The 72,089-nt window shown below is 46.3% G+C and overlaps 1 protein-coding gene across 1 annotated transcript; it reads right to left on the bottom strand.

The window, feature by feature from the left end:
• Window positions 1-43,877: 43,877 nt before the first annotated feature.
• Window positions 43,878-48,515, bottom strand: LOC119323792 (probable monogalactosyldiacylglycerol synthase 3, chloroplastic). Its single transcript, XM_037597503.1, has 8 exons — window positions 48,039-48,515; window positions 47,670-47,842; window positions 46,459-46,620; window positions 46,202-46,343; window positions 45,526-45,750; window positions 45,353-45,415; window positions 45,176-45,250; window positions 43,878-44,666 (listed from the first exon to the last, which is right to left on the bottom strand). Exons 1-8 carry the CDS (start codon window positions 48,411-48,413, stop codon window positions 44,367-44,369), a joined length of 1,515 nt encoding a protein of 504 aa, XP_037453400.1. The 5' UTR covers window positions 48,414-48,515; the 3' UTR covers window positions 43,878-44,366.
• Between the last annotated feature and the right edge of the window lie 23,574 nt (window positions 48,516-72,089).

Raw genomic sequence — 72,089 nt, 5'->3', positions numbered from 1 at the left:
TGAAAATGGAGAAGCAATGGCCATGGCGTCCGTTGCCATTGCTACCACTCCCCAGGTGTCTCTCTTTGATTCACCCAACGAGAATATCACCGCCAAGTGCCTCATGGCTAAAGCTTCCAACAAGGTAACCCCCAACATCAAAATCACCATCATTACTAATCCCTCCTTGGAGGATTGCATTGAAGAACATGATGGGTCTAATGAGGAAGTGAATGAATTTGAGTCTTTTATTAGTAAGCTCAAGGGCAAGTCCAAGAAGCACTTTGTTGCTCTCTTGGAACAACTTGGTGAGGCCAATAACATGATCGAGGCTCACGAAGAAACCATCTCTAAGATGGAAGGTCATAGTCGCGACTATGTCGATGAGATATCGGATCTCTCTAATGCTCTTGAGGAAGAGCGTGGGCATCATTTGACTCTTGAGGAGTCATACAACGATGACCATGCTAAGTTAAAGAAAGATCTTGATCATGCTCTTGTCGTGTCTCATGTGCTAACTTCCGAGAAGGCTAAACTTGGGGTTGATCATGCTAGACTCAAGGAGGAGTTTGAGATACTTGACAAGGCCCACAAGGTCTTGAAGGGTGCTCATGCTAACCTCAAGGAGTCTCATGCTCAACTCCAAGTTAAGCTAACCAAGGAAAAGGCCACCTTCCCTCATATGGTATTAATTGATAATGCATGTGCTACTAACCCGTGTTGTGAGCATGTGCATCTTGCGGAGGAGAATGCCAAGTTGAAGGATCAACTTGAGAAAGGGCTTGTGACTTGCATTCAAGGTGAGAAGAACCTCAACAACCTTTTGAGCAATCGAAAGGAAGTTGTGGCCAAGAAGGGAATTGGGTTTGCACCCAAGTCCAAGAGTAAGAAGAAGAACGACAAGACCAAGCGCCCTCCTCCTCTCAAGCAAACTTTTGTGAAAGAGGGAGAGGGTGCTCCTAAGGAGAAGAAGGAAAAAGTGAAGGGAGTTGATGTCCAAAAGGGCAAAACCATTTCCTCCAACAAAGCCGGTGACTTTAACCCATCATACGTGTTGTGTCGTGCTAGTGATGGACATGTTTATGCTAAATTTGTTGGTTCTCCTTATGAGTACATTGAATGGTCTATTTGGGTTCCTAAGACCCTTGTTACTAACATCAAAGGACCCATTACTAAATGGGTACCTAAAACCAAGCATTGATCTCTTGTAGGTGTTTGCTTCCGGTGGGGGATCATGGTTGCTCAATAGTGGAGCAACAAATCATATGACCGGGAGCAAGGACTTGGTGGTGGATGTGCAAAAGATTCCATCTGTGCCCACCAATGTTGAGTGGCGTGATGCCTCACATTCTAAGGTATTGGGTCTTGGCAAGGTTGTCATTTCTCATGATCTAACGATCGAGAAAGTCATGCTTGTTGAGTCCCTTGCATACAATTTGCTTTCCGTTCATCAACTTGCACTCATGGGTTTTGCTACTTTCTTTGACATTGATACCATGGCCCTCTTGTGGAGCAAGACTCTTAAAGTAGCCTTTATTGGGCATGTTGAGAACGGTCTCTATGTGATTAACTTTTCGAAGCGACCCACTAAGAGCGTGACATGCCTAATGGCTAAAGTTGACGTGGGATGGCTTTGGCATCGCCGTTTAGCCCACGTCAATATGAGATCTTTGCAAAGTCTTCTCAAGGGGGACCATGTTCGTGGACTAACAAATGTTAGTTTTGCCAAAGATTGTGCTTGCAGTGCTTGTATTGAAGGAAAGCTTCATGAGAAGGCTCACCCTCCCACGACCATCATCTACTCGAAGAGACCCTTGGAGCTCCTTCACATGGATCTCTTTGGGCCTCCATCTTTTGATAGTGTTGGAGGTAGAAAGTATTGCTTGGTGATTGTGGATGATTATTCAAGATACACTTGGGTATACTTCTTCAAGAGGAAGAGTGAGACTCAACAAACCGTCATCGACTTTGCAATGAAGCTCAACGTCAACATAATGCAAAGATCTTGACAATAAGAAGTGACAACAGCAACGAGTTCAAGAACTACACCTTGGATGATTCTTAGTGATGAGGGGATCAAGCATCAATACGCTGCACCATATACCCCTCAACAAAATGGTGTTTCGGAGAGGAAGAACCGGACGTTGATGGATGCGGTGAGGACCATGATGGCAGAGTTCAAGTCTCCATACAACTTTTGTGCCGAAGCCATCAACACAGCGTGTCATGCATCCAATCGGCTCTATCTCCGCAAAGGCTTGAACAAGACTCCTTATGAGATACTCACCGGCAACAAGCCCAATCTCAAGTACTTCCGGGTGTTTGGGTGTAAGTGTTTCATTCTCAAGAAAGGTGTTTGTTTGTCTAAATTTGAGCCTAGAGCATATGAGGGCATATTTGTTGGTTATGCGACAAACTCTCATGCTTACTGTGTTCTCAACAAGTCCACCGGACTCATTGAGGAGACGTGTAACACGGAGTTTGACGAAAATATCGGCTCCCAAGTGGAGCAAAGTGGTACTTGTCATGTAGGTGATGAAACTCCTCCCCAAGCCATAATAAGAATGGGTATTGGTCATATTCTACCCATTGAGGAACCCCTTGTGGCCGAAGGAGAAGGACAATGCTCCACTCAAGTGGAGCCATCACCTTCCCAAGACTCACACGCTTCCGAAGAACAAAGTGAAGGCCCCCAACCTCATGAACAAGACCAAGGGCAAGATCAATCTCAAGATGGAGGTGAACCTCCAAATGATGCCCAAGGTCAAGTTCTCCCCCTCGAGCAAGTTCAAGATCATGACCAAGCTCAAGATCAAGAACAAGCTCAAGACGGCGCTCAAGATAATCAAGTGAACCCTCCTCCCTCCACATCTGAGGAGGAATTAGAGCGTCGTGCCGCGAAGATTACTTCCAAGCTCACCACCAAAGGCCATCTCATGGAAAATGTGGTTGGAAGCCTAAGAAAGGGGGTAAGCACTCGTAGACAAATAGCAAACTATTGTGAACATCACACGTTTGTCTCTTGTGTTGAACCCCAAAAGGTCTATGAGGCGCTTGAAGACTCGGATTGGCTCAATGCTATGCATGAAGAACTCAACAACTTCGAGTACAACAAGGTGTGGAGATTGGTGCCAAGGCCATCGGGGAACCACAACATCATTGGAACCAAGTGGATTTTCAAGAACAAGCAAGATGCTCATGGGAACATCATTCGCAACAAGGCAAGATTGGTAGCACAAGGCTACTCCCAAGTCAAGGGTATCGACTACGGTGAAACCTTTGCTCCCGTTGCTCGCCTTGAATCCATTCGTTTGTTGATTGCTTATGCTTCCCATCACAACTTTAAGTTGCAACAAATGGATGTGAAAAGTGCTTTTCTTAATGGTCCTATTAATGAGTTGGTCTATGTCAAGCAACCCCCCGGGTTCGAGGATCCCTACTTCCCGGATCATGTGTATCAACTCGATAAGGCACCCTATGGCCTTAAACAAGCCCCACGTGCGTGGTATGACCACCTTACCGAGTTGTTACAAGATCGTGGATTTGAAGTAGGGCAAATCGATCCCACTCTTTTTACTAAGAAGGTCAAAGGGGAGTTGTTTGTATGCCAACTATATGTTGATGATATTATCTTTGGTTCCCCTAACAAAGCTTTCAATGAGGAATTTGCCGCTCTCATGACCTCCAAGTTCAAGATGTCTTTGATGGGAGAGTTGAAGTTCTTCCTTGGTTTTGATATAAAACAAACAAGAGAAGGAACCTTCATCAACCAAGCCAAATATACTCAAGACATGCTAAAAATATTCAAGCTAAATGATGTCAAGCCGGCTTCTACTCCAATGCCTACCAAGTGCCAACTTGACATTGATCCCAATGGTAAAGCGGTGGATCAAAAGTTATATCACTCCATGATTGGCTCCTTGCTTTACCTTTGTGCATCTAGACCGGATATCATGTTGAGTGTGGGAATGTGTGCATGGTTTCAAGCCGCACCGAAGGAAAGTCACTATGTGGCGGTCAAGCGAATATTTCGATATTTGGCTCATACCCCAAACTTTGGCTTATGGTACCCAAGAGGGGCAAACTTCAAGCTTGAAGGATTCACGGATTCCGATTGGGCAGGATACAAAGTGGATAGGAAGTCCACTTCCGGAGGGTGCCAATTTCTTGGTTGCTCTTTGGTGAGTTGGTCTTCCAAGAAGCAAAGTTGTGTGTCTCGCTCGTCCATCGAAGCGGAGTATGTAGCGGCCGGTAGTTGTTGTGCACAATTCTTATGGATGAGGCAAACTTTAAAGGAGTACGGTGTAATTTGCGACAAAGTGCCTCTTTGGTGTGATAATGAAAGTGCCATCAAGATTTCTCTCAATCCGGTGCAACATTTCAAGACGAAGCATATTGAGATTCGGTATCACTTCATTCGGGATCATATTAGGCGAGGGGAGATCAAGCTCAAGTATGTCAACACTCATGATAACCTTGCAGATATTTTCACGAAGCCCTTGGATGAAGCAAGATTTCGCGAGTTAAGGCATGAGCTAAATATCATTGATTCGAGCAATGTGACTTGAACCCTTGCACCCCCCACCACACTCAACTTGTTTTCTAGTTTAGGTGTAGGCATGGACATAGGGGGGTGTTGTTCTCTCAATGAACTCTCCCTCCCCCCATTATGCATAAAACGATCAACTCTTTCATATTAGCCATTTTTTATGGTACTTGTGCTGCAAAGACAAGTTTTGATCATGGGCCCAAGGATAATTCTTCGCGGTGCCATACCAATTGACTCAAACATAGGTGGCTCCGGCCACCGCCCTCTCTTGAGAGAGGCCTGAGCTCGCTCTGCTTTCGTGCAGTTGTTTTTCTTTTCGTTCTTTTCTCTGTTCTAAGTGTTGGTTTCTCTAAGTTGTTGTCTCGTTTGTTTTGTTCCTTTCTCCTTGGTTTGGGCATTGGTGGCCGGGCGGTACAACCGGGGTCACGGGCGGTTCTACCGCTGATACCTGGTTGTGCTGCCCCAGTAGTTTTGCAATCGGTACTTGGGCGGTTTTACCGCTCATATTCACTGGGTTTCCTTCGTACGGTACTACCGGTTGTTTCCGGGCGGTACTACTGGTGCCCTTCAGGAAACAGAAGTACCGCCCACAACCACCTGTTAGTACCTGACTTGCGGTACAACCGGTCCTTGGAGCAGTTCTACAGCTGTGCGGCTATGGGCCTATTTATATTCGACAGGGTGAAGGGTTTTCTTCTTTTCCCCTTCGTCCCTGTTCGTCTTTTCCTTGCCCTAGCCGTCGGTCACCTCTGCCCCGCCCCGGAGTGCGTCTTGCGCTTCGGATCGTGGGATCTCCGTGGATTCTCTCCATGGAGGCCTCCCGATCTCCTCCCATGGATGGTGGTAATGCCCTTGTTCTTCGTTTCTCGTTCTAGGGTTCTTTTGTCTAGGGCATTACTTAACCCTCCGAGCTTAGTGTTTGAACTTTGGTTGGGAGAGATCGTTGCTCTTCTCCTATCTAGTTTGCAGTACCTAGAATTCAGAATATTAGTTGTATGATTCGTAGATCGTGGTTATCTCTATCCCCCCCCCCCCGGTACTGCCACTGTCAGCGGTTCTACCGCCTATACGGGCGGTACAACCGGTGGGACGGTTCTGCTGGTGGGAGATCTGGTACAACCGGAATATACGAACCACACAGCACTGTTCTGTCTTCTCTGCTGTTGCATTTGTTGTGTGCTTTCCTCTCATTCTTGCTGGTTTTCATGTGTTCTCTTCGTGTGTGTGTTCAGGTGGCTCTAGTTCTCGCTCTGCTCCTCGCAAGACCAAGAAGAGGGCTCGAAGGACCGCGCGCCCGGTTGTGTCTGCTGATGAAGAGGAGGTTGTGGTTCCCACCAAGCCCACTTGCCGTGAGAAGTCTGCGGCTGCAAAGCAACGTGTGGTAATGTCATTGCACCGTTGGAAAGCCAAGGATTGGGAAGCCTTCCGCTCAAAGAATCCTTATGTGAATCCCGTAGCTCCTCGTTGGACCACCATTCAGTTTCGAAATGAGATGCAAGTGCGGATTGTTCATGAACTCTTTGAGCACAACAAGAACAGATATGCCAAGCAGTGGACCATCGATCTTGACCATTGGAGGAACAACCTGGAGTATTTTGGTGGGGCTTTGGCTCTCTGTGAGGAGTTTGATCTTATCAAGCTCATGTCGGTCAACCGTGACTTTGATGTTCAACTCATCCATCAGTTCTATGCCACCATTCACTTTGGAGAAGATGACGCACGCACCCTCACTTTCATGTGCCGTGATGAGCTCTTTCAAGTTCCCTGGAGGACCTTTTGCAATGCTATTGGGTACGATGATACCGGTCTGGAAGGAAGGGGTGGCATTTGCCCCCATGACCATCCTGACTCCATGTCTAAGGAGAAGCTTGCCCCTCTGTACATTCGGGGTCGTGGTATTATTGGTGAATCTAAGGATTTGATGAAGGTCTATGACATCATGCATCGCGTGTTCTGCAATGTGCTTCTGCCCAAGGTGGGGAATCAAGATGAAATCCATGGCTATCTTGTTGACTTGATGGTTGCAATGAAGACCAAGGTGGGATCTGGGGAGACGTTTGATGTGTCCAACTGGCTGTGGCACGAGATGTACAACATGGTCATCTACAGGAAGGTCCCCATTTATACTCCTTTTGTCATGTGCTTTCTGAACTCCGTGTGGGAGGTTCACCATCCTGGAGAGCCCCTCTCCTCTCCTGATAATCTCACCATTCATGAAGTCAAGCTCCTTAAGAAGAAGAAGCACGTCGAGCCTCGTTTCCCTGCTGATGCTCCTGAGGATGTCTATGCAACTTCTGATGATGAGGATTTTGAGCTGGAGCCAGGGGCCAAGCCTTCGTGGGTGGACAAGCTCGCTGCCAAGGTGAAGAAGACTTTCTGCCTTCAGTCTGACATCTAGAAGAGGATGTATGAGGCACATGTCAATGAGAAGCTTGGCCGGTGTCGCCAAATTGCAATGATGAGGCATCTCAACATGTCGGTTCAGAGTGGCTCTGAGAAGAGCATCACACCGGAGGAGCTTCGGATATCTTCCCACGGCACCTGGACTGATGATGAAGCCCCCCCCCTCAGCCCTCCACCTCCTTTACTGTTGTTGATGATATCATGGTGGACTCAGATCGGGACAATGATGAAGATTCTGATGATGATGAAGATCCAGATGCTACCGAGGAGTCAGAGGAGGACGACTGAGCCTGGGGCGCTAGCTTCGCTCCGACTGAGTCTTGATGCCAAAGGGGGAGAGAGTGTTATAGGACTCGGGAGTTGCATGGGTGTTTTGCGTGAGTGTTTTTCGTGTGCGTGTTGAACTTTGTTAGTGGTCTCCAGTTGAACTTTGCTCGTTTCTCGGCTTGCTTTGTGGGAATCTTGTGCCACTTCTGCTATCTTATTTTCATGTTTGTTGGTTATTATTGGTAGTATTGCTCTCATTCCATTATGTTGTCTACCTTCATATTATGTGCTTATAGTGGCGAGTCTATAAAATCTAGGGGGAGTCTCGACCTTAAAGTGTGCCCATGCTCTCTAACAGCTAGTTCAAATTGGGGCACACATCTAGGGGGGAGCTCCGACTAGATTCTATAGATCTCTATCTTACAAATCGTGTTGTTGTCATCATCCACCAAAAAGGGGGAGATTGAAAGGGCATTTCCTACCTTATGTTTTGGATGATGATGATAGCCTTTCTTGGTCTAATCATGTGCTAAATGTTTCAGGTTCTCGATGATTAGGCTTACATCGGATAGTTGTTCTCTCTCTCGAAGGAAACGATTGAAGACAGAGTCCTCTATGCTTTTATCTCTTTGGTCGTAGGGAACCCGTACTATCAAGAGGGAATCCACTTTGGAAAGAGTAGGGGAATCCGTTCACGTACACCTCCATCACCCCTCTGTTGTCTTCCTCTGGTGTGAGAGAGAGTGCCTCCCTCTTGATTTGACTTCTGCTGTGTCTTCCCAGCAGTTGTACCGCTAGCTCTTGGCGCTTGCCTATCTTTGTCGAGCGGTGGTACCGCTGCCTCCGGGCTGTAGTACCGCCACAAGACTCAGCGAAGACCTGCGGCGGTTGTTCCGGCCATGCACCGCCAATGTACCAGTCAGGCTTCTGTTTTGATGCGGTTCCCGGGCGGTGGTGGGACGGTTGGTCCGGTTGTTCCTCATCAACCGGTACTACCAGAAGTTCGAGCGGTTCTTCCGCTCTTACCTTAGCCACTCAAGCGCTCAAGGCCAAGCGGTTGCACCGGCCCCGCACCGCCCAACTACCGCCCTCAAGGGTGACTCCGTTTTGTTTCAGTGCGGTAGTTGTGTGGTGGCTGGGCGGTTGGTCTGGTTATTTTCTAATAACCAGTATTAGCGCCTGGTGGCCCGGTTGTACCACCTGGTAGGGTTCTGCCGTTACATCATGAGCCCCGGTTGTACCGGGACAAGGACCGGTTGTACCGCTGCAGTACTGAAAACGCAGTAACGGTTGGATTTATTAGGGTTGCTATATAAGGTGGTTCTTCCACCTACCACTCTGACCTCTTACCTCCCTCACTCCACCATTAATGCTCTCAAGCTCGCTTGCCGGTTCTCTCTCTAGCCACTCAAACTTGTTGATTTGCTAGGGATTGAAGGAGGAGACCTAGATCTACACTTCCACCAAAGGATATTTGCTTCCCCCATACCTTCTAGTGTGGATTTTGTTACTCTTGGGTGTTTGAGCACCCTAGATGGTTGAGGTCACCTTGAAGCCATATTCCATTGTGGTGAAGCTTCGTGGTTTCGTTGGGAGCCTCCGATTAAGTTGTGGAGAGAGCCCCAACCTTGTTTGTAAGGGTCCGGTTGCCGCCTTCAAGGGCACCAATAGTGGAATCACGGCATCTCGCATTGTGTGAGGGCGTGAGGAGAATACGGTGGCCCTAGTGGCTTCTTGGGGAGCATTGTGCCTCCACACCGCTCTAACAGAGACGTACTTCCCCTCAAAAGGAAGGAACTTCGGGAACACATCCTCGTCTCCACCGGTTTCACTCTTGGTTATCTCGCACCTTTACTTTTGCAAGCTTACTTGTGTTGTTTCCTTTGCTTGCTCGTGTGCTTGTTGTTGTTGCATCATATAGGTTGCTCACCTAGTTGCATATCTAGACAACCTACTTTGATGCAGAGTTTAATTTGGTAAAGAAAAGCTAAAAATTGTTAGTTGCCTATTCACCCCCCCCCCCTCTAGTCAACCATATCGATCCTTTCAACCATTACCATACGTGCATGCTACGGGACTTGAAAACCTCAACACAACTGTCTCTACAATCCACAACCACCCACTAGCATGACTCTAATATCACCATCTTTATATCGCAAAACTATTGCAAGGAATCAAATATATCATATTCAGCGATCTACAAGTTTATGTAGGATTTTATGGCTAACCATGTGAATGACCAATTCCTGTCATCTCTCTAAATAGATATAAGTGAAGCAAGAGAGTATTCTATAAATGGCGGTTTTCTATGTGAAGAGAAACAGGCAATCCAAACTTCAAATGATATAAGTGAAGCACATGAAGCATTCTATGAAGCCATACTCAAAAGATTTAAGTGAAGTGCAATGAGCATTCTATAAATCAACCAACGAATATCTCATACCAGTATGGTGCACAAAAGAAAAGTGAAAACTAAATGCAAAAGACGCTCCAAGACTTGCACATAATGCACGAACGAAATGAATCCGAAAACATATCGATACTTGTTGAAGAAAGAGGGGATGACTTCCGGGGCATCCCCAATCTTAGACGCTTGAGTCTCCTTGAATATTTACTTGGGGTGCCTCGGGCATCCCCAAGCTTGAGCTCTTGCCTCTCTTCCTTTTCCTCATATCGAGACATCCTCGATTAGACACTTCATCCACACAAAACTTCAACAGAAAACTCGGTAAGACCCGTTAGTATAATAAAGCAAATCACTACTCTAAGTACTGTAGCAAACCAATTCATATTTTGTTTTTGCATTGTGTCTACTGTAATATAACTTTTTCATGGCTTAATCCACTAATATAAATTGATAGATTCATCAAAACAAGCAAACTATGCATCAAAAACAGAATCTGTCAAAAAAACAGTCTGTAGCAATCTGAACATTCACCATACTTATGGTACCCCAAAACTTCTACCAAAATTAGGAAAATAAAACAAGTTGTATAGAAATACATTGCAAAAATAATCATAACCGTTTGACGTTCCAGTTAAAAATGTAAAATCACACACTACAGCCAAAAGTTTCTGTCCTGCACCATACAAACCAACAAGCATTGTAAACATCCTAAAGGCAAACCTTGGCACATTATTTTTATAATACAATGGAATTGTACAAGGGGATAATTATTTTTGATGAAAAGTTTTTGTAATCAAGATTCACAAAGTTTCCGTGAGCATGAACAAAGTTCAAGGAGCTCTCCCACTTCAACAATGCTTGTCTTTCTCACTTTCACTTTCCTTTTTGAAAAGTTTTTAGGTTCCCCTCTTTATTTTTTTTGTTTTTAAACTATATAAAATCACTCAACAGAAATAAATGACTCTATAAAACTTCCGGGTTGTCTCCCTGGCAGCGCTTTCTTTAAAGCCATTAAGCTAGGCATATAGTGCTCAAGTAATGAATCCACCCGGATCCCAAGGTATATCAAAGCCAATTTTAATTAACAATGATTTGTAATTTAGTAGTGAGCACAAAGTAACATATATGATGCAACAACGAAACCTAACTATCTTCCTATGCATCGGCATGTCATAAAATAACAATTCATGCACACATAGTAAAGGCCAATGCATAGTATAAACAGTTTCTTGCAATTTTATCATATTAGAAACATAAAGAGGCGGAGATGTAGTTCCTCTCTCATAATAATTGCAAGTAGGAGCAGCAAGCACATGCATATTACATCTATCAAAATTATCATGTGGAACGGTAAAAGGCAACCCATCAATATAATCCTTAATAAGCACAAACTTCTCCGATATAGTGTAGTTTGGAGAATTCAAAAAGATAATAGGACTATCATGCGTGGGTGCAATAGCAACAATTTCATGTTTAACATAAGGAACTATAGCAAGTTCATCTCCATAAGCATAATTCATATTAGCATCTTGGCCACAAGCATAGCAAGCATCATGAAAAGGGGATATTTCAAGAGAATCAACGGGATCATAGCAATCATCATAACAATCATACTTCGGTAAGCACGAAGGGGGATTAAACAATGTATGAGTTGAAGAGTTACTTTCATTAGAAGGTGGGCACGGGTGATCAATCCGCTCTTCCTCCTTTTATTCTTCGCTCTCCTCATCATCTTTTTCATCCAATGAGTTCACAGTTTCATCATTTCTTCTTCCATAGCTTCCTGCAAAATATTAGTCTCTTCTTGCACAGCGGAGACTTTCTCGATAAATGCATTAATATAGTAATTGTATTCATAATTTGCATAGCAATATCAAAGTATAGCAAGATTTTCAGGCCTATAAACATCATCATCTAAAGCTTCATACTTTTCAAACAAAGATTCAATTTCATAAGCAGCCTTAAAAGCAACAAATTCTTCTATTTGTTCCACATCATAGTAATCATATATACCATTAGCATAAGAAGCTAAGGTTTAATTATCATTAAATTTGCATGAAAAGGGAAGGTGTGGAGCCTTCATCCTAGAGCAACAAGTAATATCATATCTCAAGCATAGATCCCGGGCATACCAACGTAACATAATAAATTGATCCCATAATAGTTCCCTTTTTTGTGTCGAGCGATAATCCCTAAAGTATTCACGTTGATCCAACGTGTCTCCCATTATAAAGTTGAATGAGGTTTTCTCAGGATTATCAAAGTAGTACATAATATCTTCCACATAATGAGAATCGAGGGTTTTAGGACTCACCCCATCTTTATGAGTAGCAAGTACACCTAATTTTTTTGGTATTTTGTGTTCCATATCCATAACTAAAGATAGAGAACAACTAAGAACAGCAAATAAAAATTACTTAGTGATAAAGCAAACAAGCACACACGAGAATATTCACCCCACGCTATTGCTCCCTGGCAACGGCGCCAGAAAAAGGTCTTGATAACCCGCAAGTATACGGGATAGTTGTAGCCTATTTCGATAAGTAAGAGTGTCGAACCCAACGAGGAGCTAAAGATAGAACAAATACTCTCTCAAGTCCTACCGGCCACTGATACGACTCTACGCACGCTTGACGTTCGCTTTACCTAGAACAAGTATGAAACTAGAAGTACTTTGTAGGTGTGATAGGATAGGTTTGCAAGATAATAAAGAACACGTAAATAAAAAGTAGGGGCTGTTTAGATAAAAGATGAAATAAAGTAAATATAGCGAGTATGGAAAAGTGGTGGTAGGAGTTGTGAAATTGTCCCTAGGCAAATGACTATGTTACTAGACCGGTAATCACTATTGCAATTCTATTTGAGGGAGAGGCATAAGCTAACATACTTTCTCTACTTGGATCATATGCACTTATGATTGGAACTCTAGCAAGCATCCGCAACTACTAAAGATCATTAAGGTAAAACCCAACCATAGCATTAAAGAATCAAGTCCTCTTTATCCCATACGCAACAACCTACTTACTTGGGTTTGTGTTTCAGTCACTCACGCAACCCATTATAAGCGAATCATGAACGCATTGCAACACCCTACAGCGGGAATCTCTCATGTTTGGGTGACATGGAGGGCACCATAGGACAGCACCAATAATAAAACATGCAACTCAAACCAATCATAGCAATTCATCAATCACCGATATGACAACGAAAATCTACCCAGACATCATAGGATGGCAACACATCATAGGATAATAATATGAAGCATAAAGCACCATGTTCAAGTAGAGGGTACAGCGGGATGCGGGAGAGTGGACCGCTGGATATAGATAGGGGAAGGTGATGGAGATGTTGGTGAAGATGGTGGAGGTGTTGGTGAAGATCACGGTGATGATGATGGCCCCCGGCGGCGTTCCGGCGCCACGGGAAGCAAGGGGGAGAGAGCCCCCCTTCTTCTTCTTCTTCTTCTTCTTCCTTGACCTTCTCCCTAGATGGTAGAAGGGTTTCCCCTCTGGTCCTTGGCTCCCATGGCATGGGAGGGGCGAGAGCCCCTCCGAGATTGGATCTATCTCTCTATTTCTGCTTTCCGGAATTTTACCCTGGCATCGTTTCCTTTATATCTGGAGATCCGTAACTTCGATTGGATTGAAAACTTCACCCAGATCGTTTTCCAAAAATTAGCTTTCTTGCGGCCAAAGAAGGGCATCAACCGCCTTATGGGTGGCCCACGAGGGTGGGCGCGCGCCCACTTTAAGTGGGCGTGGGCCCCTATCTCGTGGCCACCTCGGGCATCGTCTCGCGTTGATTCTTCCTCCCAAAAATCACAAATATTCCAAAATAATTCTCCGTCCGTTTTTATCCCGTTTGGACTCCGTTTGATATGGGGTTTCTGCGATACATAAAACATGCAACAGACAGGAACTGGCACTGGGCACTGGATCAATATGTTAGTCCCAAAAAATAGTATAAAAATTTGCCAAAAGTATATGAAAGTTGAATAATATTGGCATGGAACAATCAAAAATTATAGATACGACGGAGACGTATCACCCACTAAGACCGCGACATGCCTAATGGCTAAAGTTGATGTGGGATGGCTTTGGCATCGCTGTTTAGCCCATGTCAATATGAGATCTTTGCAAAGTCTTCTCAAGGGGGACCATGTCCGTGGACTAACAAATGTTAGTTTTGCCAAAGATTGTGCTTGCAGTGCTTGTATCGAAGGAAAGTTACATGAGAAGGCTCACCCTCCCACGACTATCATCTACTCGAAGAGACCCTTGGAGCTCCTTCGCATGAATCTCTTTGGGCCTCCATCCTTTGATAGTTTTGGGGGTAGGAAGTATTACTTGGTGATTGTGGATGATTATTCAAGATACACTTGCGTATATTTCTTCATTTCTTCAAGAGGAAGAGTGAAACTCAACAAACTGTCATCAACTTTGCAAATGAAGCTCAATGTCAACACAATACAAAGATCTTGACAATAAGAAGTGACAACGGCACCGAGTTCAATAAATACACCTTGGATGAGTTCCTTAGTGATGAGGGGATCAAGCATCAATATTTAGCACCTTACACCCCTCAACAAAATGGTGTCGCGGAGAGGAAGAACCGGACGTTGATGGACGCCGCAAGGACCATGATGGCAGAGTTCAACTCTCCCTACAACTTTTGGGCCGAAGCCATCAACACCGCTTGCCATGCATCCAATCGGCTCTATCTCCGCAAGGGCTTGAACAAGACTCCATATGAGATACTTACCGGTAACAAGCCCAACCTCAAGTACTTTCGAGTGTTCGGTTGTAAGTGTTTCATTCTCAAGAAAGGTGTTTGTTTGTCTAAATTTGAGGCTAGAGCTCATGAGGGCATATTTGTTGGTTATGCTTACCGTGTCCTCAACAAGTCCACGAGACTCATTGAGGATATGTGTAATGTGGAGTTTGACGAGAATAACGGCTCCCAAGTGGAGCAAAGTGGTACTTGTGATGTAGGTTATGAAATTCCTCCCCAAGCCATAAGAAGAATGGGTGTTGGTCATATCCTACCCATCGAGGAACCCCTTGTGGCCGAAGGAGAAGGACAATGCTCCACTCAAGTGGGGCCATCACCAACCCAAGACCCACACGCTTCCGAAGAATAAAGTGAAGGCCCTCAACCAAGTGAACAAGATCAAGGGCAAGATCAACCTCAAGATGTTGGTGAGCCACCAAGTGATGCCCAAGGTCAAGTTCTCCCTTCCGAGCAAGTTCAAGATCAAGAGCAAGCTCAAGATCAAGAACAAGCTCATGACGACGCTCAAGATGATCAAGTTTCCACTCATCAACTCACTCCTGGGGAGGAATTGGAGCGTCGTGCTGCTAAGATTTCATCCAAGCTCACAACCAAAGATCATCTCATGAGGAATGTGTTTGGAAGCCTAAGAAAGGGGTAAGCACTCATAGAGAATTAGCAAACTAGTGTGAACATCACGCGTTTGTTTCTTGTGTTGAACCCCAAAAGGTCTATGAGGCGCTCGAGGATCCGGATTGGCTCAATGCCATGCATGAAGAACTCAACATCTTCGAGCACAACAAGGTGTGGAGATTGGTGCCAAGGCCAACGGGGAAACATAATGTCATTGGAACCAAGTTGATATTCAAGAACAAGCAAGATGCTCACGGGATTATTGTTTGGAACAAGGCTCGTTTGGTAGCACAAGGCTACTCCCAAGTCGAGGGTATCGACTATGGTGAAACCTTTGCTCCCGTTGCTCGCCTTGAATATATTCATTAGTTGATTGCTTATGCTTCTAATCATAACTTCAAGTTGCAACAAATGGATGTGAAGAGTGTTTTTCTTAATGGTCCTATTAATGAGTTGGTGTATTTCAAACAACCCCCAGGGTTCAAGGATCCCTATTTCCCCGATCATGTGTACCAACTCGACAAGGCACTCTATGGCCTTAAACAAGCCCCACGTGCGTGGTATGAGCACCTTACCGAGTTGTTGCAAGATCGTGGGTTTGAAATTGGGAAAATCGACCCCACTCTTTTTACTAAGAAGGTCAAAGGGGAGTTGTTTGTATGCCAACTATATGTTGATGGTATTATCTTTGGTTCCCCTAACAAAGCTTTCAATGAGGAATTTGCCGCTCTCATGACCTCAAAGTTCAAGATGTCCATGATGGGAGAGTTGAAGTTCTTTCTCGGGTTTGAAATCAAGCAAAGAAGAGAAGGCACCTTCATCAACCAAGCCAAATACACTCAAGACATGCTCAAGAGATTCAAGCTAAGTGATGTCAAGCCGGCTTCCACTCTAATGCCCGTCAAATGCCAACTTGACATAGATCCTAATGGTAAAGCGGTGTATCAAAAGGTATATCGCTCCATGATTGGCTCCTTGCTTTACCTTTGTGCATCTAGACCGAATATCATGTTGAGTGTGGGAATTTGTGCACGGTTTCAAGCTGCACCTAAGGAAAGACACTATGTGGCGGTCAAGCGAACCTTTCGATATTTGGCTCACACCCCAAACTTTGGCTTATGGTACCAAGAGGATCAAACTTCAACCTTTTGGGCTATTCAGACTCTGATTGGGCGGGAGACAGAGTGGATAGGAAGTCCACCTCCAGAGGGTGCCAATTTCTTGGTTGCTCTTTGGTGAGTTGGTCTTCTAAGAAGCAAAGTTGTGTGTCTCTCTCGTCCACCGAAGCGGAGTATGTGGCTGCGGGTAGTTGTTGTGCTCAACTTCTATGGATGAGGCAAACTTTGAAGGATTACTATGTCATTTGTGATGAAGTGCCTTTTTAGTGTGACAATGAAAGTGCCATCAAGATCTCTCTCAACCCGGTGCAACACTTCAAGCCGAAGCATATTGAGATTCGGTATCACTTCATCCGGGATCACATTAGGCGAGGGGAGATCAAGCTCAAGTATGTCAACACTCATGATAACCTTGCAGATATTTTCATGAAGCCCTTGGATGAAGCATGATTTCGCAAGTTAAGGCATGAGCTAAATATCATTGATTCGAGCAATGTAGCTTGAACCCGTGCACACCCCACCATACTCATCTTGATATCTTGTTTCGGTGTAGGCATGGACATAGGGAGAGTGGTGTCATGGAGGGACATGGCGTCGAGGACGACCATGGAGGAAGGCGGGTCATAGGACCGTAACGTACATGTGTTGTTGATGCGATCATATTATATTTCTTGTCAGTCATACAGATAGCCAGCCAGGATATATTCTCAAATCAAGTGTACCACTCAAATGTCAAGAAATTCGAGGTAGTGATATTTTCCAATTAGCCAGATAATTAATTGATTTAATTGGCAGTTAATTAGGCATGCATAGAGTTAGGTAGATAGTTAATCATGATTAATCATTTTGAAATCACTAATGGACAAGGACGGTCAACAGGCTCTCATTGTCGCGAGCACCATAGACAACGACCACCATATGCGCTCGTGACATGAGCAACCAAGCGTTCACCAAGATGCATGACGACCATGCTCTGCAGTATGTGCACATGCTGACGAGTGCTAAAACTTTCACGGGTGAGGACAACAAGACACTACAGTGGCCAGGTGGTTCATTCTATAGTAGAAAGAAAGAGTGTTCCAAGAACAAGAAGGGAAAAGAATTAAAGCGGCCAAATGATCCATTGTGTTGGGGATATTACCACTAGGCGTAAACCGGCCTACTTGGGCCGGGTTAACTTCATTAGTGGTATAAGCAGATGAAGGCCCAAGGCCTATAGTCGGTTTAGAATCTATAGCCGTAAACCGACCTGATGTGTAACTTGTATTGTAAGTTAGGAATAAAGAGATACCGACCGGGATACGAGTATGAACCGGTTGGGACTCTATGGACCGACGGGCGTCACCTGTGTATATAAGGGGACGACCCGGCGGTGGTTCAGGGACAACCACAACTCGAGCCTAGGCGAAGCTTGTTTGCTCCCTAGCCATCGAGATCATATCAATTCCATCACAACTAGACGTAGGCTTTTACCTTCATCGAAGGGGCCGAACTAGTATAAAACCCTCGTGTCTTTGTGTCCGCTTTAACCCCTTCAAGTAAACCCGTGGCGATGGCTCCACGACTAAGTCCTTTCACTAGGACATCTGCCGTGACAAATCCACGACAGTTGGCGCCCACCGTTGGGCTATCGCACGATGGTTTGACGATCTTGGAGGGCAAGCTCAAGGGACTCGAAGGCTATGTTGTGGGCCGGATGACCAAGAGTCGTCGGGGCAGGATCTACATCGATGACGCAGGATGGGGTCCCGAGGCCGATTCGATCGAGTACGGGTACCGGGTCCCCTTTGGTGGCATACACGTTTTCATTGGCAAAATCGGTGAGCCTGGGCCTGAGCTGGACATCTGCACCGACCTCATCGAGATGGCTCAGCGTGCGAGATCTACCTGGGCTAAACCGGCCATGAAGCGTGTCTTCGTTGGAGTCGTCCACGAAGGAGAGCGTGAGGACGAATCAGAACACGGTAGCGAGACCGTCGTCTATTCCGATGACGAGTCCTCGACCGAAGAGACCGAATCGCTGTACCAGTTGCAAGACGACCAGATTAGGGGCTGTTCCGATGGCGACAGTATTCCGGACCCCCCAGGCCAGGTCAACCGGGTTGGAATATTCATGGCCGGCACACAGGCGGCAAATCACTCTTCGACCGCCGCAGCAATGCTCTCCGGATCAGCAGCGGCAGCAGCAGCAGGGGCAGGAGGCCTTGTGCGCCCGCCGGTTCAAGTTTTATCTGATCTGTTTGATGCACTAGCCGCGCTTATGGCAGAGGACAATCCGGCGGATCAGGAGGCCCATAACGCAGAAATTGCGAAGGTGAGAGAGCAGATCGTGCAAGCCAAAGCGGATCTGGCAGCAGAAAAAGATAGGATGGCTGCAAAGTGGGCCGCTTTGGACGCCCAGGCCTATAAACTCATGCTTGACCAGAATGCATCACAGGAGGTTTTGAAGCGGAAGCACAGATCACGCCTGCCGTTAGGGTTTGACCCCCGAAATCTCTTTCACACTCCAGGAGCTGGACCCAGTAATCCGCCGCAGTACCCGGAGACAAGCCGGATTGAGGCACCAGGACCAGGGGCGACGGTCCAACCTCGCCTGATGGAACCTCCTCACCAAAACATTGTGGTTCCTCCACCGGTCCAGACACCCCCGGGTCATTATTCGAATCCTATGGACAACCTTGTTGCGGCCGCTGCACGGTTAGAGGCCATCCCAGTCGAAGGGGATTCTCCGCAAGCGATAGAGACGCGCCGGGTTAAGGAGCTTCTCCGGACTGCGCTGATTTAGCAGGAAGCATATTCGTACAGCCGTGATCGGATCCACTCTACACCCCGTCCAAGCCGGAGTTATAGCAGGCGCTTGAATGAACCCGCCGTATCGAGCAATGCGCGAGGCCGTGAAGCAGCCCGTGGTGATAGCCCGGCAGGCGGTGTCCGCGATGCGCAGGATGTGGTGGACCGGGCCCGAGCACAAAGGGAGGCCGAGCTAGCAGCCCAGGATAATGCGGGTCAACTTACGCCGGTTCGTTCTACCACCTTCGCCGGACTAGGAGTCACATCCGCTTTGGGAGTGCCTTGCTTGATCCCTGCTTTACGTAATGTGCGCCTGCCCAAAGATTTCAAGGGTCCACGCAAGGTGCCGAATTACACCGCTGATTTATCCCCTGAAGCATGGGTAGAGAGTTATGAGATGGCCATGGAAATGTTGGACGTGGATGAGGCCGCATGTGCAAAATACTTCACCGTGATGCTTGAGGGCACGGCTCGTACTTGGTTAAAGAGCCTACCACCCAATTCTATCAGCTCATGGGCCCAGTTGCGGGCCCGGTTTATACAGAATTTTAAGGATACATGTAAGCAGCCCAAGTCCATAGTAGACCTGACGGCTTGTGTCCAGGAGGAAGGAGAATCAACGACCCGTTGGGTGCGCCGCGTTTCGGAAATTTTGCACTCGTCTGACAGGATTAATGCTGACTCTGCGATCCTAACTCTGGAAGGCAACTGCCGGTTTGAGCCTCTAAAATTGAAGTTGGGACGCATGAAGCGGTTCTGTAATGACATGGGAACTCTCATGGCCGCTTTAGTGAAGTATGCCGATTTAGACAGTACCAAGGATCCCGAGCCTGATGATGATGAAGCAGGGAAGGGAAAGAAGAATAGCAACTCAAAACAGCAGCAGTACAAACTAGTGGGTCATGGAAACGGAGGCAAGCGCAAGGCGGATGGCAGCATGGACTTTGTGACCAACACTAATGCACAGGACAGGGGGCAGCGGCGCAGAGGTAAAGCGGCAAATCGTAATGGGGATCCCAATCCTAACGCAAGCCGTTTGAACTATTTGCTGAATCAGCCTTGCCCGAAGCACGGGACGAAGGAGGCGCCGGCTAACCATCTTTGGAAAGATTGTTATATCATGCAGGAGTTCAAAAACTCTAATGCTTTCCGGTATGATCACGGATCAGGTGGCGGTTCAGGATCCGGTTTCCACGGGCCGGATCACGATGGAGCTTCCGGTTCAGGTCGCAATCAGGGCGGTCATAATCACCAGAATAATCAGAACAGCCAGCAGCAGCAGCAGCAGTCGGGTTATCATAGCCAGCCAAAACAGTTGAACAATGGGCAATATCATGTTTTCACAACTAGTTTGGATAAACGCGACCGAAAACTCCACAGGCGAGCGGTGAACTCTGTTGAACCGGCCTTACCACGTTACTTGCGCTGGTCGGAGCAGCCTATCGTGTGGAGCAGAGAGGATCACCCGCCCCGGGTTGATAATCCGGGCCAGCTAGCATTAGTGGTAGACCCTCAGGTGGGGGGTTATAAATTCACCAAGGTACTCATGGATGGAGGAAGCAGTATTAACATATTGTACTATGAGACATTCCGCCGCATGGGTTTAACAGACAAAGATCTCAGACCGTCGAATACGGTGTTCCATGGTGTGGTGCCTGGCAAATCTGCATATCCTGTTGGTAAGATAGCCCTGGATGTGGCTTTTGGGGACGAGCACGACTCCCGGTCGGAAAAACTAACATTTGAGGTGGTGAAGATCTGGAGCCCGTATCACGCCTTGTTTGGCTGGCCGGCTTACGCCAAGTTCATGGCGCGGCCTTGTTATATCTACTTGCAGCTCAAGATGCCGGGTTACAAGGGGACCATAACGGTTCATGGGAGCCGTAGGGTCGCTTTGGAATGTGAGGAAGGTGATGCGGCTTATGCAGAGTCAGTCTGTGCCACGGAGGAGTTGAAGTATTATAAGGACAATGTTGATCCGGCGGATATGACCCCTTTAAAGAAGCCAACTACAGAGCATGATTCAGATCTGAAGTTCGAATCGGCAGCTGAGACCAAGCTTGTTGACTTCGTGCCCGGCGATTCGTCCAAACAGTTCACTATCAGTGCCAACCTGGATCCCAAATAGGAAAGCGCGCTCATCGAGTTCATCCGTGAGAATCGGGACATTTTTGCATGGAAGTCGTCTGACATGCCAGGTGTACCGAGGGAACTCGCTGAGCACACTCTTAATGTGGATCCTAAGTATAAACCGATGAAACAGTTCCTCCGCCGGTTTAACGAAGAAAGACGCAAGGCCATCGGAGAGGAAGTGGCCAGGCTTTTAGCAGCTGGTTTTATTATTGAGGTGTTCCATCCAGAGTGGCTTGCTAATCCGGTGCTGGTTCTTAAGAAAAACGGCACTTGGCGTATGTGTGTGGATTATACAGATCTTAACAAAGCCTGTCTGGCAGATCCTTTTGCCCTCCCCCGTATTGACCAGATCATTGATGCCACGGCGGGTTGTGAGCGTTTGAGTTTTTTGGATGCATACTCTGGATATCATCAGATCAAGATGGCGGTTAAGGACCAGGAGAAAACGGCATTTATTACTCCCTTTGGAGCCTTCTGCTATGTATCTATGCCCTTCGGGCTCAAGAGTGCCCAAGCCACCTATCAACGGTGTATACAGAATTGCCTGCATAAACAGATCGGCCGCAATGTGCACGCCTATGTGGATGATATTGTAGTGGAGTCAAGACAGAAGGAGACGCTGGTGGATGATTTGAAGGAGACCTTTGACAATTTGCGAGTTTACAAGATGATGCTTAATCCGGCCAAGTGTGTCTTTGGTGTTCCAGCAGGCAAGTTACTGGGTTTCCTGGTGTCTAACAGAGGAATCGAGGCTAACCCGGAGAAGATTACGGCTATTACATCCCTAGCTAAACCAAAATGTATCAACGATGTTCAGCGTTTGGCGGGCCGGATCACTGCACTAAGCCGGTTTATCAGCCGCCTCGGAGAGAAGGCCATTCCTTTGTACCAAATGCTGAGGAAGACAGACCATTTCATTTGGAGTCCGGCTGCTGATGAAGCGTTTGAGGACCTGAAGCGGCAGTTAGCCAATCCGCCTGTTCTTGCAGCTCCGGTCGACAAGGAGCCACTATTATTATACGTAGCGGCCAATGCTCGGGCAGTTAGCGTGGCTATTGTGGTGGAACGCAAAGAGGCAGGCAAGGAATATCCGGTTCAGCGGCCGGTTTATTATATCAGCGAGGTGCTTATTGAATCCAAGCAAAGGTATCCGCATTGGCAGAAACTGGTCTATGGTGTTTTTATGGCCAGTCGGAAGTTGAAGCAGTATTTTCAAGGGCACCCCATCACAGTGGTCAGTTCAGCTCCCTTGGGTGATATTATACAGAACCGGGAGGCGACTGGCCGGATTGCCAAGTGGGCTATAGAGCTTGGGCCACACGGACTGAAGTACGTGCCTCGAACGGCAGTGAAGTCTCAAGCACTTGTTGATTTCATCAATGACTGGACGGAGTTACAAGCACCAGAGGAGAAGCCGGATCACACATATTGGACTATTCATTTTGACGGATCCAGGCAATTGGAAGGCTCGGGGGCTGGAGTCGTATTAACTTCCCCACGAGGTGATAAGTTTTGTTATGTTCTCCGCTTAATGTTCCCTTGTACTAATAATGCAGCTGAGTACGAAGCCTTGCTCCATGGTCTCCGGATGGCTAAAGAGATGAATTTAAGCCGGGTTAAGTGCTTTGGTGACTCGGACCTAGTGGCTCAACAGGTGTCTGGCACTTGGGATTCTAAGGACCCGCTCATGGCTGCATATCATCGGGAAGTGGATAATATTGCAGGTTGTTTCAAGGGTTATCAAGTGGATCATGTGGACCGTCGAAAGAATGAAGCGGCGGATGCTTTAAGCCGGTTGGGCTCTCAGCGTAAACCGGTCCCGCCTAACGTCTTTTTGGACGTGTTGCACAACCCGTCAGTCAAGCTCCCAGGTGAGGCGGATTTGGCTATTCCTGGTCCGGAGGCTCAATTGGTGGCAGCTCTACATGTTATTCCGGATTGGACAGTTCCTTATCTTGCGTACATGAACCGGGGGGAGTTACCAGAGGATGAGATTCTAGCCAGGCAGATAGTCCGGCGATCCAAGTCTATGACGATTGTCAATGGTGAATTACATCATTGCAGTGTATCAGGGGCGTTTCAACGCTGTGTTTCTCCTGAGGAAGGCTGTGAAATCTTAAGAGAAATCCATGAAGGGGATTGTGGGCACCACGCCGGTTCAAAGTCTCTGGTGGCAAAGGCGTTTCGTCACGGGTTCTACTGGTTGACAGCGCATGCTGACGCGGAGGACTTGGTTAAACGGTGTGATGGATGTCAGAAATTTTCAAGGCGTGCTCATGTGCCGGCTCAAGAATTGAGGATGATCCCAATAACATGGCCGTTTGCAACTTGGGGGCTGGATATGGTTGGACCTTTTAAAAGATCCAAGGATAAGAAAACCCACCTTTTGGTGGCAGTTGACAAATTTACCAAGTGGGTTGAAGCGGAGCCTGTCAGCAAGTGTGATGCAGCAACAGTGGTGCAGTTCATCAAGAAGGTGATTTTCCGGTTTGGTTTTCCACACAGTATCATTACTGACAATGGTACCAATTTATCCAAGGGCGCTATGAAGGAGTTCTGTGAACGTGAGCACATCCGACTTGACGTGTCGTCAGTGGCACACCCCCAGTCCAATGGACACGCAGAACGAGCTAATCAGGAAATCTTGCGAGGTATCAAACCCCGGCTTTTGGTCCCATTGCAAAGAACACCAGGATGTTGGGTTGAAGAGCTACCATCTGTGTTATGGAGTATCAATACTACGCCAAACCGGTCCACAGGATACACGCCATTTTTCATGGTCTATGGAGCAGAGGCAGTTCTCCCTAGTGATATCCGGCACGATTCGCCTCGTGCGGCAGCTTATGTTGAAGCAGACAATGAGACAGCACGGTAAGATGCTTTGGACCTATTGGACGAGGAGCGTGATATAGCGGCTGCCCGTTCGGCGATTTACCAGCAAGATCTTCGTCGCTATCACAGTCGCCGGGTTAGAACCAGAACTTTTCAAGAAGGAGATTTGGTGCTTCGACTCATCCAAGATCAAACGGATATGCACAAGTTATCCCCACCTTGGGAGGGGCCTTTCGTGGTCAGCAAGAATTTGCACAACGGGTCGTACTATCTCATTGATATTCGAGGGCATAAAGACTCACGTACATCAGAGGAGGAGAACAACAGGCCGTGGAATATAGCTCATCTTCGGCCTTACTATACTTGAGCCATCGGCTCTATCTATGTACATATCATGACAATGTATATATTATCTTTGATATATCAAACCGGAGCCTCAGCTAAAGCGGGGTCTCTGTCTTTCTCATCATGTGAGGTTACACGGAGTGGTTCTGTTTAAAGCGGCCTCCGGTTTACCCCTTGACATTTGTTTTTTATATATCACTGGGGGCCTTGGTCGTGTCCGAACCAACGCGACGCCCTTTGATAGGCGACAGCCACCAGATCATTTGGGGACATGGTCAAGTCTGAACCAGTCACGCCTCTTGGTCGGCCTAAGGCCACAAAATCACTTGGGGGCATAGTCGAACCCGAACCATTGCCACGCCTCTTGATCTGGCATATATGCCACGAATCATTTGGGGACCTGGCTGACTTGAATCATTGTCACTCCTATTGGGGGCCTTGATCCTATCTGACCATGGTAATACCATCTGATCAGCTCAGTATAGCATATTTTTGCAAATGGTTTTTATCATTACCTTTTCTTCCATGTTATTTTCATGGTTTGTTTATTCTTTGCTTTTGTCGGATTTCTTTTATGTCGACAAACACCTTTTTTCCGATTCAGCCGATGGATTTGATTCCCCTTTAATCCGGAGGAGTATGCCCGGTTTACCTTTTTCCTGTTAACATCATGGAGTAACAAGGGGGCTCGTATTGATTCAGTACGGTTTATACGGGAGCTATTTTCTCCCACCTTTTTTTCTTTTGACGGTAATGGTTTATAAAACCGCCGCTTCAGGCTTGGCTAAGCCAGCTTCGTACCCAAACATGGCAGGTATTTATGTATCATATATTTGTTATATTACTGATACACATATCAGGATTATAAACCGGCTAGCGGTATAACCGCCACCGAAGTTCAAATTTTTCTGATTGCAGGAAATATGAATTGGAGTTCTTCAAACGAAAGCTTCAGTACTTATGCACGAAGGCATATTCCAGTTAGAAGCATTAACTATCCTATTATAGGGCAGCACGGTACCTAAATAAGATCATTGTTCTTTTCGGAAGATGTCACAAACAGCTTTCCAAACCAGTTTCTGGTTCAAGCCTGCTCCTCATCCTCCGCCACTTCAGCTTCCTCGTCTCTACCCATTGGCTGGAAATCAACAGTGGTCCAGTCGATTCCCATTAAAGCTTGGAAAACAGCCTCTTCATGGATCAGGGAAGACGGTTCAATATCAGGGGCATAAGTGTGCTTACGGATTGGAGGGAGCAGATTCTCCGCTTCAACAGTTGGGGCAGGCACTCGCTTGTTTTGCTTGTTATATTGCGCTTGATAATGCGTCAAATCTGCCTCTTCAGCTAGTTGGCAAGCCAGAGGGCGCACTGCACGGTTTATTGCCCTTAAATCCTCTTCGTTGAATTCAGAGCCATCTTCTTTCAGGCTGGGATAGCCTTGAGCTGCTTCCGCAGGATCAAAATCTGGCACCCATGCCTTTGCCCGGATTAAGGCATTGATGGCTCCGGTTCGGGCAGCGGATTTTTTCAGCTCCTCAATCCGGGCTGGAAGCATTGACAACTTGCTAAGAGTGTCCTGGATTAACGAGGGTGCCGGGTTATTGTGAGAAGCTGTGGTGATGATCCGTTGGGCTCCGGTATACAATTGTTCCACCAAGGTGTAGGCAGCTTTCAATTTCTTCCGCACATCATTTCCTAAGTGCCCAATACATGTGCCTACAACAATATTGGAATCGTCTCAAACCGGGTTCACGCTACAGCAGGTTTAAATTATCACAAAAGTTACAAGGAGCTTACCAAAGATTGCAGCAGTCATGGAGTGTATTTGCCGCTGTACGGCCGTCAGTTCATCCACCACCGGTTTAAGGGCAGCTTCAGCGTTTTCCGCTCTTTTGGTTAAACCGGCCTTCTCAGTGGCCCAGTCAGCCCGCTCTTTCTTGAAGCCTTCTTTCAGTCGTTCAGCAGTGCTCAAAGCGCTGGTTAATTCTTGCTTTGCCTTATCTGTTTCAGCCTGCTGGGTTTTCAAGGCCTCCTGCAAATCGGCAACTTGGTCCTCCTTGATTTTCACCTCAGCCTGCACACAGACAGCGTTTAAGCTTTGCACAGGCGATCCAAGGAGTTGAAGTATCAACCACATAACAAAGTTATATGCCTGACACTTGGGGGCTAATGCACCTTTAATTTTTATATATTACTCGATTACAAAGTCCCAAGCTCAATACAAGTATTCAACTTGGCACTTGGGGGCTAATGGCTATTTGATCAAGTTGTGTTCTAAGGACAGTTCTCTATTGGAGCCCTGGTTTACTTATGCTAAGTTAGACCGGTTCTTGCGGGCTATACCGATCGGTTTCAAGAATGTTCAGGATCAAGTCCCGGTTTGACCAACGTTACAAACCGGCCCTTGGGGGCTAGAAGGATGGAGGTAATGGCAGCAGGGAAAGAAGTAAGTTACCTCAAATTTATCCCTCATCATTTTGACCAGGCCAGCTTCACAGTCACGGCTAGTGTAAAGCCGGTTTAAATAGCCGGAGTGAAGGTCTTGGGCACTCAGGGCAGCATATGTCTCTAGTTCAACATCCCATTTTTCCTTGTTCAAAGCGGAAAAATCCTCTTTGATGGTATGCTTGGTAAGGGTGATAGGATTCCCGGGTTCAGAGCGGCCCACACCGGTAATCACAACATCATCATCTTTGGACTCGCCAGTTTGTGTTGGTGCGGCCGTTTGGTCAGCAGGAGTGTGGGATTTCTCAATCTGGATGGAGCTGGCAGGCGGATCAGCAGAGGCTGGAGTATTAACAAGCCCTTCTTCGGGAATAACGTCGTCTTGCAAAGGAGGATCATTGGGGATATCTTCAGAAGTAAACATTTCACGATCCGGCGCTTGGTCATGTTCTGGGGCCACATCTTCTTCAGCCGCTTTATCCAGGCGGGCCTTCTTGCTTGGTTTCGGTTTAGCCCTGAAAGAAAAACAAAAAGTCAAGGAAAAGCATAAGCCATTATGCGGTATACTGGAAGCATATGTTCAGTTTAACTTACCCAGCAACGGTTTTCAAAGGTGGTAGCTGAGTGGCTGACGATTCACCAGACAATGAATGAGAAGTGACCTGATAATCGGAGTCGGATGGATTAAGAGGTTGACGGAAGAAACCCGCTTTACGATTTAAATCAATAAAAAGGTCGGAGACCTCGGAGCGGCGTTTTCGAACCGGACTGTTTGGTAAACCGGCAGAGGTAACTACCTGACCACTGTGCTGGGTTGTGCGGCGAGCTTCGTGTTGCTGGGTCTTCATAAGAAATTGGGAATCCAGATAAGCAAGAGGATGAGAAAATTTAACTTTCCGGTTTGCCCGGCGAAATTTTGGCAAAGGCAAGATTTCTGAATCGGAAGAGAGAATGGTTACCTCAACGAAACCCGCATTGCTGGCTTCAGCGTCATCCTGACAAGCATCATCATCAATAAGGCGTGTAAAAAGCAAGCCAAGTGAATCAAGTTCTACCTCAAGATCCGGATTACCCACATCATCATCAATGGCTGGTTCAGATGAAGCGGTGGTTTTTCTCTTATGAGCTGGTTTCTTGATAACCTTGGTCTTGGGCCGGGTTGGCCGTCCTGCCTTCTCCGTTTTGTCTTGAGGAAGTTTCTTGCTCCAAAACGGATTATCGCCCTGGATCAGCAGTAATTAAATGTCAAACATATAAAGCAGTAACCGGTTCAACAATAGAGCAATTAAAATATTACCGCTGGCGGTTTGTTGGTGGTGCAGTAAGGAGGCAGACCGGTTTGAGCACAGAGGTGCTCCGGTTCATTCAGCATCTTTTTCACAGATTCTGTGACTTCGTCATCAGGGAGTTGGATTTTAGTGTGTCGGAGTGGGTCATCGACACTATCAGTATACTTGCACATCAAATCGGAGCGCCGGCTCAGAGGCAGTATGCTCCATGATATCCAACAACGTGCAAGATCTATTCCCGTTAAGCCGTTGGCCATAAAAGCTCGAAGCTTGGACAGTTGCGGAGCGTATTTAATTCTTTCCTTGGCGCTTAGTCTTTGTGGAAAAGGGTGCGTGTTGCTGAGCCGTTCCGGACGGAAACCAGGCAAGGGATTTTCATTGTCAGGAGAGGTATCCTTGCAATAAAACCAAGTTGCATTCCACTCCTTGGGGTGAGTATGGAGTTTGACGTGGGGATAAGTGATTTCCTTCCTCTTCTGAATGGCCATACCGCCCAATTCAGTGTTGGGGCCATCGGTGAATTCAGTGCGATGGTTTAAATGAAAGAGATCTCTAAACAATTCGACTGAAGGCTCCTCTTGAAAGTATACCTCAGAAAGCACTTGAAAGTGGCATATATTGGTAACAGAGTTGGGGCCAATATCCTGTGGACGGAGCTGAAAATTGGCTAATACATCTCGGTAAAATTTAGAGCCGGGCGGTTTGAAGCCCCGGGCCAAGTGGTCTGCGAAGACCACAACTTCTCCTTCCTGGGGGGTAGGTGGACATTCATTTCCAGGAACCCTCCAGTGGATTGTATCTTTACTGTCTAAAGCGCCGATCAAGACTAGATCGTCCAACTGTGATTCCGTGATGCGAGAAGGAACCCAATTGCACTCATACACTTGTTTGGCCATGGCGAGATCTATAAGAAATAGATGATCCGGTTCAAGAACACGCTGGGTAAAAGAAGGTGTTGATCTAAAACTACGATGAACCGGTCTTCCACGATGCGGCATCATGTGGATTCTGGCGGTTCAACCAGGGGACTAATGGTATACACCGGTTTAGTAACTTTTTTCTATGATAAGTTAAACCGCCTGACCCAAGCATCGGAAGAAATTGAAGCTATGGACAACTAGGTATACAGAAACAGGTTTCACAAAGATCTTATTTCAGCCACGGATCTACAGCGAGCTCACAAAAAACAGAAAATATTCCGAAGAGTGAGGCGGAACGGAAGTGAACCATTGAGCGGGTATGTGCGTGAGATCTATGGGCTTAGATAAGAAATAACAGGCGGATGCTTAAAGATTACTACTGAACACAGCGGGACTTTACAGATTCATCCAAGAATCGGAATACAAGTATGAGCAAGTGACGAACACAGCACGAACATGGAACCCTAAGAACAGATCTAGGTCAAGAAGAGGAGAAAGCTTACTGGGAACGGAGAAGATGCGGAACGATACCGCAGTGCTCTGGTGCGCTCAGGTTGATGCAGCGGCCCAAGACGAAGCAGAGGTCGACGGTGGCGGCGGAGCTCCAAGGCTGGCGACGCGAGGAAGACAAAGAAGAAGAGATGAGGGGAAAAGAAAGGAGATGACCATTCGGTCTTATTTATAAGGCAACAGAGTTAGGTCAAGCGCGCGGATCCAGGAGCTGCCGTTAAAAGAGGGCGTTATAAATGACAAATTACATGATGACGTCATGCCGGTTTACAACAACCAGAAATGATGACAACATGGCAGTTTACCAATTTCCAGAAGATGTCCAAGACACAAGATTTTGTGAAGGATTGACATGAACCAGTTCAAATCAATCTGGGGCCTAATGTTGGAGATATTACCACTAGGCGTAAACCGGCCTACTTGGGCCGGGTTAACTTCATTAGTGGTATAAGCAGATAAAGGCCCAAGGCCTATAGTCAGTTTAGAATCTATAGCCGTAAACCGACCTGATGTGTAACTTGTATTGTAAGTTAGGAATAAAGAGATACCGACCGGGATACGAGTATGAACCGGTTGGGACTCTATGGACCGACGGGCGTCACCCGTGTATATAAGGGGACGACCCAGCGGCGGTTCAGGGACAACCACAACTCGAGCCTAGGCGAAGCTTGTTTGCTCCCTAGCCATCGAGATCATATCAATTCCATCACAACTAGACGTAGGCTTTTACCTTCATCGAAGGGGCCGAACTAGTATAAAACCCTCGTGTCTTTGTGTCCGCTTTAACCCCTTCAAGTAAACCCGTGGCGATGGCTCCACGACTAAGTCCTTTCACTAGGACATCTGCCGTGACAAATCCACGACACATTGTGTTGGAGAAGAGAATGTTCCAAAAAATAAAGCAAAAAAAGAAAGGAAGAGTATTCTCTAAAAAAGTAGGATCGAGAACTAAAACTAGCACGGAAGGAGGAAGAAGAAGATGAGATGTCACTGACGAACACACTGATGTTGACGTGGTACCGGTTGGCGGCAACAAAGGTTGACGAAGAGGCTAGGAATGAAGGATGTAGGGAGGACGATGAAGAGAAGAATGATAAGTACTTCTAGCAATGAATGTTGTGTGGGCTAGAGATGGAGCTTATTGGAGACGAAGGATATGTTCAGGTTGCCACTCGCTTTACAAGTCGGTCTTAATTTGCAAAGTTGAATGAACCTTTGAGAATTACCTCTATAGTTATTTGTTATTTTGTGTTAATAGTACTCCCTCCGTCCGAAAATACTTGTCACCAAAGTGGATAAAAAGGGATGTATCTAGAACTAATATACATCTAGATACATCCTCTTTAATTCATTTTAATGACAAGTATTTCCGGACGGAGGGAGTATATGTTAGCTCTACCCGCTCTATTTTATTGTAAATATAAAAAGTTTCATACATGTTGCAACACACGACGAAGGTGAGGTGAACATCATCTGGTTCTAAAGGTGAGGGCTCAAGTGAGAAATATCCCGGTATGACGAAAAATCGAGTAGGAAATGGAGGGTCTGATAGGAAAAAAGGGAAGCGTGTGTCGTGGAGTGGGGTTTTTGTTGTTGGGTCTGCGTGTTGGAGATAACATGGAGAATAGCCCATACATCCATATTTCTCTCTCATATATGATATGGATTTGGGGAGCCTGGACTATCCAGACGGTTGAATTCTAGGGAGCCTACTAGGCACTCGTCATGTCAGAACATGCCCAAACGTATGAGGGAGAAATGAGCTTCGACCTTGAAGACAACCCTAATTATTTATTCAATTTATTTATATATGCATTATAGCCTGTAGCAACACACGGGCATTCTACTAGTTATAACCAAAATCAATTAAGGGCATAACATTTCTATCTAACTTGGTAATTGGTATCAGATACTACCTCTGTCATGGTTTATTAGTCCCTCTCGTGTTCTGGGCCATATTTTGACCATGATTTAACTAACAAAATACATGTTATTTGTAGCAAAATAATATCAATGAAAACTACATTTAAATACGAATCCAGCAATAATTTTTAGTGACATGCATTAACATTTTACTAGTTAAATATGTGGTCAAACTTTGACCCAAAATATGATGGGGATTTGTAAACCAGGACGGAGGTAGTACCAGGAGCCCCCACGGCCGAGCAAGACTCATCCTCCTCCGCCGCCACGAGCTCCGCCGAGTCGTCGGGCTCGCTCTCCTCCTCCATGACGCCTGCCACCTGTGTAGCATCCTCGCTGTCGTTCATCTTCGGCACCAAACCCTCTCTTCTCGACGGTACCTTTGCTGCCTCTGGTTCTCAGTTTGCACCCTTGTTCACCTCCGCTACCTCGCCAGCGCCGCCGGCTCCCGTCCCTCGCCACCCCATTTTCAGTGACCAAATTACAAAAAACATCAAATTCCTCCTAAACGCCGCCGTTTACAACTATCGCAAATGGAAATCTTTCTTCCTCATGGTGCTCATCCACTATGGCATCACCTATCTCATTGAGCACCCTCCCCCTCCACATGCCACCTCTCAGTACCTCGAGCTAGACACCCATGTGGCCCTCTGGAGGATCAACGCCACTCTTGCCGACCCCAAGGTCGACCATGTCATCGGCGCCACCACCACCTTCGCCATCTAGGGAAGATCAAAGATTTTTTTTCCTCGACAATGCAAAAAATAAAAGACATACACATGAAAAGTTGTCATGGTAGAATAAAAAATGCATACGGGAAAATAAAAGCAAAGTTAAATTTGTCATGGGGTGTTGCAAGAATATGCGAGTAAAAATTATCTTTAGTTATCAAGCCAACACATCATGAAGTGCACATCACCAAAATCATTTTTAGTTATTGTGGCAACAGATATTTAGTCTCCATGGCAAACAAATGTGTTGAAATTGCTTGTTGGATGAGGACTATTATTCATACAATATGCCATGGAAAATAATATTAATTTTTAAGTTTCCTTGTTAATTTAACATGTTGTACAACGATTAGTTATTAAAACAAAATGACAAGCGACATGGCAAATTGAATACCGGTAGTTTTATATATGAATCTGCCATGGCAATATTTTTGTTCATACATTCGTGCTTAAACTCCTCATTCTATATATGAACATGGAAACTAAAAATCGTATGTAGTTTGCTTAAGTTGTGTAGATGTTTTGCCATGGGCAACTAAAGCACATGGTGCCATAACGGTAACTTTTGTTTTTTCTGCCTTTGTCATATGTATTACAATGTTTTTTTTTCTCATGGTTAGTCTTGATGTATTTTTGCCATGACATCTTTGAAACGTAGTTTATCGATCATGTCAAATTATTTTTATTTTTTTACAACAATGGAAAAACAATGACAATTTAAATTCATGGAGCACGGTAAATGTAGTCTATGGGGTTATGGCTTTTTTACTGTATGAATACATAGGCGGCAACTTTACTTATACAAAGCATGAAACTCATAATTAAAAAACCATGGCAAATTTTAACATGCAATTTTTGCCATAATTTGTGCTACTTTACATATACGGCAAATTCCTCATACAAAACATGGCAATTTTAATTAAAAATACCTTGGCAAATTTTGATATGAAACAGCCATGGCACTTTTCTTGTTCATATTTTATTTTCAATTTGTTTTTGTTTTTTCACACACGAAAATTTTGCATACAATACATGGAAATTAATTAAAAATGACATGCCATATAATCTGCCATGGCAATTTACTTTGTTCGTATTTTTTCATTCTATTTTTTCCCTGGAAATATTGTCATGTCATTTTTTGACCATATTTTCTTGCCATGGCAATTTTGAATTTTGTCATGGTAGATTTGCCATGCTTTCTTAGGAATCAAATTTGTTGCAAAACCTTGCCATTGTTAAAAAAATCATCGCAGATTATAAAATAGTTTGGTCAAACTCAAATGATATTTTTTTCTAGAATTTTTTTATAGTAAATGGATGTAACATAGTCACATGGAATAATAATAATTTTTCTATTATTCATTTGCATGCCTTTTTGGAATATTTAAATGCCTTCTGTTGTATGTGCTCCAATATGGGCCTTTTTGGCCCGTCCGTTCTTTTTCCTCAGTGACAAGGTTTTTTCGATTGGGCTAACGTATCATTGTGGGACAGAGAGGCCATTGCTGAAACTTTTCTTCCCGCTAATGCAGAAACCAGCCAATCCATACTGCTATGCACACGACAAATTGATGATTTTTGGTCCTGGGTACATGACAAAAACGGATTGTTTATGGTCGGTTCAGCCTATCGGATGTTAGTTGCAACCAAGCTAAGACGTCAAGCATGGTCAGAAGGGCGATCAGATTCATCAAATAATGAAGGAGAGAAGTCCTGGTCGAAATTGTGGAAAATTGACGTTCCATCCCAACAACTGATCTTCGTCATCATAGAAGCATATCAATTGTTTAATTTCGTGGACTGTGTGTGCCAAGGATTCATGGCAACATTCTCTCTGGCATTGTACTACTGTGCGATGTGTACGAGCTCTCCAAGATTCGGAAGCAGCAAATAGTATCAGGGAGCCTGATGCCAAACGACGTGTCTTTGTACTGATGGAAGCACTCTCGACTACGGAGTTTAATGAACTCGGAGGGAGTCTAGTACATGAGATCTTTGGCCATTAGTTGCTCGGGCGTTACAGATCCCCGCAACACTTGAAGCACTTGCTTTGGCCAATGATCTTTCTTATCTCATGTTATGATAGCCTCTAACATAAATTAAGGCTTGGGAGGAATGTATGCGAGCATCATAAGGGAGATCATGGCTACTTATGCCCAACTTCAGCAATGTTCCTTCATCTTCAAAGGATGCGAGCCGAATCTGGAGGCACATAGCCTCGCCGAACTTGTTTTTGGGTTGGGTTGAGGACGCCATGTGTGCCTTCTAAATGCACCTCATTTTAGTTGTACCTCCACAAACATTATTTTTTGCTTAATAAAGCAAGCGTGTTTGGACTCAAACAAAGAGGCTAATGTATCGTTCGCAATGGGACGTTTTCGTTCGATCGGCCCCTCGTTGCCTGACGAAAGATACGTTCAGGCCGATGATGCTCGTGATCGAACGTTTCGGCGTTATCAGGGTCCAACATTTTCAATTTAATTAATTAGTACTTCCTATGTCTCAATAATGTAAGACGTTTTTTGACACTAGTGTAATGTAAAAACAAAGTCCTACATTGCGAGACGGAGGGAGTGCATGAGATGGTGTTGTCAAATGGAAAAAGAAAAAGAAACTCAGCCATGCTCGAGAAGCCAAGCTGATGTTTGTTTGTTTTTTTCGCACTGTCGGCGGTTCAAGAACATGCAAGGCAGGCAGGCAGCGCGACATCATACCCGTGGCGACATTGGTTAGTACAATACCCACGATGTATGGCGCCAACGTATCCTTGATAGCGACACGCAAGAACACAAGACGCACGAGGCCAGATTACAGGAGGTTACTTTACGCGATCAGCCTTATCCCCAAACCTAAAAACCCTGGCGGCGCCGGTGGCGATGAGGGTTTGACGTGGATTCGACTTTGCCCACCGACTCGTTGCCGGTGCAAGAGAGAGCGGAAGAGACAAGTGCTCCGGGCTCATGGCTGCGCCTAGCGCGGCGGGCCTGGGGGAGGGGAGCGATCCCCAGGCGGGCTGTGCCGCCAGGAAGAAGCTAGAGGAGGCGTTGGGGAAACTTGACATATCTGAAGAAGAGGCTACTCTTCTGATCCTCGACGATCGCGTCGAGGGAAGGCCGGCGAAGTGGCTTTTGGCAGGGAAGGTACTCCATCGGAACCATCTTCATATCCAGACCATCATTAATGCGCTTCGGCCGGCATGAGGCAACCCGCGTGGTTTGCAGTTTCGATCAGCGGGCGTCAACGTGTTTGTAGCAGAATTTGAGAGCCAGAGGGACAGAGATAGAGTTTGGAGTGGCTCGCCATGGCACATCAGTAAGAACGCCGTGGTGCTGGCTGAATTTGATGAATGCATGCGGCCTGATGAGGTCCAATTAGATCGTATGCAGATTTGGGCTAGGGTTATGGATCTACCCTATAACCTAAGGGATGAAGTGTGGTGGATGCCGATCGCTAAGCAGATGGATAAAAATGCCCAATTTGTAAAGTTTGATCATAATGGTGGCTTTCTGCGAGCAAGGATATCCATTGAGGTAGATAAGCCTTTGAGAAGGTGGATCTTAATCGAGTCTGCCAGGAGAAAGAAGATGGATGCATATGATATTCAATACGAACAGCTGCCCTACTTTTGTTTCTCCTGTGGTAGATTAGGGCACTTGGAACTATATTGTGCTACTCCGGGCTCACGCGATGACAAGGGTGAGCTGCCGTTTGGTTCTAAACTCCGTGCATCGGATGATGCAAAGAAGGCGCCGGTCAACGACAATTCCTCCAGGGATACCAAGTCTCAAAGCAAGCCAACCACGAGGAACTCTAGCACTAACAAGGAACCTGGGGTGGAAGTGACATCTCCTAAGAAGAACAAGCAGCCACAGAAGCGGAAAGATGCCCCTCATCAGGTATATAAATCCGTGGCTAAAACCTTGATGCTTACGGATGGGAGCTCAGGTGATGCAGTGAGGGATGGTGGTGCGAGGGTGCGAGCATCAGGGACCCAACCACAGCTAGCAACGATACAGAGGGAGATGACTTTACTCGTGATACAAAGAAGAAGAAGCCCACACCTGATAATTCGGCAGAGACCGCGCCGCGGTCCTGCCAGGCACAATGAGTGTACTAAGCTGGAACTGCCGGGGGCTTGGGAACCCCGAGGCAGTTCGGGAGCTTCGCAGTATCGTGAAGCTGGAAGGCCCCTCCCTTCTCTTTGTAATGGAAACTAAAATCAGTGCCAAAAGAGTTGAGGATCTGAAGTTTACGCTGGGTTTTGCAGGCAGTTTTGCAGTGGACAGTGTTGGCCTTAGTGGCGGCATAGGTCTTTTCTGGTCCAGAGATGTGACCGTGGATTTAAAGAATTTCAGTAAGAATCATATTGATGTACTGGTACATAGCAATAATCAAAACGCTTATGTTTGGCGTTTCACGGGTTTTTACGGAGCACCGCGAGCGGAAGAGCGACATTTCAGCTGGCGGTTCTTGCGTACTCTACACAACATCCCCCATAGTGCTTGGCTGTGCATGGGAGATTTTAACGAAACATTGTATGGGAGTGAGCATTTCAGTAGAGCGGCTCGGTCTGAAGCTCACATGAGATCCTTCAGGGAGGTTGTGGATGATCTATCTTTCCAAGATTTAGGCTGGTCTGGTACGGCTTATACGTGGGACAATCATCAAATGGGAGAAGCGAATGTTAAGTCACGGCTAGATCGAGCTTTTGCGAATGAGGAATTTCGGCAGTATTTTCACCATATACGGGTGCGTCATCTGCCTTCAGTTGAGTCTGACCATTGTTTTGTGTTAGCAGAAATTAAAGAGGTTTTGTCGGATCGTCCGAGGGCGAAGAAACAATTCCGTTATGAAAACGTATGGCAAACTCACACTGATTATGACCGTCTCGTTGAGCAGACTTGGCGGGGCATACCACACTCTCCGGGCCTCCAAGGCATTGCATCGGCACTTGGCACCTTGCAGGCAACCCTTGAGCCGTGGAGTTTGAAGGAATTTGGGTGTTTGGCGCGAACGGTCAGGCAACTTCAACAATGACTGAATCGTGTTCGCTGTCAGACTATAGGCACGGGACCGTCGGATGAGGAGAAAAGCATTGTAAAGAAACTGAAAGAGGCCTTGCTTCAAGAGGAGATTTGGACTCGACAGCGGTCGAGAGTTCCGTGGCTCCGAGAGGGTGATCGTAACACATCATATTTCCAAGCGCAAGCAGCTCAGCGCCAACGTATGAATAAGATCTCAGATCTTTGCCGAGCGGATGGCACGATTTGCGCTAGTGGAGATGAGGACAAGGTGGAGGTGCAGAACTTCTACCAGCGACTATATGAATCACAGGGTTTTGCAGATCCTCAACTACTGTTATCACATGTGCCAGTTAAAGTGACACAAGCGATGAACATAGAACTTTCCAAACCCTACACTCCGGAGGAAGTCAGAGTAGCATTGTTTCAGATGGCTCCTTCGAAGGCACCCGGTGTTGATGGTTTTACTGCAGGTTTTTATCAGCGTCATTGGGATCTACTTGGTAATGCTGTAACCGAGGCAGTACTTGATTTTCTCAATGGAGGGGAGCTGCCAGCGGGACTGAATGACACATCTATAACTCTGATTCCAAAGGTTAGACACCCCCAATCGATATCACAGTACCGTCCTATTGCACTGTGCCCAGTTTTGTATAAGATTGCTGCTAAGGCAATCACCAACCGTTTGAGATGCTTTATGGATGAGATTATAAGCGAAGAGCAAAGCGCTTTCGTACCCGGACGCCTCATTACGGACAATGTGCTTGTAGCTTATGAAAGCGTACATACGATGAGGAGGAGGAAGAAGGGCGAAACTATTCATGTGCGGTCAAGTTAGATATGATGAAAGCATATGATCGTGTCGAGTGGCATTATCTCGAAGCTATACTAGTTCGGCTGGGCTTTTGTATGAGCTTTGTTAGGTTGATATTGAAGTGTGTCTCCTCGGTGCGCTTCTCGGTGCGGGTTAACGGTGAACTTTTACCATACTTTACACCATCCAGAGGTTTCCGACAAGGTGATCCAGTTTCACCATTTCTTTTTCTGCTATGTGCGGAAGGTTTTTCCTCGCTGTTGAAATATTACAGTGGACTTACCATAGACAGAGGTCTGAGGGTGAGTTATAGATCACCATGGGTCACACATTTATTATTCACATATGACAGTTTGATTTTTATCAATGCAAGTAACCCAAGTGCTCTTAGACTCAATGAGATTCTCCGGATTTATGGAGAGGCTTGGGGACAAAGTGTTAATCGTGACAAAAGCTCTGTATAGTTTAGTACTAACACTCCTGATTCGTTGAGGCAGGTTCTGCAAGCAACATTAAATATCCATGTGCAAGCTTTCAGTGAGAAATAGCTGGGGCTCCCTACTGCTGTGGGTAGAATTACCAGTGGCACTTTTGATCATATTAGTGAAAGAGCTCGTGGGAAGATACAAGGGTGGTCGGAAAAATTATTGGCGTGTGCAGGTCGGGAAAAACTACTCAAATCTGTTATTCAATCAATTCCTACTTATCCAATGAGTACTTTTCTTCTGACCAAGAAAGTTTGTAAGAGTCTTACTTCACCAATGGCCAAGTATTTTTGGAGTAGTTCTCTTGACAAGAGATCTCTGCATTGGGTGTCCTGGAAGGAGCTAGCTACACCTAAGTGCAAGGGTGGGATGGGGTTTAGAGACCCGCATCTTTTTAACCTGGCTATGTTGGGCAAACACGGTTGGCGATTCCTCACCAATCCCAATTCCCTCTGTGCAAGAGTTTTGAAGGGTCGTTACTTTCCTGACACTGATTTTATGAATGCTACTATACCCAAGTCAACGTCCGCCACTTGGAGGGCGATCATGGCAGGAAGAGAATCCCTTCGGGCCGGACTGATCTATCGAGTAGGCGATGGTTCTTCCATATCTGCCTGGAATGATAAGTGGATCCCATGTACAATTTCTATGTCTCCTATCTCCCGACCCCAACATACTACCATTGAGCGTGTGTCTGAGCTGATTGATACATCTAATTGGTCGTGGAGACAAGACCTTGTTCGTTACAACTTCATTGCGCCTGATGCTGACGCAATATTGAACATCCCTATTCGGCAAGGAGGTGGAGATGATTTTCTTGCATGGGCATTCGAAAGATCGGGGAACTACACTGTGAAGTCGGCGTACCGTGCTCTCTTGACTCAGAAAGAGCGTGTTGCTCTAGAGGAAGGGACGGCTACCGGAACCTCAGAGGATAATACATAGTTGTGGAAATCCCTATGGAAATTGAATGTCATTCCGAAGGTGAGAGTGTTTTGGTGGAGGGTCCTTCGTGGAATTCTCCCGGATGAAACCACTCTTAACTATCGACATATTGCAGAGATTCGTCGATGCAAAGTCTGTTTGGCTATGGATGAAAATTTGGAGCATGCGCTCATACACTGTTCACATGCAAAACCCTTATGGGAGGAAGCGGCTGCATGGTTTGGCCTAAGATTGCCCCGGCTTCATCCAGACTCATGGGCACGCGACATTATATGTGATCCCAGATTCACAGATGATGACCGTGCCAAGATCACCACGATAATGTGGTCTATATGGCACTCCCGAAACCGGATCAAACATGGAGAGGAGGGCAGGAATCCTACGGCTACGCTCAGGGCCACTAAGGAGGTGATCGCCCTTCTTCATCTACCAAGGAGAGATGCGATGATCTTACCTGGTTTTGGCTGGAGACCACCTGATGACGGTGTTGTAAAAATCAACACGGATGGAGCATTAAATTTTGCTGATGGCAGGGGCGGTGCGGGAGGGGTGGCTCGATCCTCTTCGGCGTTCCTGGGAGCTTGGTGCAAGCCATACTTGGGTATCTCTGATCCCTTAATCATGGAGGTTTTGTCACTGCGAGACGGAGTTCGGTTTGCTTCTCTCCGAGGCTTCTCTCATGTGATAATGGAAACTGATTGCTTGGAGATGGTGACGCTCTGGACCACTCGCCACAATTCTCGTTCAGTTGTGGCTCCTTTATTATTAGAGATAGGAGAGCTATGTAATAATTTTACTTTGTTCGATATTCAGCATGTAATCAGGTCAGCTAATGTTTCGGCGCATCTCTGTGCAAAGCGTGCTTGCACTCTGAATGTGACCGATAGCTGGTTTGACGAGACCCCTAGCTTCTTAGTGACCAGCCTATTGGCTGATTGTCCTAAGAATGCCTTCATATGAATAAAGCTCTCTGATTTCCCTGGAAAAAAAAAAGAGGCCAGATTACAGGATGGGACGCGTGGACTAAACAAGCTCCCTTGCTGTTCGTTAGCGAGAAGAGAGAAGAAAACTAAATAAAATAAAAAAAATCCTGGCCAAGAAGTCCCTCTCCAGCAGCAGTTGCCGCGACAATGTCAAAAACCGAACAAACCCGGCACATATTCCCTCTTCCTCCCCGCCAACGCAAGTGCCAAGGATCCATCCGGATATACCACCACCGGAACGAGTGCTTGATGCGGCGCGTGGAGTCCCACACCCACACGGATTCAATGTCCAGTACGACCTACGGCAACTCATCACGCATTGCGATCCGATTCGACAGCACTTGAGAATCTCATCTGGTTTGATCGCCGTGGATTATTGCATGGGCCGGGCCGGACGGATCCACATGCCCCTCGTCTTCTTCTCCAGTCAAGCCAACAAGATTCCGACTTCCGAGCCGCTCCGACGTAGCACGCACGCACGCACGCATCACGCGCGCCACGGCCACCGGCGACCGACGGGGCCGGCTGGACGAGAGTGGTTGGATCGGCCCCGCCTCTCCCGGTGAAAAGTAAAAACACCATCGTCTCATCTATCCATCTATCCACGGGTCAGTCCACGACTGCCGCCGTGTGCTCGGGATTTTACCGGGCGGGTAGGAGGGCGGGATAAAACCAAGCCTCGGGCGCCCGCTGCGCGCCTCTCCTCCACTCCTCCCCGATGGAGGAGGGGGAGCGGGACGACGGCTTCCTCCAGGTGCTGCGGGCGCTGCGCGACGCCGCGCGGAGCGTGGAGTGCGGGGAGGATGGTGAGGACGGGCCGGCGCTGCGGGCGCTGCTCGCGCTCGAGGCCGGCGCCGACGACCTGCTCGCCGGCGACCCCGAGCTGCACCCGCTCTGCCGCCTGCTCGCCACCATCAGGGCCCTCTCCTCGTGTGTCAGGTCGACGGCCGGGGATGAGGGAGGCGGGGTGGTTGGGGGACTGCGGGCCCGTTGCCGGCGGTGCAAGGCGAGGCGGGGCATCGCGCGCGCGGCCGGGGGCGTCGCGGCGGAGATCCAGGCGTGGGCGGACCGCGAGCTCGCCGCGCGCCTCGTGGCCGCGCTGAGGGAGCAGGACAACGCCCGGGCGCGCGCGCTGCTGGCGGAGCTGGAGGCGCGGCTGCTGGGGGCGGGGGCAGCGGGGCGGTTCGACGCGCGGCTGCAGGACGCGGTGCTGCGGCACGGCGTGTTCGGCGCGGTGGAGGCGCGGCTCGGGGACCCGGGCGGGGTGGGCGACGGGTGCGCGGCCGCGGCGCTGGCGCTGGTGCGGTTCAACCGGGACGTGTTCGTGGGGCCGGTGCTGATGGGCCGGGCCGTGGGCGCGCTGGTGTCGACCGCCGCGGCGTCCCACGCCTCGCCGGCGGCCCTGCGCGCGCTCAACGGGCTGGTGGCGGCGATCCGGACGCCGCTGGTGGACGAGCTGCACGCGCGCGGGGAGCTCCCGCGGCTCGTGGCCCTGCTCTGCGCCCCCGCCGACCAGAACAGCGCGCGCGCGCCCGCTGCGCTGGAGCTCTGCCTCCGCGTCGCCTACTACGGACGGCGCGAGGTGCTCGACGCGCTCCTCGCCGAGGGCCTCGTCAAGCGGCTCCTCTGCCTCCAGCGCACCGTCGCGGAGGACGCCTACACAACGGACGAGGACGAGCAGCAGAGTGTCGCGAGCGCGGTGGCCTGTTTCGCGATGCAGGTGGAGGCCGGGCAGGGGCTGCGGCCGCGGGAGAAGCGCGCGGCGAAGCTGGAGATCCTGCGGCGGGTGCGGGAGGCGGCCGCGTCGCCCGCCGAGGAGGCCGCCGTGCTCACCTCGGTGCTCTGGGGCGCCACGCCGTAGAGGATCCGCAGTCGCTCCTCCTGACACCCGGGGCCCACCTGCCAGCCGCGCACGTAGGCCGGTTGACCGGCTGGTTGGTGTGGCCCTTTTGGCTACTCCTTTCGTCACTTTCCGTCGATCTTTCTGTGAATAGCATAGCAACCACTAGAACGAACTCCAGTTGTGTAGACGGACGGACCAGTAGATAGTTGATAGGAGATGAGAGTAGAGCACTCCAATCCAGTCCAGTCCAATGGACGGTGTACAGAGAGTACAAGATTGTAACATTATTATTTGTAGTGGTAGCGTGTAAAAAAGATGTGCAGGAATTGAAAAGAAGATTAGTCAGATGAGAAACGTGGAGGCGGTGACAGCGAGAGATAGAGCGATCATGTGGGCATGGGGGGCATGTGATTGGCGCATCTGTGAGCACGACGTGCGATTAATACGTACATCTTTGTCGAACGAAATACGTATTGGCTACCACCATGTGGCGAGGTCGATCGGGCGGTTTCTCGAGCCTACATGCCAGGTCGACGCATTGGGATGGAACATGCACCCTGTCAACCTGGCACGCAAGTTGTGCGGCCACCGGCGCTCCTCGGCGTTCACCGGCTATCGCTGATCGCCCTGCATTGCAGATGTGGCAGCTCTGCGCCGCACTGGGTGAAAGGGAAAGATATCTTAAGCTCTTTTTTTGGAATGAAAAAAGGTAGTACTATCTGAAAGAAGCTCAACTGGTACTAGTAGGTAGTAGTGCAGCAGCGGAAGGCTGCGGCAGACACCTGAAGAAAAGAGAGGCCGAGCCGTCGAGACCCTTTTTCATCATTTTGCTCGGCCAAAAGGCAGAGCGGCGCCCACATCAGAATCCACTGAATATTTAACAGTCACATTCAACGCCGAGCTCCCAGTGGCCGTTTCGACCCCTTTGCGAAAGTTTAGCGAGATCTGACCTTGATTCGAAAATATTTCGGGATCTGATTTTTTTTCTACCGTCAAGGTTGATGACGGTAGTGCATACCAGCCTACCGCCAAGGACCCTGGCAGTAGGCAACTTATCCACATTGGCGTACTATTGCCCTACCGCCAAACAGGCTGCCCCTACCGCGGAGGAGGTGAGTACACGCACTGTATTTGATACTTAAAAATTGTTTGCGGTAGGGCCCTACCGCCAAGGGCCCGATGATAGGGCTACCGCCATTCATGACGGTAGAAAAAAGGGTCAGATTTTACTAAACTTCCGCAAAAGGGTCAAAATATGAAAATCTCCCGCTCCCAGTAACAAGAAAGACATACAACCTTCTACACAGTGCTTCTACTATTAAGCATATACTCTCCCTGTTCCTAACTATAAGTCTTTTTTAAAGATTTCGATAAAGACTACATACATACGAATGTATGTAGACATACTTTAGAGCGTAGATTTACTCATTTTGCTCCATATGTAGTCCATATTGGAATCTGTAAAAAGACTTATATTAAATATAAGAACGGAGGGAGTAGTTTCTGAAACCTTTTACGACAATAACATCCAACATGAATACTATTATAGCTCCATGCTCCAGCAGTTTGTTTCCAGCACAATGGCAACAGAAAGAATTACTGGTGCTATGCATTGCTATGGCCTTCAGGTGGGGAAGACAGGAGTATATGGCAAGCAGTTAAACAAATCTGAATGGTAGGACAACAAAAGTGGTTACCAGTCCTTCAACGACTGAGAACTTCCAATCAAGGGAACATGTATCTACATCACTCATTATCTTCAACAAACCAAATCAATACTTCCACTCACACTTTCACCATCATGTCTGTCATAATGTACACTTCTTACAGTGGCTCAGTGGCAACTAGCATAATTTACATGAACAAAAAAATTCCAATCCACAAAACTGACTGCAGTGCAGCTGACAAGCCAACCACCAGTGACCCCCCAATGTGCAAGGAGGGAACCGTAAAAGAATGATGTTCAACCAATGATCATTTTTCACAAACTTTACACCAACACAATATCGCACAAGAGCACCTGTCGGTCAAACAAGCCTGTGAGAACTACGGCGAGAGGCCATGAACAGAAAAACATCGAGATCCCCCGACCGCGACAACAGATGGAACAAACCAGGCCAAATCGCGTGCCACGTTTTCCTTTCCTTTTCTTTTCTTTTCTTTTCATCAAGGATATGAAAGGCGCAAAGAGGTGTTGCGGTGCTCTAGCTATGTACACGTCTTCCAAGGCTTCACACGAGCGGGATGGGGCTTGGGCAATGGCTGGCTTCAGGAGATGGCATGAAGAAGGACGATGTCAGGGAGCTGGAGATCTGCGCCTTCACCCCTTGCTCCTGGGAGAGCTCGTGGATGTCCCTCACGATGTCGAACACGGCTTCCGGCTGGGCCAATTTCAACGCGTTCTCCGACATCCTCTTGCGTTCCTCCGCGCCTGGACCGAACCAGCGGGCCACAAGTTCGGCAGTTTCCTTGGGGCTCTTGGAGAACACGCCTGCGCCGTTGTCCACGACATAAGGGACGTTGCCGACTTCCTGGGATGCAAGAAAACATTACTATGTTAAGATGATATCGTTTGATGTAGACTGCCTGCTAAGCAGACAGAAGCGCACAACTCTTGCAGGATGTATGTTGCCCATAAAGATAAACAATGCACGACCACTTTGTTTATCATACTGTACTAGCCTCAACCGGTCAAAAAAAAAAAAGAATAACCATAAACATGCATAGTTTTTACTGCACAAAACCAGTATCTATTCATCAGAATGAAGTTCATGAGGATTGATTCTACAGATCTGTAAAGATCACATGGGAAGAAGTTCGCAAGACAATAACCGTAAACAAGCATGGCACTGCATCAATGGCCAACTTATACTATATCTTGATCCAAACAGATGTATTTTGTTAAGGTTCAAGGACAACATATCAGAAGATTGTTTCGAGCAGTAGCTGTCGGGTTTTCGGTTCACTGCATCGTTGCAAATACATACACTTTGAATGCTTAAATCAACATTAATAAGGTGGAAAGTAAGTGGACACAAACCTGTCCAGGTATGAAGTCATTAAGGATGATAGGAAGACCCCTAATCAAGGCTTCAGCAATGGTGCCTGGTCCAGCCTATTGAACCAAAATAACAACAGGAAAACAAAATTATGAGTACCACACGACCTTCAAGGAAGCAGCACGCTAACAATAGAGAAGGGTCAGTAATATATATACCTTTGTTATAATGCAATCACAAGCCCCCATCCATTTCTCCATTTGGGTCTCGAATCCTCTAATCTTTTGTTTAATAAAAGAAAGGCAGTTAACAAATTATTCTCTTTGTGTGGGCTAAATAAGAAACAAGTTGAAGTTTTAAAAAAACGGAGAGTTGAACATATTGTTTATACCTTTATTGGCATTTTCCATTCAAGAGCCTGCAATGAGGAGCTCAGTGTTTTGTTCCGACCACAAATGACAACAAGCTGCCCGATTGGTTTTCCGAGCTCTTTGTCAAACAATGCATCTCCAAGGGCTTTTGCGGTCTTCTTTACAGGACCCATGCCCTCTCCACCTCCCATCAGCAACACTGCCGGTAGGTCAGGATCCAATTCAAGTTCCTTCCGCAAATCATCCTGGTGAGTAATTGGTTTAAAAATGTGTCAGTTGAAAGCGAGCATTTGCATCAAGACACATCACTGTTCAGCCATACATTTGTTTGTTTCTGGAAAATACGGTAGAATCATAGGGCTACAGCACAGAATGTCCTAGGCAGTAATGAATAGACAAGGGATAAAAAAAAACTACAAGCGAACTATCATGTTTGTTTAGAAGATGCATTATTTCAAAAGCGAGCATTTGCATGAAGACACATCACAGTACAAGCATACATTTGTTTGTTTGCGGAACACATATAGTAGAATCATAAGGCTACAGACCAGAATGCTTTACATTCTGGAGAATTGCTGTACACAATGCTTGGCAGTTAATGAATAGACAACATATTTGGAAAACTCGCATACAAAATTTGAAACCACTTGGGCACATAAACAAGTAACGACAGTCCTAATTTTAAAAATGGGTTACCTTAACAAGAACAGCACGGCAGAATGATGGTCGAATGGGAAGACCGAACACACGGATCTGAGAACTTTTTAGGTCATCCAGTTCTGCCCTCTTGGCTACTTCCTCTGATGGGCAGTAACATCTATTTACATCAGCATGGAACCTGTATATTTGTATAGCCAGATGTTATAAGTCTATGATTGAAGTGTGTAAGAACCAGTTAATTTTCATGAAAAAGAACAGTATCCAGGTTTCGCCTTTTTGAGAGCTGAGCCTACCATGTAGGGTGGCAAGTGTTGAGGTCGGTGATGACAGTGGCGAAGACTACTCTGTTCTGCAGACCTTGCCATTTGAGTACCCATAGAGGAATGTGTTGCATGAGGGGGTGAACACTAATTATTATGTCTGGCTTGTACTTCTTCAATCCAGCCTCAACCTTCCTACAACCATAAACAAGAAATTATTCAGAAAAAAAAAATTACATGTCGACTTGATGTAGAGACAAAGTCTACCGTGTGGGTCATTGAACTTAGATTGCAGGTCAAAGTCTAAATGACACAAGCATTACAGGTAACCGTTTAGCAATAATTGACGATTCTTAGCAATGACGGCATCGAAATAGAGCCAAAAAAAAGGAGTACAAGTTAATTGACTTTAAACTGCAAATGTGTACACAATGTTTATGGTTTGGAGTATGAAAAAATAGTAATCCAAGAAATGAAAGCTTGCATATGCACACTAACAATGTGGTTTATAGGTCATGGTTTGGGAGCAATGTTATACAAGGACAGACTGTTAACTCACTTATTAAATAATTCTCTCAAGGGATGGCAGCGATGCAATGCACTCAATTTTTGTGACCTCCTAGAATATCACCACACCTAGAGGGTGACACCAGCACAGAGTGGCAATCTGATGCGCATGGTACAAACTGAACTTCTCCATATGCTGCCCGGTCACTGTCCTACAACCTGGCAAACCTATACGCGCAGCCTGAACCAGTCCACATGGCTGGATATCTGACCTTGGCACAATTTTATTCAGGAATCAACAGCAAATTCACATGCATTACATGACAAGGAATCCAGCACAGATATTTTAGCGTCTCCAGTCAAGACAGCCGTGGTCCTTATATAAAATTATGGGCGCCATATCGTCGGGTGAGATCTGGGATTATAATATATATTAGTGCGATCAAAATGCTGACAAAAGTGCCGATCCACTATAAAATCTGCGATCAGGTCAGCCATTTGCGATGCTAAGGAACCAGCCAATGACAGGAAAAACAGTCTGGCGTGAGTGTGAAGCCACAAATCACATCGAATTAATTAATTATTTGTTTGTTTATGACGATCCCGACGGACGATGTGGGTGAGGTGAAGCAAGAAAAACGTTGCCAGAACTAGTAGTACTAAATTTGGTGAAATCCTATTGCAGGAGGATCCGTGGGTGGGAGTGCGAGAGAAGGGAAGCGATCCGTACGACGTACTTGGCGTAGAAGGAGGCGAGGGCGGCGAGGTAGAAGTTGTGGACCCATCGGGGCGATGTGCCGTGGAAGGCCACCTTCCAGAGCTGCACGTGCTTCACCATGAACTTGTAGGAGCTCTCCATGTTGTTGAGCGGCCAGCCGGCATGGTCCTTGCACAGGTCCTTGACGAACACCTGCCGTGGGCACGAATGCCCAAATCGAAATCGAAATCGAAACCCATCATCAGCGCGGGCGCGGCCACTTGGATTGACAGACAGATTGGGGGGAGATTCCGATAACAATTTGTTTGTTTATTCACGGACAGACAGAGGGGGAGGGGGAGGGGAATGATTCGCGGCGCGGGAGCAGAGGAATAATAGGGTGATTTACCCGGTAGTCGTCGCCGAATTCGATGCGGAAGGCGTCCTTGATGGCCTCGGCGGAGGCGCGGTGGCCGCCGCCGGTGTCGCTCATGAGGACGAGGACGTTCTTGGCGCGGTTGGCGCCGAGCTGGACCAGCTCGACCGTGCCCTCCTCCTCCTCCCAGAAGGGCTCGTCGTCGTCCTCGGGCCCGGCGAGCGAGGCGAGGGAGGCGGACGGGGAGGACGAGGCGCCGGCCCGGCCCGCGGAGGAGAGCTCCCCCGCGTAGGAGAGGCTCTTGCGGAACCTGCGGCGCATCCGCTGCTGCTGGTGGTACGCCGCCACGCTCTCCAGCACCGTCTCCCGGATCGACCGCACCCGCGGCGCCGCCGTCGGCGCCTCCATCGCGCCCCGCCGCGGATCGCCGCCGCTCGCGGCTGGCGGGCGGCCGGGGAGAGCGCTTAAAATTGGCGAGCGGGCAGGAGGGAATGGCGGAGGGGCGGAGCGAGCTGGCGAGGGAGGGAGGGAGGGAGGGAGGCCGGAGGGCGGACGTACAACTGGAATTTTTGGAGGTTGGGGACGGGACGGGACGGCGGTGGTGGTGGTTGTCGCGTAGTTTTGTGCGTGTGCTCGCTCGCTCTTTTGGTGCCTTCTGATTTGGGAATTTGGGGAATTGGGAGACCGGAGTTGTTGTGACGGTTGGAAGAGTCCGAGGGGTTTTGGGCGAAAATTGCTGATTAATTTTTGAGGTAACTACCGGCTTATTCCAAGCGGTCGTTGTGTGTGTGTGTGTGTGAGAGAGAGGGGTTATGATTGGCTAAGGTTAATCTTGCACGAGACTACCCTCGTTACTCCACCCCGTGGGAAAGACCGAAAGAGTACTTGACATGAGGAATGTCTTCTTAATTTAGCAAAACTGCTTAATTTATTTGACCTAATAAGTGTCTTATTCTATTAGACAAAAAAGGCAACGAGTATCGGACTATAATGCTAATAATGCTCAAAACACGGGGTTGAGATGAAAAGAGTAAACGGTTAATGCCGCGACACACCGAACGCTAGGAGGGAAACAAAACGGAAAGGTGTTTGGACTTCGTGTCGGTAAAACGACAAATTTGTCTGGATAGTCAGAGCAAAGTGATGACGGGGCGCGTGGTTTCAAGGTGGTCGTTGAGCTCCTGGTTTGACCGTCGGTGCCGGACTGGAATGAAAGAATGCATGTAGTACCGGAATGGAGAAGAATACTGCACTAATAAGAAATAGAGCAACACCCATTGTGCTTCCTTTCTTTTACTATATAGAGTAGTCAAAGCCTCTAAATATCTTGAGGGCTTTGTGTGTTGGATCCGATGGCTGAGCTTCTTGTTCCTTATCTTCCGAGATTAATTGGGGTGCTCATGTTTTTCTGGTCGCACAAAAGAAGGTGTGTCCTAGACCGAAACTCATGGCACGATCAGCAATGCTGGTGTTTTGGTCGGATAATCTTCACTTGCCCTAAGAAAAAGAACCATAAAAAACGGGTTTTACATGGTGCGCATGTTTTTTTAGAGGCATGGGTTTAGGCGAAAAGAGGAAAAATTTAATGTCGCGACACACCGAACGCTGCTACTCGAACGAAACAGAAAGGTGTTTGGACATCATGTTAGTAAAACAACAATACTATGAATTTTTCTGGATAGTCAGAGCAAGGTGATGAGGAGACATGATTTCAAAGTGGTCTCTTCTCAAAAGCTTATCTGCAGGATGAAAACAATTTCGTAGTAACAGGTGGTCGTTGAGTTCCTAGTTTGACCGTTGGTGTTGGACTGGAATGAAAGAAATGCCTATAATACTGAAATGGAGAAGTATACCTCACTAATAAGAAATAGAGCAGCACCCATTGTGCTTCCTTTCTTTTACTAGAGAGAGTAGTCAAAGCCTCTAAATATCTGGAGGGCTTTGTGTTGGATCTAACGACTGAGCATGTTCTTCCTTATCTTCCGAGATTAATCTGGGTGCTCATGTTTTCTGGTCGCACAAAAGAAGGTGTGTCCTAGATCAAAATCCATGGCACGATCAACAATGCTGATGTTTGGTCGGATAATCTTCACTTCCTAAGAAAAAGAACCATCAAAAACGGGTTTTACATGACACGCATGTTCTTTTTTTTACCGTGGCATTGTCTTTCCTTAATTTGCAGCCCTTATTGTGCCACTTCCTACAATCATTTTTGTAGGTTTTTGTCTTCGAAGAGTCGTTTTCCACGCATGGATAGAACGGCCGTTATCACAGCAGGGCTCATGACAAAAGACGATAGTCTGATTAAACGATGATACTATCCGATATCACATGGCGCACCTGACGAGCAACCCATGTCTCCTAAAAGCAAAGCAAAGAGCTAGGGTAACGTGTGAAATACTTAGGCTACAAAATCATGAATACCCCGCAGTGAGCCTTTGTATTTTTGACACGCACAGTGACGTTGCCTTTTGCTAGTTTCTTCTTCAAGAAAGAAAGTTAAGGTTCGTGCCTCTCGTCGGCGCAGGCGCGGGCCCGCCTCGTCTCCGGTGGCCCTAGGGCCATGGAGGCGCGGTGGATCCTGGCAAGGGCCGACGGGAGGGCTTCGTTTTTAGTTATTTTTCTTAATCTTGTTAGGGTCTGTGTCCTACTCAGGAAGGCGAGACGGCGGCGGCTCCCTGAAGATGGAATAAAGGTCTCCCCGCCTAGCCCCCGTTTCGGCGGTGCATATCGTTGGTGGGCGTGTGGAGGTGTGTCTCCGGCAGATCTATCTTTAGTGGATTTGCTCGGATCTCGTCGTTGTTCGTGTACATTCGTGTGTCTTCGGTTTGAATCCTTCTGATCTACGTTAGCACGACGACTTCCCGACTGTCTACTACAACAAGTTGTGCCCGGCTCCGGCTATGGAGGGGCGATAACGACGGCGCGCCTTCGGCTCGCTTCGGTGCTTTTAGTCGTCGCTAGGTGGTCTACGAATCTAGATGTAATTTTTATTTTTGGAATTCGTTGTACTGTCATGATTGAAGATGAATAGATTGAAAGTTTTTCCGCAAAAAAAGAAAAAAAATCATGAATACCCCCACGGTGTTCCCTGCAAGGGCAACGATGGATATACTCCAGAATTGAGCGTATATTTTTGTCAAGCTAATACGCGGAAGCTTATGTGATATTTGTGCTTCATTGCGAATAGCTAGTGTAATCGAGTGTGCGCACGCACGAGATGTAGACAGTAAAGCAAATCTTGTACTCTATAAGAAGCAAATATTATGTGTGCATTTGCATTTCCCTGTCAAGTGTCGAGGAACACATGGATAGATAAGTCGAGGAGATCAGAATAGAAGCGAGGGGGGCGTGAATAGAAGCGAGGGGGGCGTGACGGGAAATATAGGCATCTACGAGGTGGGTCGTGCAAAAAGGTCAGTCCAGCAGCCAGCGGGATGCGGATGTCCCGGAGAAAGATGCCGAGGGTGGAACGGAACGTGGGGGCCGTGCCATGACACGGAAGGCTGCGCTGGACGTTTAATTACTCCGCGGTCGGGTCGGGTCCCCGTGGAATGGAAGTGGGAGGGAATTATCCCGGGAATCCGCCGGATCATTCCGCCCCGAGCCCCGTGCGGCGCTGGGTGGGATCGGGTCGACCGTGTGGCGTCCCGTGCCGCGCGGCTGCCCGCTCCTGGTGGAGGTGGACGGCCGGCTGGACGCGGTCGCGCTGGATACTCCGACTCGTAGGGGCCAAGGAAAAGACGGGCGGGCATGATTGGAGTCGGCTCCAAGTCAAGCCTTGCCCGGGATGGAAGGTGGTGGTGGGGTTGGCCGTTGGCGTGCAAGGCTTGGCGTAGCCAGCCATTTGGACCGCCGTAGAACTCCTGCTACCTCGGCGCCGCCTGACCGCCACATGCTCGCTGCTTCTAGGCTCCGGGCGCCGGCAACGTCGACGGACAGGCCCCGCCGGGGCGAGAGCAGCAACTCATCAGATCAGCGGCCAATCATCATGCAACGAACCGACGAACGAACGGGATGGGCAACGAGCCCGAAATCCCTGGACTGCCATTTCGGGGTTGGTTTTCACGACGTGACGTAGACCTAGGGAGCAGGGAGTGCATACTGCAGTGCACGCTTGATGACGCTGCCTGCACTGCACTGCCTACGTCTTTTTCACTGTCGAGCCAGGTCAGATCCATACTCCTACCTTCCTCCCGGCCAGCTGTGGACGCCCGCGCCTGACGCGTCGCGCATGGACAGGACAAGGCCATGTCGTTGCTTTGTCGCCAGGTCGCTCTCGATCAAAAGTTTACCCAAGTGTACGTACCGATAGTGCACCATGGCCAAATTGCCGTGGTTTCGTCCCTCGGTCAGCGCATTTGGCTCCCGTGTGTGTATAATTTAGTGATTGCAAAAAAATGTCAAAACATTCCGAATTTTCTTTGAAAACAAACAACCTTCTGTTGTATTAGACTAAAATGTTTCGCCAAGGAATGACTTTCAAGGTATTCTGGGTGAAAGAAAAAAACAAATTCAACACTATATACAATACAAGTTACTGTTCTCGCAGATCCTCAAAAAAGAAAGTTACTGTTCTCACCTTTTGTCCTTGAAAAAATATTTTTTTGCACCGAAGTCAACGGAGTTTTTTCTTGGCATTTTTTTATACGAGTACCAAAAAAATCACATTTGTTTCCGTAAAAGTTTTAGAATTTTTTAACTCTGGTATTTTCTGCACTTAAGTCAACAGGATTTTTTTTATACGAGTACAACAGAAAGTCATGTTTGTTTCCAACAGAGAGACATTTTAGATATATTAATATGAACTACATGCGGACTGAAATGAGTGAACAAACATTAAAATGCGTCTATATACATCCGATCCAGAAATGGTTAGAACATCTTATAATATTAAACAAAGGGAGTACATCATTCTGGGTTCGAGTGGACCACGGCGGTCCGATCCTCCGGTCTGAATTGGGAATCGAGGGACTGCAGAGCTTGATAAAAAAAATGAACATCAAATTGAAAAAAAATCAAGGAAATTTTAGGAACTTCGAAAAGAAAATTTGAGGGTGAATAAAAGAAATTCAAAAGGTACAACATGGGAGGAAAACTGGAAATATATTAAGAAAATGTAAAACTAAAATCTCGTTCTTTCGGGAAGTTGGAATTTAGAAGACAAACTATTGAGAAATCTCCTAGAATTATTGCCAAAAATAAATGAAAGAAATTCAAAAAGTATAAAGAAAGATAGGCGATATTCAAAAGAATGATGAAAATTTTGGGAAATTTAAAAGCGTTAGACAAACTACTCAGAAATTTCCAATGACAAATTAAAGAAATACAAAAGGTATAAAACATCATAAACATTGGAAATATTCAGAAATGAAGATTTGAACTTTTTTGAACTAGTAGACAAATTACTGGTAAATCGCCAAAAATATATATGAAACAAAGAAAGAAGTTTAGTACCAAGAAAAAAATGGTGTTTTTTACCGGCTAGTCCTTAATGTCAGGCTCCTAGTGTGAAATGCACAATCATGAATCATGTCCTTAGCTCAAATCGTTCTCCAACTAGATATGAATGTAAAATAGTTCAAGACAATCACCTGTGACATCATAACTGAAAACAGAACATCCATGTTACCGTAACACAAATGCCATGTTAAGAGGTACACGGCTAGCATCTCTTCGAAAAACAAGATCAACTAACAACTACCCTTATCAAAGTTTGCTGGTAGACACAACAAGGTACATTGAGTGAGGGGGTCCGAGCGAGCTGGCACATTTGTGAAGGGGGGAGGCCGGAGGGGGGAAGATGCACAACTGGAATTTTGGAGGTCATGGACGACGGTGGCGGTGGTTGTTGTCGCGTGTGATCTCTCGCTCGCTTTTTTGGTGGTTTCTGATATGGGGATTTGGAGGGGTTCCTTGTTATTGTCATGATTGGAAGAGTCCGAAGAATTTAGGAGAAAAAGGTCAATCTTTGACGGGACCACCCTCATTACTCTTGTGGGAAAGAGTTAATTGGACCATAAACTTGTTTCGCCAACCCTGGTGATTTATTTATTTGACTTATCGAATGTATTCTTGTTTCATCTAACTGAACAAGCGTCTTCTTATTTTAGATGAAGGGTGCCGAGCGTCAAACTTTAATCTAGCACTAATAAAGCTCCAACCATGAGTTATTTGCAAAAAAAAAAAAAACCACAAGCTTGGACAAAAGGGAATGGGATTAACGTCGTGAAATATCGTACATTGTGGAATACGAAATAAAAATGTGTTTGGACGTCGCATATGAAAAGGAACAATACGTGTTTGTACGGATAGTCCGATCAAGATGGATAGGAGACATAGTGCCTTGCTCCCTATCTTACGGAGCGAAGCCCGTGACATGATCACCGACACTGAATCGTTCCGGTCTTAGATTATCCCTTCTAGATTTTGACTTTGGATAGATCCAATCATATGCTCCATGTTATCTCGTGACAAATCTTGTCATGTGTGGTCGAAATCGATGTTATCCCATCACGGTTCATGATGAGATAATAGACTGACTATCGAGCTACGACGATATCCCACACCACATGTTTCCTTCCTAAAAGCAAAGCAAAGCAAAGCAAAATTGATCGGGTGAAATACCTAGGCTCGATATGCCCTAAGAATAGTACACAGAAGCTGCTGATGCGATGGATTGTGCGCACGCACTAGAAGAAGCAAATCCTACTCGAAGAAAAGAAGAGGCAAATCTTTTTTTTTTTGAGAAAGATGAAGCAAATCTCAGGTGTGCGATTCACGCAACGCTCCCGCGTGCGGTGTCACTTGGTTTCCCTGTCAGTGCCAAATCGTCACTAGCGGATGAAGAGGAACGGATAAGCCGAAGAGATTGGCGTCTGGAGCGAGAGTAGGAGGGATCGATCGGGAAATATTGGCATCGTCAAGGTGGGTCGTGCAAAAGGCAGGCGCAGTAGCGAGAGGCGAGCCGGATGCGGATGGCCGGGAGAAAGATGCCGGGTGGAACGTGGGGGGCCATGGCAGATGACCCGGTCGGGATCCCCGGGCGACGAGGGAAGGGAATTATCCCAGGAATCCGCTGGATTATTCCGCCCCGAGCCCCGCGCGTTCCCATGGGAACGTACGAACGTACTACGTGCGTGCGGCGCTGGCCGCTGGGTGGGATCAGGTCGGTCGCCCACACGAGACCAGACTAGACCAGACCCGTGTGTGTGTGTCCGTCTCTGGTGGACGGCCGGCTGGACTCGACTCGGTCGCGCGCCGTCGCGCTACTCGTAGTCGTAGGGGCTAAGGAAAATACAGGGCTGGGTGATGATTGGAGTCGGCGCCAAGTCTTGCCTCGGATGGATGGGGTGGGTGGCGTGCAAGTCCGGGCAAAGACACAAGCGTGGACAGCTGCTCTGCTCCTACGGTCTTACCTCGGAACCGCCATACCCTCGCAACCTCGCCTTCTCCGTGATCCGGAGCGCCGGCCCAAAACGCGGACGGACAGACACAGACCCTACATCTACATCTAGGGATGTCAACCGGGTCCCGTTTAATTCCGTTTAAACCCACTATATAATCGAACAGTTTAAAATTTTATTTTATTTTCTGCGAAAATGAACTATGAAGCTAGGTAAAGGTAGCTAAATGGGACTTGCGGACGCCATTTATTTGCCATTTACATCCCTAGGCTACACCGGAGGAAGCAAGCCCCGGAAAGCGGCAGAAATCGACGGCCATCATTCACGCAACAAACGAACGAAGATGGGTTGGCCTCATTTGGCTAGCTACGGGGCCGAATCTTGTGGACCTCCATTTCGGGATTGGTTTTGTTTGAGTGAAAACGTGATGTAAAGAACTGAGAGAATCAAGTGTTGTTTTCATTGATGAATAAGGGGTATTTATACCCCTGGAACAGGCGCCTATCAAAGGCGGTTTACAAGTTCGCACCCTTTCAAAGGGACGCGGCGTTTGGACACACTAACTGCCTAGTTAGCTTAGGACCTAAGCTATTCTATTTCTAACACTCCCCCTTGGACAACGCCGTTTCTTGAAAATCTCCCATATAATCTTCATGATCTTCTCGTCGGATCTTCTCGTGTAGTCTTGAAAATATTCCTGTGTATCCATGAGGATGTCCTTGTAAAAACACTGCTCTTTGTAAATTCTATCATCTTGAAAGTCATCATCTTTAGAATCTCTCTTCCAAAAACCCTGTGGGAGAAATATGAGGAGAGTTGTATTTGATATGTTGCTAAAACTCCTTTAGACCCTGTGGGAAAATAAGGAGAAAAATAATACAACATATAATGATTCGTGTCTCATGGACAACTCATATGAGAAAAACCTAGAGAGGAAAAAATCTCATTAGTGAGTTTAGAGACCAACAAATATGCCTTATATACTTCCTTTAAAACTCCGGTTGGAAAAATAGAAAGTATGACATATGATATTGAGAAGATATTGCCTCACGTAGAACCTTATATGAGAACCTTGAGAGTAAACTCATAAAGCGAAAAGGAGTGCAATATGATGTGCCACGGAAAAACTCCTTTAAAACCCAGTGGGAAAAATATAAGGAGAAAGCAAAATGGCATATCCGAACACTTGTATTAATATTGTCTCATTAAAAACCTTTTATGAGAAACCATTAGGGAAAACTCATCAAGGGAAAAAGAGTACAATATGTATGATCTCATGATCATCGACGGGTTATGATCAGGGAGTTCACTCCCCCTGAACTTTGCAAATATAACCAATTTTCTTTGCAATATTGTTCTCTATATAACCCATATGTATTTTAGCAATACAAGTGATGTTATCTTGATAGATAATGGTAGGTGATTCTGTTGAATCTTAACCACATAATCTTGAATGTGGTCAATCATTCTGTGAAGCCATACATATGCTTCGTATAAAGTAGTTATACCAAAATGATTAACAATACTAGATATTACGGTCAATTTTGAATTGTCCCCTTAATAACATATTCCACTAAATTCAGTCATTGATATGGCACTTTCGAGATCAGATAATTATAGCCAATATATGTATATCACACAATGGTCAATTCTTGATGTTCCTGAGGGAATTGATTAAGAGCTTCTGTGCCTAGTACATATCAGAGGATATTACGTACACCAACCATTTAGTGGGTTAGCACTTTAAATATATTGACAATATAAATATTTTCACAGTGTTATAGTTTGCAATGATTGTATTGAGTATGGCACTAGAGGTACCGATACCACATCATCATTGATACTATGTATAGATGAATTTGCACTGTTAGGGATAGCATAACCATATGGATATGCAAAGACTGATAGATATGTATTCCTAGGGGAATATGCTCAAGTTATGAACATGAATAATATTTGGTTTCATCCAAATCTCCGCCTTGATATGCTTTCAAGTACCTTTCATATCTTGTATATACTTTGAAGATGAAATCATCGGTATATACATAGGGCATGTAGAATCCAGCGAGGGATTTTGTTAATAACTACATGTAAACAAGCTGTAAGTGCATCTAGTGCCACCCCTATTTGGTTTTGGAGTATTGACGACAAAGTTGGTTGAGGGACTAATGCGTTTGTGAGAATTGCAGGATAACGCAGGTAGTGTCCCTCATTGATTCGGTTTACCTACCGGAGATGACCCCTAAAAATGTATGAAGACATTGAAGACAACGGTGGTATGAGAAGATATTCATATTGAAGACTATGACATGAGAAGACATTGAGTGAAGCCTATGGAGCGTGAAGACTGTGTGGTTTCGTTGTTTCCTTTTCTTCTTTGTTGAGTCATAGGAACCACCGTACTGTTAAGTGGGGTCCAAGTGAACTAAGTCAGAGTGACTGAAGTGATGCTCAACCCAAATCCTATGTCTTCGAGCGAAGACAATGAGAGCAAATCTTATCCAGAGCTGGATGAGTCAGCTTTGCTTGTAGCCCAAGTAAAGTTGCCGCGTGTGTTTGAAATCTGACCGTTGGAACACATGTCAGTTCCTTAGTGACCCAGGGTCATTTCGGACAAATCAGGTCGGGTTGCCTTGTGGCTATAAATAGCCCACCCCTACACCATAAATTGGTGGCTGCTTAGAGTTAGTTTACGGCTTTTGTCGTTTTGAGAGCAACCCACCTCGAAGCCTTTGAGAGAGAAATCCTTGCGAGGAAAAAGTCCAAACACCCAGAGCCAAAGAGTGTTAGGCATCACTGAAGTTTTTCTGTCTGTGTGACCTGAAGACTTATTACACTTGAGGACTGTGTATCCTCCAGCCGGTTAGGCGTCGCGTTCTGAGCATCCAAGAGTCATTGTGGATTGCCGGGTGAACAAAGTCTGTGAAGGTTCGGAAGTCTACCTTGAAGACTTACCAGAGTGATTGGGCGAGGACTAAGTGTCCTTAGCTCAAGGGGAATAAGGTGAAGACACGGTATTCTGAGTTGAATCTCAGCCTCCCTAACCAGACGTACAGTTGTCACAGCAACTGGAACTGGTCCAACAAATCATGTGTCTTCAACAAGTGACTGGTTCTATCTCCTCCCTCTTTTACTTTGAGTTTGTCTTCGTGAAGTCATTGCTTATCTGTCTTATCTGGTTGACTTCATTGCTTGACTACTATTGTTGATTGGCTTCATACTATCTTCCATCCTGATCCTACTACCTAGCTGCTATTAGTCTTCGTACGTTAACACTATTGCATACTTGACTATGGCTTGCTTGTTGTAGTTTATCTTCCGCTGCATATCAATTAGGTCATTTCTATTGTTTGTCTTCGAAACTTCCATGTTTTGAAGACTTTGATATAAATCGCCTATTCACCCCCCCCCCCTCTAGTCGATAACTAGCACTTTCAATTGGTATCAGAGCAAGGTACTCCCTTGTTCTGTGTGATTCGGTTTAACCACCTGGAGTTTCAGCTATGTCGACTACAGGATTGAGGAATGTATCTTGCCGCACCTTTGACGGTCATGAGTATCCTCGGTGGAAAGCCATGATGAAGAAGCAACTCATGGCTATGGACAGCAAACTGTGGACCGTCACCGAGATTGGTCTTACCGATCTATGCAAGATGGCGGAGGCTGATGACATTCGCAAGTACACTCTACTGAACCTCACAGCGAAGGATGTCATCTGCTCCTGCCTGTCCCGAAATCAGTTCAGGAATGTCATGCACCTCAATCACGCGAAGCTAATCTGGGACCGGCTTTCTGAGGTCTATGAAAGTCATCTTAATCGTCATGATCCTTGGCTTGATGACTACAAGGAGTCTCTTAAAGAGATGACCTTTCCACCTGAACCGTCTTCATCTTCACCATGCCTCATGACAGGGGGTGCTAAGGTAACTGAATGCTATCTTTCTGAAACTAGTGATGATGAATCAGGTGATGAGTTTGGCCCCAGCTATGTCAAACTTGCTTCCCTTGCCACTAAACAACAAAGAGCTTTGGAAAGGATTCAAAACATGCTTAGTATGAGCGATGATATGTTGGGCGAAGAAATTGATCAGTCAAAAGCTTTGGCTGAGAGTCTTCAGAGACTTCATTCTAAGTTTGACGCCCTTCAAGATCAACATAATGCTCTCTTGTCTGATCATGAGAAACTTTCTTCTAAATGTCTTCAAAGAGAGCAAGATCTTGAAAAGATAAGGGTGGATTATGAAGATCTTCTGAGGAAGCACGATTCATTACTTGCTCAACAAATCAGCGTTGCTCAGGATGAATTTGAACCACCATGTTTAAAATGCATTGAGCGTGATAACGCTGCCTCTGTTGCTGAATGTTCCACTACTGCTACTGTTGCTCTGTCTTCAACTACTGATGTGGTAACTAACCCCTCATCTGAGGATACTACTACTATTGCTGATGAAAACGCTAGGTTGAAGACATTGCTTGAAACAGGGATGTATAAAAGTCTGAAAGGGCATCAGACACTTTGTGATGTCCTCAAAAAGCAGATTCTGAACCGAAACCCTAGGAAAGAGGGTGTTGGGTTCGAGAGGAAAATGAATGCTGATGGTTCCTACTGGAAGCCTGAGCAGTATCCCAAAACCACATGGGTTGCTGCAAAGGAACCTTCAGTGGATCCATCCACTTTATCTGGCTTTACCTGTGCTAATCCTATTATCATTGATGAATCCTTTGATGCAAACTATAAACTGTTCAAAAATCAGAATGGTGAAGTGTTTGCCAGGTATATTGGTACTAACTGCAGGAATGGACCGCCAATGAAGAAGATTTGGTTCCCAAAAGCTGTCTTGAGAATCTTCCTGTGAATGTTGTCATGACACCACCAGGGAAGAAGACAAACCCCAGACCAAAGGCGTCACCTGGTCCAACGGCTTCATACGGAAACAGGACTCACCTGAGTCACCCTAACGCCAATGTTTTGCAGGGAAATCACACTCAAACTTATGAATATGAGTGTGTGTCTTCAAACCACTATGTTCACAATACTAAGAACTTTTCTGCCTATTCATATGAGTATCATTCATCTCCTACAAGGCTATTTGCTAGGGCTCCAAAGCCGAAATTCTCAGATGCTACATTTAGACTCATTGCTTCTAAGCCACCCCTAAAGATGTGGGTGGTGAAGAAGAACTAACTCTCTTTTGCAGAACATGGTCTCCAGCCAGCAATCAAAGGCGTCCGATATTATTGCTGGGGACCTAAAACACAAAGGGACGCATGATAAAATGACTTACTATGTATTCCACATATGAATCGCTTACCTGTCATACTGTGTGCTAACTTTCATCTATGCTGTGATAATCCAAGTGTGCATCAACTACTTATGCTTCACAACATACATTGTGAAGCCTATCCTCCTAACTGCACTGTAGGGCATGTCACCAAAAGCTTCAGGATGGATTATTGACAGCGGATGCACTAATCATATGACTGGTGATCGAAGTCTTCTCATGGACTCAACCTTGCGTCCATCCGACAAGAGTCAAATCACATTTGCTGACACTGGTAAAGGCAAGGTATTGGGTCTAGGTAGAGTTGCAATCTCAAAGGATCAACACATGGATAAAGTGATGCTTGTTGAATCCCTTGGATTCAACTTAATGTCTGTCTCAATGCTTTGTGACTTAAACATGATTGTGATATTTGGAAAATATCGTTGCCTTGTACTAATGGAATCTGACAAGTCTCTAGTCTTTGAAGGGTATAGGAAAGGTGATCTATACATGGTAGATTTCTCAGCAGGGCCACAGCTTGCCATATGTCTTCTTGCAAAAGCTTCAGAATGTTGGCTCTGGCATCGAAGGCTAGAGCATGCTGGCATGAGGAACTTGCACACTCTCGTCAAGAAGAAGCATGTCATAGGCATCAAAGGTGTCAAGTTCAAGAAAGATCATTTGTGTGGTGCTTGCGAAGCTGGGAAGATGACGAGGGCCAAGCACCCCTCGAAGACAATCATGACGACATCTCAACCCTTTGAGCTGTTGCACATAGACTTATTTGGCCCTACTAACTACTCCACCCTCACAACAACGGAGTGTCTCTATGGCTTCGTCATTGTTGATGACTACTCAAGATATACATGGGTGCACATAATTCTCTACAAGACTGAAGTACAAGATGTGTTCAGACGATTCGCCAATCGAGCAATGAACAATTATGGCGTCAAGATCAAGCATATCAGAAGTGATAACGGCACTAAATTCAAGAACACCGGCCTTGATCTTTATCTGGATATAATGGGAATCACTCATGAATTTTCTTCTCCATATACACCTCAGCAAAATGGCATTGTTGAGCGCAAGAACAGAACCTCATTGAGATGGCTCGAACAATGCTCGACGAGTACAAGACACCAAGAAAGTTCTGGCCTGAAGCTATTGATACAGCTTGTCACATCATCAACCGTGTCTACATCCATAAGCTTCTGGGCAAAACATCCTATGAGCTCCTTACTGGCAAGAAGCCAAATGTCAGCTACTTCAGAGTCTTTGGTGCTAGGTGCTGGATCAAGGATTCCTATCACAAGTCAAAATTTGAACCCAAAGCTCACGAAGGCTTCATTCTTGGCTATGGAAAGGATTCGCACTCTTACAGAGTCTTCAACCTCTTCCACTATAAAATTGTTGAAACTGTGGACGTGCGATTTGATGAAACAAATGGTTCACAATGAGAACTCCTGCCAAGCACACTAGATGAAGCTCCTTCCAGTGAATCTATCAAGCTAATGGGAACTGGTGAAATCATGCCCTCTGAAGCACAGCCTAAAGAGGAACTTATCATCTCTGCACCAAATCAACCTGAAGACAATGCTCAGACCGAAGACAATCCTCCCAATGATGACAATGATCAGCAAGAGCAAAGTCTTCGTCCAGTTCATCCTCGTGTTGCAAATGAAGTACAAATTGAGAAGATAATTGATAGCATCAACGCACCTGGTCCGCTTACTCGATCAAGAGCAACACAGTTAGCAAATTTATGTGGGCATTTTTCATTTGTATCAATATCTGAACCCAAGAAAGTTGCTGAAGCCTTTATGGAACCTGAATGGATTCAAGCTATGCAAGAAGAACTTCAACAGTTCAAGCTGAATAATGTTTGGGAACTTGTCAAGCGCCCTGACCCTCGCAAGCATAACATTATTGGCACAAAATGGATATATCGAAACAAACAAGATGAGCATGGTCAAGTCGTCAGAAACAAAGCACGTCTTGTGGCACAAGGATATACTCAAGTTGAAGGAATTGACTTCGATGAAACATTTGCTCCTGTGGCTAGGCTTGAAGCTATTCGCATACTGCTAGCCTATGCAAATCACCACAACATCCTGCTATATCAAATGGATGTGAAAAGTGCTTTCTTCAATGGCAAGATTGAAGAAGAAGTGTATGTTGCTCAACCACCTGGCTTTGAAGATCCAAAACATCCTGATATGGTGTACAAACTCAACAAAGCATTGTATGGCCTCAAACAAGCTCCTCGCGCTTGGTATGATACAATCAAAGACTTCCTGAAGAGCAAGGGCTTCAAACCTGGATCCCTCGATCTCACACTCTTCACGAAGACATATGATGGTGAACTGTTTGTGTGCCAAATATATGTGGACGACATTATCTTTGGCTGCACCAACCAGAAGTATAGTGATGAGTTTGGATACATGATGCAAGAGCAATATCAGATGTCCATGATGGGAGAACTGAAGTTCTTCCTTGGTCTTCAAATTCGTCAGCAAAGAAATGGCATCTTCATATCTCAAGAAAAATATCTCAAAGATTGTCTGAAGAAGTTCGGCATGCAAGATTGCAAAGGTTACATGACGCCAATGCCAGCCAAACATCATCTTGGTCCCGACGACAATGGTAAAGAGTTCGATCAAAAGGTATACCGCTCCATGATTGGTCCTTTACTTTACTTATGTGCATCTAGGCCAGATATTATGCTTAGTGTTTGCATGTGTGCTCGATTCCAAGCGGCACCAAAGGAATCGCATCACTTAGCTGTGAAGCGAATTCTTAGATATTTGGCTTACACCCCAACACTCGGATTATGGTATCCAAAGGGCTCAAGGTTTGATCTGGTTGGATTCTCGGATGCTGATTATGCTGGTGACAAGGTGGATCGCAAGTCAACATCAGGAACATGTCACTTTCTGGGACGATCACTTGTCAGTTGGTCTTCAAAGAAGCAGAACTGTGTATCACTCTCAACTGCTGAATCTGAATACATTGCTGCTGGATCTTGTTATGCTCAGCTTCTGTGGATGAAGCAAACTCTCAAGGACTATGGCATCAATCTGAAGCAAGTCCCTCTCTTCTGCGACAATGAAAGCGCCATCAAGATTGCCAACAATCTAGTTCAGCACTCGAAGACAAAGCACATTGAAATTCGTCATCATTTTCTCAGAGATCATGTCATGAAGAAAGATATTGACATCATTCACGTCAACACTGAAGAACAACTGGCAGATATCTTCACAAAGCCCTTGGATGAGAAAAGGTTTTGCAAGTTACGGCGTGAGCTAAATATCTTGGAATCCTCAAATGTCCTGTGATCAGGCACACATCCTAACACTTATGCATGATGATGACTTAGATGTACAACACACGAAGTAAAGTATATCTTCAATCAATGAAGACTTACATTCTGAGTGTGAATACATTAACGTGGAATTTGACTTCAGAGCACCATGATAATTGTGCGCCGTGTCTGGATCTAATACTTCCTATACGGTGGGTAACGCCACCACCAAATTTCTCTGTTTGAAGTGTTTCACTCATGGCGTTACTTCGCAAAGACTTCGCATTTGGTTTGTCTTCAGTTTCAATTTATCTTCATGATTTTCTGCGCTATGATGATTTGATTGCATATATATATACTAGTGTTCTGTCCTCTACAACATTCACTTATAGCTATGTCTTCATTGTTGAATCTTTTGAACTAAGTGAATGTGATCGGACCCTAATCTCTCTATGCTTACTATCTCAAACTCTATCTGTCCAAATCATATGCATTCTATTGAAACTGTCGAATGTCTTCTCTGCATACTTGTCAGCAGAAGACACAGAAACAAACATCAAGTCCTATTTAAGCGATTCATCTTTATTGTCGATATCCGGAGAAGCCGGAACAAAGCCGGAACAACCATCCGACAAACTTGGCGGGCGTGAGAACGTGGGACAACTCTGAGTATGTTGCATGCTTGCCACGTGTCCCACGGATGTGAACAGACAGGGGCACCTGCGTAATTGCGCTGTGCCGCACACCTACTTATAAATACGTGTCCCCTGCGGTCAAGAAAACCTTCTTCCACCTCTCCACCTCGTCAAAACCCTAGCGCCACCGCTAGCTCTCGACGACGCCGGCGACGAAGCGCTTAGCTGCCGCGACTTCTCTGACGCCGTCCTCACGCCGGCCGCGGGCATCATCCACTCCGTCGTCGCCGTAGGTGTCCTCCGTCGCCAAGTTAGGGCATGGTGGACTGAACTGCTCGGTCTCCAAATTCTTCCCATCTAGCAGTTCTTCGTGTGGTAAATATAACTCTATTTTTACCAGCTTTTTGATCCCCAATGATTCATCCAATTTACCAAAATTGGTTTCTGTCTATACAAAGTTAGATCTACTCTGTCTGCATCTCATACTGCCTAGTATATTCACTTAAGCTTCACATCTAGTTAGATTCCTCACTTGTACTTATTCACGGACTCGTACAAATCTGGAACCGACTCTCAACATATAAGTGAATGTCTTCGCAACATGAGGTCAATGTCTTCAAACTGATTTATCTTCAAAATCTTCTGAGAATGCATATGACCTCTTCCCCTTCCCTCGCATCTCTAATGCTGTCACAGGTACATGTCCGTGGGAGAATCCCTAGGTTCTCATAGTCTGCATTCGTTTGCAGAATTCTTACAGCAACACATTGATTCTCCTGAAGCCAGTTCCTGTCTGACCAGCAAGCGAAAGCCTTTGAAGCCTTTGAACATATTAAAACCTTTCAGTTTGAAGTTCATGGCTGCAGAGAAATCAGTAAGGAAGGGTGGCAGACAGCATCGTGGGGGAACTTCAAAGGATCTTCCTGATGACCTTGCAGAAATATATAAAACAGATCCTGAAGAAGATTACAATCAGCGCAAGACTCGAATCCAATGGATTCGACACTATTGGGCTGAACAGTGGTACAAGTACAAGTTCGTCACCCAGGAGTACGCAGAGAAAAATGCTATCAAGAGCCCTTGGGGTGATATTCTCTATCGAGGCCTTCCCCCCCAAGAACAAAGCTGAAGCCATTGCGCAAGAATTCTATCCTTGCATGGTCCGTGGACCACAGCCTAAAGAAGCCGACCCATCATCATTGCTCTGGTGTCGTGACGACAATCTCTTCAAGCGCAACTTCCAGTTAGCTAAGGCTTTGGCAAAGGAAAACAAGAAGTCTTGGGGATTAGACTTCAATCCTGGCCCCTCTGCTCCCCGTGAGGACGGCACACGTGAAGCTGAAGAGAATAGAATTGGCCCCTTTGCAAACCTTGATGGCCTCATCTCCTACATCTTGGTACAAGATGCCAAAGTGGATCATTCTGACAATGATGCTGATTCTGATGAAGCCCCAGCTCCTACTCCAAGGCCGCAGAAGCCAAAGAAGATTAAGGCTTCATCATCAGCTGCACCTCCAAAAGCTTCTCGTGTGAAGCCACTGGCCACTGCACCTCCTGAAGTCAGTGTGCAGTCCGAAGATCTTTCCTGCATCTCCAAGAAGACGGAGAAGAAAAAGAAAATCGTCAAGAGAACCGATCAGGCTCTGACTCCTGCTGCTATTCTGCGTGAAGAGCCCATTGATCTGTCCAGTGATGAAGATCTTGCTGATGATGCCCTTGAGCAACTGATCAAGAGCAAGGAAGAAGCAGAGATCTTCAACAACTTGCCTCTCTTTGACATGGCAATCGTCCATAACTTCATTGATGAGTGGTTCGACACCCCCAATCTAAGCTTTGAAGATTTGTAGCTTCCCATTGGCCTAAGTGTCTCTTTCAATGGCGCCATTGCTTCTGAGCTAGCTCTTGCTCAGCGCATCGTTGAGCTGAAGAACAAAATTGATTATGAGAAGGCTCAATTCAAGAAGCATGTGGCGAAGCTCAGTGTTCAAGACGTCAGAAACTTCAAGGTCATGCTGCATGAGCTTAAAGAAGCTTTTTTGAAGAAGCGCCAAGAAGCTCAAGGCTCTCGTGAGCGCATGAAGAGTTTGGCTGATAAGTGTGTGCTTGCCTACAATGAGGCTGAGAAGCGCAAGTCACTTGGCCGTCCTGGCATTGACCCCAGGATGGCTGCAAAGAAAAAGAAGAAGCTTCCTGCTGACCAGCCTGCACCTTCAAGCCAAGAAGCCCCTCGCATTATCTTCCCAAGCAGCATGACTGGCTCGAAGTCAAAGGTCACCACAACCGCTTCAGAACAGAAGAAGACGAGGGCTGCCGAGGCTGAAGACAGAAAGAGGAAGAATACTGAAGCCTCTAATGCCGCTCCCTCCAAGAAGAAGCGCAAGACCAAGAAGACTAGGGCTGCTCCCACAGAGCCCTTAGTTGTTGAACCCATCTCAGTGGTTCGTCCTGCATCCGCTACCCAAGAACTTCGCATGACTGTTCATGAGCCTGCTTCCACAGAGGCTCCTGAAGCTGAAGAGATTCCAGCAGTCGATCCCATCACTGCTGAAGACATTGGTCATCATGACAATGTTGAAGATGATGAAGTTCTTCCTCAAATCGAATACAATGTGGTATCATCGCCTGTTCGTACGAACAACAAACTCACCAGCATTGGTCGTCCTCTAACGCCAATTGCTCAGGATGCTTCATGGGCTGATCGCCCGCAAGAACAAGACTCCCCCAGTATTCCCCAACAACAATAAACCACACCATCCGTACAAATTGAAGAGGATGAGGACCTGCCCACTCCATCTCCAAAGGCGTCGCCTGTACTGCAAAGGCTTCGCAAAGGACCAAGGCCTCAAGCCCCTCTTCCGAGCGTTCCAGAAGGAGAAGTGCACCATCAACCTGTTGCACGTCAAGTGTTTTCAGAAGCCACTCCTGCTGTGAATGTCTCTACGTCTGAAGCACCAGCTGCTGAAGACAATCCGGCTGCATCAGCCGATGACGAACGTCAAGAAGAACGTGTCTCTACACCCCCCATTCCTGAAGAAGTTGTTCACGATGTGAACGTGTCTGTGCCTGACCCTCCAGCTCAGCAAGTGGAGGTTGAAAACCTTGAGGCTGCCATCACCAACACCAATGAAGCCGATGACATAGTCATGGCTGAAGCAAATGTGGAGCCTTTCCCAAGCCCCATACCAGAAGCCAATGCTGATAATGCACCTGAAGCTTCTGATGTGCAGCCCGAAGCCACTGTTGCTGCCACTGCTCCTGTTCTGCCACCAAGGCCCTATACAATTGAGCAAGCATACAACCATGGCGAGCTAATCACCGTCAGATGGCCTGTTCTGGTCCCTCCGCCTATTGTCTCTGGTCCTCAATTTGACTATCACATTGAGCATAGGCCTCAGGTCCAGAAGCCAAAGCCAAGACTGCCAAGGTTTCCTGGTACTGCCACATCTGTCGGGTCTTTCAATGCAAATGACTTCAAAAGCCACAACACATTCTTTGACAGCTCAAAGAACCCCTACACGAAGCCAAGAATATCATCAGATCGGTTTTGGAGTCATCAGCAGCGAAGCTATTACTCCTGTGTTCTGTATGATCAAGGGCGCATTTTCCCTCATATGCGCCTCGACACTGAAGCCACTGCTGGACTGCCCTGCTTAGAAGAAGCACTTGACTGCTTTCGTGATGCTGGTCTGCTCAGCTTTGTCATAGACAAAGAACATCAAAATGAAGAGCTATTGCTTCAATTCTATGCTACACTCTGTTGGGGAACGTACTAATTTAAAAAAAATTCCTACGCACACGCAAGATCATGGTGATGGCATAGCAACAAGAGGGGAGAGTGTTGTCCACGTACCCTCGTAGACCGTAAGCGGAAGCGTTAGCACAACGCGGTTGATGTAGTCGTACGTCTTCACGATCCGACCGATCCAAGCACCGAACGTACGGCACCTCCGAGTTCAGCACACGTTCAGCTCGATGAGGATCCCCGGGCTTCGATCCAGCAAAGCTTCGGGGATGAGTTCCGTCAGCACGACGGCATGGTGACAATGATGATGTTCTACCGGCGCAGGGCTTCGCCTAAACTCCACGACGGTATGACCGAGGTGGAATATGGTGGAGGGGGCACTGCACACGGCTGAGGAACGATCCGTAGATCAACTTGTGTGTCCTGGGGTGCCCCCTGCCCCCGTATATAAAGGAGGGAGGGGGGAGGAGGCCGGCCCTAGGAGGGGGCGCGCCAAGTGTGGAGTCCTACTAGGACTCCCTAGTCCTAGTAGGATTCCACCTCCCTTGTTGGAGTAGGAGAAGGGGAAAGAGGGGGAGAGGAGGAAGGAAAGGGGGGTCGCACCCCTTGTCCAATTCGGACCAGAGGGGGGCTGCGCGCCTCCTTCCTTTCGGCCTCTCTCCTCTATTCCCGTATGGCCCAATAAGGCCCATATACTCCCCGGCGAATTCCCGTAACTCTCCGGTACTCCGAAAAATACCCGAATAACTCGGAACCTTTCCGAACTCCGAATATAGTCGTCCAATATATCGATCTTTACATCTCGACCATTTCGAGACTCCTCGTCATGTCCCCGATCTCATCCGGGAGTACGAACTCCTTCGGTACATCAAAACTCATAAACTCATAATATAACTGTCATCGAAACCTTAAGCGTGCGGACCCTACGGGTTCGAGAACTATGTAGACATGACCTAGAACTATTCTTGGTCAATAACCAATAGCGGAACCTGGATGCCCATATTGGCTCCTACATATTCTACGAAGATCTTTATCGGTCAAACCGCATAACAACATATTTTGTTCCCTTTGTCATCGGTATGTTACTTGCCCGAGATTCGATCGTCGGTATCCAATACCTAGTTCAATCTCGTTACTGGCAAGTCTCTTTACTCGTTACGTAATGCATCATATCGTAACCAACTCATTGGTCACATTGCTTGCAAGGCTTATAGTGATGTGCATTACCGAGAGGGCCCAGAGATACCTCTCCGACAATCGGAGTGACAAATCCTAATCTCGAAATACGCCAACCCAACATGTACCTTCGGAGACACCTGTAGTACTCCTTTATAATCACCCAGTTACGTTGTGACGTTTGGTAGCACCCAAAGTGTTCCTCCGGTAAACGGGAGTTGCATAATCTCATAGTTACAGGAACATGTATAAGTGATGAAGAAAGCAGTAGCAACATACTAAACGATCAAGTGCTAAGGCTAACGGAATGGGTCAAGTCAATCACATCATTCTCCTAATGATGTGATCCCGTTAATCAAATGACAACTCTTTTGTCCATGGCTAGGAAACATAACCATCTTTGATTCACGAGCTAGTCAAGTAGAGGCATACTAGTGACACTATGTTTGTCTATGTATTCACACATGTATTATGTTTCCGGTTAATACAATTCTAGCATGAATAATAAACATTTATCATGAAATAAGGAAATAAATAATAACTTTATTATTGCCTCTAGGGCATATTTCCTTCAGTCTCCCACTTGCACTAGAGTCAATAATCTAGTTCACATCATCATGTGATTCAACACCAATATTCACATCTGTATGTGATTAACACCCATAGTTCACATCGTCATGTGACCAACACCCAAAGGGTTTACTAGAGTCAATAATCTAGTTCACATAGCTATGTGGCTAACACCCAAAGAGTACTAAGGTATGATCATGTTTTGCTTGTGAGAGAAGCTTAGTCAACGGGTCTGTCATATTCAGAGCCGTATGTATTTTGCAAATATTCTATGTCCACAATGCTCTGCACGGAGCTACTCTAGCTAATTGCTCCCACTTTCAATATGTATCCAGATTGAGACTTAGAGTCATCTGGATTGGTGTAAAAGCTTGCATCGTTGTAACTTTTACGACGGGCTCTTTTATCACCTCCATAATCGAGAAACATATCCTTATTCTACTAAGGATAATTTTGACCAATGTCCAGTGATCTACTCGTAGATCACTATTGTACTCCTTTGCCAAACCAGGGCAAGGTATATAATAGGTCTGGTTCACAACATGGCATGCTTTATAGAACCTATGACTGAGGCATAGGGAATGACTTTTCATTCTCTTTCTATTTTCTGCAATGGTCGGGTCTTGAGTCTTACTCAACTTCACACCTTGTAACACAGGCAAGAACTCCTTCTTTGACTGTTCCATTTTGAACTATTTCAAAAATTTATCAAGGTATGTACTCATTGAAAAATCTTATCAAGCGTCTTGATCTATCTATATAGATCTTGATGCTCAATGTGTAAGCAGCTTCACCGAGGTCTTGCTTTGAAAAACTCTTATTCAAGTATCCTTTCATGCTATCCAGAATTTCCATATCATTTCCAATCAACAATATGTCATCCACATATAATATTAGAAATGCTACAGAGCTCCCACTCACTTTCTTGTAAATACAGACTTCTTCAAAAGTCTGTATAAAACCATGTGCTTTGATCAACTCATCAAAGCGTATATTCCAACTCCGAGATGCTTGCACCAGTCCATAGATGGATCGTTGGAGCTTGCACAATTTGTTAGCACCTTTAGGATTGACAAAACCTTCTGGTTGCATCATATACAACTCTTCTTTAAGAAAACCATTAAGGAATGCTGTTTTGTTTATCCATTTGCCAGATTTCATAAAATGCGACAATTGCTAACATGATTCAGATAGACTTAAGCATAGATATGAGTGAAAAACTCTCATCGTAGTCAACACCTTGAACTTGTCGAAAACCTTTTGCGACAATTCTAGCTTTGTAGATAGTAACACTATCAGTGTCCGTCTTCCTCTTGAAGATCCATTTAATCTCAATGTCTCACCGATTATTGGGCAAGTCAATCAAAGTCCATACTTTGTTTTCATACATGGATCTCATCTCAGATCTCATGGCCCCAAGCCATTTTGCGGAATCTGGGCTCACCATCGCTTCTTCATAGTTCGTAGGTTCGTCATGGTCTAGTAACATAACTTCCAGAATTGGATTACCGTACCACTCTGGTGCGGATCTTACTCTGGTAGACCTACGAGGTTCAGTAGAAACTTGATCTGAAGTTTCATGATCAATATCATTAGCTTCCTCACTAATTGGTGTAGTTGTCACAGGAACCGGTTCTTGTGATGAACTACTTTCCAATAAGGGAGTAGATACAGTTATCTCATCAAGTTCTACTTTCCTCCCACTCACTTCTTTCGAGAGAAACTCCTTCTCTAGAAAGGATCCGATTTTAGCAACGAAAATCTTGCCCTCAGATCTGTGATAGAAGGTGTACCCAATAGTCTCTTTTGGGTATCCTATGAAGACACATTTCTCCGATTTGGGTTCGAGCTTATCTGGTTGAAGTTTTATCACATAAGCATCGCAGCCCCAAACTTTAAGAAACGACAACTTTGGTTTCTCGCCAAACCACAGTTCATAAGGCGTCCTCTCAACGAATTTTGATGGTGCCCTATTTAAAGTGAATGCAGC

This window comes from Triticum dicoccoides, chromosome 6B (genome assembly GCF_002162155.2).
Source record: "Triticum dicoccoides isolate Atlit2015 ecotype Zavitan chromosome 6B, WEW_v2.0, whole genome shotgun sequence".
NCBI classification, from domain to species: Eukaryota; Viridiplantae; Streptophyta; class Magnoliopsida; order Poales; family Poaceae; genus Triticum; species Triticum dicoccoides.
The sequence above is the reverse complement of the archived record's forward strand: the minus strand, read 5'-3'. Positions and strand labels throughout refer to the sequence as shown.

What these genes read in the sequence shown, in the direction of transcription:
- LOC119323792 (XM_037597503.1), bottom strand. Translation starts at nt 48,413, where the DNA reads ATGGAGGCGCCGACGGCGGCGCCGCGGGTGCGGTCGATCCGGGAGACG. An exon ending in GCCGTGCTGTTCTTGTTAAG is followed by an intron (nt 45,751 to 46,201) that starts GTAACCCATTTT and finishes ATTACTCACCAG; the next exon opens with GATGATTTGCGGAAGGAACT. An exon ending in AATGGAAAATGCCAATAAAG is followed by an intron (nt 45,416 to 45,525) that starts GTATAAACAATA and finishes ATTAAACAAAAG; the next exon opens with ATTAGAGGATTCGAGACCCA.